Here is a 71,389-nt window from a genome sequence, read left to right as displayed (position 1 = left end):
TATCTCACGGCCAGTCTTAGGTTTCACAATGGTGATGTTATCTATGGGAGCAATTGAGAAAGCTATGAATCTTATGACCATGAAGCAAGCCAGGGAACAATGGCTGGCTATACATACACACATATATATAATTTTAAACTATGCCTATACCTTTGCAGAGTTCAGGCCCCTAGCACAGCCCACTTTTATTAATTTTACAAAGGGTGGTTTCAGTTGCTGAATTGTGTGTTGACCTTGCATTCAATACTCTCGTGAGGTTTACTTTTTATATTAGTTTGCTATGGCTCCCGTAACAAATACCACAGACTGAGTGGCTTAAACCAGCGGTCCCCAACCTTTTTGGCACCAGGGACCTGTTTGGTTTCAGGCAGTGATGCCAGCAATGGGGAAGGGCCATAAATACAGATGAAGCTTCGCTTGCTTGCCCACCACTCACCCTTGATGGCTTCTTTGTTGCTAGTCTCATGTCTAAATTTAAAGCATAACAACAGAAATTTATTTTCTCATAATTCTGGAACAGAAGTCCAAGTTCAAGGTATCAGCAGGTTTTGTTTCTTCTGAGACTTCTCTCCTTGGCTTGCAGATGGCTGTCTTCTCACTGTGTCCTCACATGGTCTCGCCTCTGTGTGTACACGTCTCTGTCCTATTCTCTTCTTCTCATAAGGACACCAGACATATTGGGTTAGGGCCCACCCATGTGACCTCATTTTACCTCAATTACCGCTTCAAAGGGTCAATCTCCAAATACAATCATTTCTGAAGTACTGGGGATTAGGGCTTCAACATGAATTTTGAGGGGGACACAATTTAGCTCCTAACACTTATCAAGTCCCAAAATTAACCTGTAGATTCTTTTGGGTTATCTACACATAGAATCATGTTACTGATGAATAATTATATTTGTAACATACAACATATACATTTTTAACCTTTTATTTTGAAATTGAGATGAAATTTACACAGCATAAACCCAACCATTCTAAAGCGAACAATTCAGTAGCACTTAGTGCATTCACAGTGTTGTGCGACCACTACTTCTATCTAATCCCAAAACATTTTCATCACCTGAAATTAAAGCTCCATACTGGCTTTAATCCTAGCTCACGCCTGTAATCCTAGCACTCTGGGAGGACAAGACTGGTGGATCGTTTGAGCTCAGGAGTTCAAGACCACCCTGAACAAGAGTGAGACCCCCCATCTCTACCAAAAAAAATAGAAAGAAATTATCTGGACAACTAAAAATATATAGAAAAAATTAGCCAGGCATGGTGGCACATGCCTGTAGTCCCAGCTACTCGGGAGGCTGAGGCAGAAGGATTGCTTGAGCCCAGGAGTTTGAGGTTGCTGTGAGCTAGGCTGACGCCACGGCACTCTAGCCTGGGCAACAGAGTGAGACACTGTCTCAAAAAAAAAAGCTCCATACTCATTAAGCAGTTGCTCCCTATTCCCTTTTCCCCAGACAATTCTCCCAAGAATGATACTCAAGCAGGCTGTACCGGAGCTGTTCAGCCTGCGTAAGTCAATAATCACTGCAGGTGGTTTGTTTAAGCCAGATTAAGTTGAGTTTTCTCCCTCTCTTAGTTTTGTTGCTACTCACTTTCTTGGTTCCACCTGTTTCCTGTTTGATTCTGGTCCAGTCTCTGTGGTCTCTTCTCTTATCTTTTTTTTTTGAGACAGAGTCTCACTCTGTTGCCCGGGCTAGAGTGAGTGCCATGGCGTCAGCCTAGCTCACAGCAACCTCAAACTCCTGGACTTAAGCGATCCTACTGCCTCAGCCTCCCGAGTAGCTGGGACTACAGGCATGTGCCACCATGCCCGGCTAATTTTTTGTATATATATATTTTAGTTGTCCATATAATTTCTTTCTATTTTTAGTAGAGACAGGGTCTCACTCTTGTTCAGGCTGGTCTTGAACTCCTGACCTCGAGCGATCCACCCGCCTCGGCCTCCCAGAGTGCTAGGATTACAGGCGTGAGCCACCGTGCCCGGCCTCTTCTCTTATCTTGACGATTCACCAACAGCCCTATGGCCAGGGCCCCTATGACTGGACTTGTTCCCAGCTGGGATCTCTCTGCCCCCTCCTCATCCTGACCTTGAGAGCAGCTCACTACCTGGTCTGCCCTGGCCTTGTTGGGGAGACCCTGGCACTTTGCTTACATCAGTCAGCAATTCATTCAGTATGTGAAGAGGCGCACGCTGTTGATAGCTCTGATAGCATTAAGTACCAACAGAAGGCCGGGAGGGAAATTAATTAGAAAGACAGCACATGACACAAAATGGACTAGCTTGTCTAAAACTGGATCCTTCTAGCTGGAACAAGGCCATAGTGAATTTATTAAGGTTTTAATAAAGGGAAAAAATGGCATTTTTCTCTCTTGATTTCTGAATATATATTTCCCATTTTCCTTTCTCCTTATCCAGCCATGAAAATCACCAGATCTGAAATCTGTTTTGTGATTCAGTTTCTGGATAAGCCATCTGGGTTTTCCTGAGAAGGTTTTCCTCAGGCTCCATTCAGGCCCCAGGTGAGGTCTGACCCAAGAGTTGCCATTGGCCTGGGCTTGCTTTGTGAAGCTTTACTTTCAGATGTTCGGTGTGCCAGTGTTCCAGGGTTGCCGCTGTGCCAGACTGATAACAGCACCTAAGGCCACGCTTCTTGGACTTTCTCAACAAGCATGTTTAGTGTCAGGGAGTGAGGTGAGTGCATGCTCCTGGGCACATTTAACCTGCATTAGGTTACTTGACCTCAGTTTCATTATCTGCAAAATGGGGATATGCACACCTACCCCACAGAGATGCCCTAAGATAAACATCTACTAAAGCTCTGGCACATGGTAGGCATTTGAGAATGTTACTGCCTTTCTACATACTTCTTCCTCCTGGGACAGGGTCAAGCAGTGTGCACTCATTCACTTATTCGTTCATTATTTCTACCTCGTGCCAGGTAATAGGCTAGGTGCTATGACTAACAAGAGTTGGACAAATGACAATGAACATATCCTGTTCTCAAGGCCTCACAGTCAAGAGGAAATGGACAAGTAATTCGGTGAGTTTACTTACTGTTAGAAGGTCTGTGCTGGGCATGCTGTGGTGGCCTAAGAAATGATGGGTCACTTTTCTAGGAGTCAGAGAGGGGAACAAGTATTTGCAGGGCAAAGGCAGGGAAGCATGAATGGGCCTGGCTGAAGGAGGGCACAGGAAGGGACGTGCCTTGGGCTGATCAAATGTGATGGGGGCAAGCAGTGGTGATGCTAGTGACAGGTTAGGCCTGGGGCCCAGCAGAGACAGGTCACAGGGGCCTTGTGTACAAGGAGTTTGTCTTCTTACTGTGGTTTTGCTGAGAGCTCAAGCAGGAGAGTGTCCTGAGCAGGTCTGTGTGTTTGGAAAGATCTCTTTGGTGTCAAAGGGACAGCAGGCTGGTGAGAGGGGGAGACGGTTGCACTAGAGCAGCCAGGAAATGCACAGGCCTTGAGTGACACTTGAGTGTGGGGTGGGAGGGGCAGGTTAACGGGGAGAAGGCAGAATCTGCAGGGTCTGTGATGGTTCCGTGGCGTGGGAGAGGTGGTGGAGGCTAGTTTTGAAGGAAATGTGCAGTTTCTAGTCTCCTAGGAGCTTAGAATCCAGAGACTTGTGTATAAGGGTAAATAGTCTTCTGGATGCGGCACATAATCTCAGAAAGATCACTGGCTTTGTGCCTCACAGGCCTGGGGCCAGTGACGGTGTCCACCTGAGGGCAGGGAATCCTTGGGCAAGGAACTTAACCCCTTGGGCCTCATTTCCTGGACAGTAAAATGACTTCAGTAATGTCTCCCTTTCAGTGTTATTTCCCACATTAGGTAACACATAGAAAGTTCTGGAGATAGTCTGCTATGTAAGGAGAGTAGCATATTTTATCTCCTTCTACTTGCTTCTGATATTTTCCAAGTTTTGATATAATGTTATCATGCACCTGGAACTGTGCTAGGCACAAAGCAGGCACTAAAAAAATTTTAGCTATTACTTTTGTGAGTGTGGTTTTTAATTTTTTTATTTATTGGCTTTGTGTGTGTGTTTCATTTTAACCCTACAATAGTCATACCAAAATTTGAAAAAAAAAAGATAAAATTAAACCAAAATAGCTTTCCAACCGTGATTCCACCACTATAACCTGAAGAGTCTCCAGCAGGAGTTTTAGGATTGGCGTTCTTGATAATTAGTTTGGCTGAGCGGCAACGACCAAACTGTCCCTGGGTTTCCCAATAGATCCAATGCGTTGGCAAAGTCATCCTCCAGGGGGCGATGGTCAGCATTACGTCAAGACTTGCCGGTGCACCAGGTGGATGTGTGCAGCTTTCAGAGTGCATGTGGCGGTGCTCACAGGGGTGGGACTGGCTCAGTTCTGAGTTCTGGCCTCTTCCAGTTGACTACGATTATATTTTTGGAGAGGTCTGACTTCCTCCCAGAGAAAAACTAAGTAAATATGAATCTTGGAGAGAAGGGCACAGCATTCTGCTCTGAGTCGGGATCTTTTAGTGCTCCCTGTGGCCAGGCTTTGTGATAACGGGAGCCCCTGTCCGAGAATGCCCCACTGGGGTCATCCAAGTCTAGATTCTCTGACTCAGGGCAGTGCGGCCCAATTGAAATAGCATGCCAGCCTGGTGTGTAAGTTTAAATTTTCTAGTAGCCACATTAACAAAGTACAGAGAATAAAGTGAAATAACTTTAACAATATATTTTATTTGACCCAATATATCCCAAATATTATCATTTAATTATGTTGTTAAAATAAAAAACAAATGACATATTTTATTTTAAAAAACAGTAAGTCTGTGAAATAGATGTGTATTTCGTGCTTACAGTTCATCTCAGTTTGGACTAGCCACGTTTCGAGTGCTCAGTAACTCCACGTGGCTGTGGCTGCTGTGTGAGACACTGTAGCTCTGCTGTTTAGGAGTGTGGCATGTGACCCATGAGGGCCAGTACACCCTCCTCAGCCCAGGGTGCTGTGCTCCGGGTTTTTAGACTGCAAATGTGGGGTATCGAGCCAGGAGCCCCGGCCACCTGCTCCCACATCAGGGGGAGGCATTTAGTAACGATCACTGAAGTGGAATGCAATGTTTGTAAACTTTCGAGTTTTTCATTCTTCTATAATTATGCCATAAAATGAGGGGGGTGGTGAGGGGTTGGTGAGACCAGGGATTTTCTTGGAAGAATGCTTTGCTGTGCCTGTGACTCATGTTCTGACAGGAGCACTAGACTCAGAATGGCTGTGAGGAAAGCATTTGGTCCTTCCACGGATGTCTGGCTGAGTGTGTATGTGGAATCCCTTTGGATGTGCGGCAAATATGTACACATCCCCCTGGAGGAGCTGAAGCAGGGTCTTTGGACTGCATTTCAGCAGAGGCTCTGAGCCCAGCTGGAGCTGAGTGGCATAAAAAAGTCTTGAGCTCTTAGACACCAGCTGAGTTTGTAATTATAAGGCTGTGTATGAGTTGGGCTGATTCCAGCTGTGTGGGAGCACTGGGAAGACCACAGGGCACAGTCCTACCTGCTGCCCCCTGGCTGCTGAGAAGCTGGAAGGTCTTTCTGGATACACTCAGCCCAGAGACACAGAAATCTCTGCACAGTGAATTTAATATGATAGTAACAACTCCTTACGTGAACATGAGTACATTTTGCATTTTAAAATACCTCCTGGTTCACATCCTTGACTATCAATCAGAATCAACTGTAGAGCATGCCGAAAATACTGACCCCTGAACCGCACCTCAGGCTTACTGAGTGAGAGCCTCCTAGGAGGAGAGGGGCCCTCCAAGCCATGCTAGTGAGGAACCGGTCCTGAGTACCCCTGCACCAGACTGTGCTAATTCCAGGCCCTTACCACTTACTGTGTGATGATTAGAGGTACAGACTCTCAGCCTATCTCTGGTTTCCCGCGAGACACACTCTGCATTTTAGAAAGATCCTGGGTGGTTTTGGGTGTAGGGTTACCAGATAAAATACAGGACATCCAGTTAGATTTAAATTTCAGATAAACAACAAAAAAGTTTTTAGTATAAGTATGTCCCTTATAGTATTTGAGACATACTTATACTAAAAACTTTTTTGTTGTTTATCTGAAATTCAAATCTAATTGTGTCCTGTATTTTTACTTGTTAAATTTCTCACCCTATTTGGGTGCACAGTATAGTCTGAGGGGCCTGGGCTGTGCAATGGCCCGCTCCTCTAACGCTCCTCTACCACTAGCATCATCCAGACGTCCCACTGCAGTTTGAATGCATTTATGGAAATTTTTTCCCCATTTAAATATGATTAAGCTTTGGAATATTTAGGTCTCTCATAAAATTGAAATAATACTTAAGTAGTATCTAAGCTGAAACTGCCTCTTTGATTTATTTTCTTTTGTTTGAGAATGGCAGGAACAAAACAAAACAAAAACCAAACTAAACACTATCTAATAAGTAGGTAACTTACATTATTTATCCAAAAAAGAAAAATAATTTTAAAGCTCTATCCTAAGTAATAAAAAAGCACATCCAACCCTTTGGAAGTATGATTTAATACAGTCACAAAGATTTATTGTCCCCCTATTAACAACTCAGTATATACATTTAAATAATTTAATTATAAATGTCAACAAATAGAAAATGTTCCGTACAGAAAATAGTCCTTTTAAAATAAAGTAATTTTTGTAATTAGAAATATTTGTATATATCAGACAAAAGGTATTTCTCAGTTTTAGGGCCAAGGTATGTGAGGAGCTGGTGCCAGGAAAGGGCAGGAAGGGGTTGTGAGGACTCCTCAGCGCAATAATCAATAATCTCATTATTGTCAGATTTCACAATGTTGGCCATCAGCAAAACGTATTTGCACAATTAGTAAACTCTCTAGAGAGAGCCTAAACTCACATACATTTTAGGAAATTAAAAAGAAAGAAATATAAGGATGAAATCGAGACCTTCCACGTCCATTTCTTCCAACATTGGAAAAACTTACATTCCCTTGGTCATGTGGCGTTGTAATCCTGCTTCTTTGGTTCCTGGCTTAGAGCGCTAAGACACGGAACCAGTCCCTGCTCTGGCCCTGTTTTAGTCCCACCCTTTAGGACTTCCAACGTGAAAGGGTGCAGCCGTGTGTGGCAGACATGCAGCCAGTCCTGGTTCCAGGGCTCACGCTGGCCGGCCGCGGTCTGCTCTGTGCCAAACTCTCCCCGGAGAAATCTGTTTTGTCTCAGGCTGGGCTGAGTCACATAGAATAGATAGATAGTTTATCAGCACATGTCCTCCAGATCATGTTATCCGCTTACAAATATAGCCTGTTAGCGCACAGGCACGGCAGGCTCAGGGCAGCGCGGGCTCTTCCGGCTCCGCGGTGCTGTTCTGCGGGTGTAAACAGCGGATTACGCGCCGACTCCGGGGAGGTGGAGGTAAGGGCGGTGGTCGCGGTGGCCTTCCCGGAGGGGGAAGGGACTGCGGGAGTGGGGAGGGCGGGGCGCGCCACCTGCGGGGAGCGCCGGGCGGGGGGCTGCGCCTCCCTGCGCTCCGCTAGTTTACGTCTTCCCCTGGGGCCGTGGTGACCTCGAACCAGCCCAGGGGTAAGTGTCCCTAATGGGATAGGGGCTGAGGACTAGGTATTGACCTGTGTCTTAGGTCAAGGGCTACAACTGAACCGGGAGGAAGCGGGGACGCTGGGGCGGGCGCGCGGGTTTAGCGGGCTTCTCCTGCGACCTGCCCCGGGGCACGGCTGAGCGCAAAGCGTTCTAGTCCAAAGCGCTGTCCGGGGGAGATAAATCAACTTTGTTTGTATCCTCTGGCGCCCTGAAAGGTATGAGTGACACCTGACCCGGAGCGGGAAGAGCGTCTCAGGGCCCTTGGGTGGAGCCAGGCGGGCGGGGTGGGGTCCAGGGTGGAAAGTGATTGGAGACCCAAAGATTTGTCTGGCTTTAAGCGGCTCAGCCCTGCTGCTGGATCTTCTGCTGCCCCCCCCCCCCCCCCCCGCCTCCGCCAAGAACTCAGGGATGGGAGGGGGTTCACCATTATTCTTCCAAAGAGCCTCTGCTAACCATGCAGGGTGGAGAAAAACCCTCAGATGCTCAAGGACCTCTTGTTTTTCTCTTACATTTGATTATTGACAATGACCCTGTCTTAATTTCTTTCCTTTTTTTCCTTTAAATAATTGACCTTTTTTGAGCCTTACTAGGTGCCAGGTACTGTCTAAGCACTTGGCACAAGTGTTCACATGTAACCCTCTCACCAACCCGGTGAGCTTGCTGCTGCTGTTGCGTCGTGTCGGCGGGAGAACATTGAGGCTCAGAGAGGTTAGGCCACATTCTCAGGGCCATGCCGCCAGTAAGCCAGTAGGCAGAGCTCCAGCCCTGCAATCTGGCTCTGATTAGGACTTCTTAATCCTATCTGGACCTTCTCTCTCCTGGGCTGGATTTTCTAGCTTAACAAATTTCCATAAAAATAATCAGGTGTCCCCAGGGAAACTGATCATGTGGCATAAATGATTTGGCTGACTATACTAACTTTACTTGAATATGTGGCCCATACTTACCCCTTTGCTTCTCTTTTTATTTTGAGACAGGGTCTTTCTCTGTCGCCTGGGCTACAGTGCAGTGGCGTCATCACAGCCCACTGCAGCCTCAAATTCCTGGGCTAAAGTGATCCTCCTGCCTCAAACTCCTGAGTAGCTGGGACTACAGGTGTGTGCCACCAGTCCGAGCTAATTTTTCTACTTTTTGTAGAAAAAAACAGATGGCCAAGGCACACCTCTCTCTGTGGGGTCTTGCTTTTACTCAGGCTGGTCTCACACTCTTGGCCTCAAGTGATCCTCCCGCTTTGGCCTCCCAAAGTGCCAGGATTACAGGCATGAGCGCACCTGGCCCTTCTCCCACAGTTTCTATCAGAAAGCTAACTCTGGGCCGGGCGCAGCGGCTCATGCCTGTAATCCTAGCACTCTGGGAGGCCGAGGCGGGTGGATCGCTCAAGGTCAGGAGTTCGAGACCAGCCTGAGCAAGAGCGAGACCCGTCTCTACTAAAAATAGAAAGAAATTATCTGGCCAACTAAAATACATATAGAAAAAAAAATAGCCGGGCATGGTGGCACATGCCTGTAGTCCCAGCTACTCGGGAGGCTGAGGCAGTAGGCTCACTTAAGCCCAGGAGTCTGAGGTTGCTGTGAGCTGGGCTGACGCCACGGCACTCACTCTAGCCCAGGCAACAAAGCAAGACTCTGTCTCAAAAAAAAAAAAAAAAAAAGAAAGCTCACTCTGCGTTCCAACTTTGGGGTCCAGGCAGTGGCCTTATGTGAGGATAGAATGGAACTTGAGTCACCAAAGCTCCTTGGCTGCCATATTATTGCCCCCATTGTACTTGGTGTCTCCAAAAATTCCGTTGGTTACAGTTTTCTTGAATCTGGCAAGGCTGCCTATATGGGTCTTCACAGCAAGGGCATGCTTGGACGTGTGTTGTGGCCTAGAACTGGGCAGCCCAAGGGGACGGGGGTCCTGAGGTCCCTGAGGGGCAGGAGGGGAGGAGGGAGCCAGGCCTCTCTCCCCTGGCACCATCTCGTCTCCCTCCGCTCAGCCCTCCCCACTTCCAGAGGGAGAACCTCCTCCCAGACTCCTCCAATGCTTCATGATGCTCTATTTGCCCTGCACCCACTCTGCACCTCCCACCTCCCAGCGCAGTCTGTCATTTGACAAGAAGGGAGAGGACTAGGTCACCAGAAAGTCCCCCCTCCCCCCGCATATGACTTCTGAGTGGAGACTAGTGCTCTGGTGCCAGGGGACATGTTTTTCCAGTCATGCCCTCTGGCTTGGGCTAGTGGATGGTTCTGTAAAGTGATACTGATATAACCGGGTTGGGGAGGGGGGCACAGAAGTTATCCAGCCAAACCCGCACTGATGGCCCTTTCCCTTCCTCACTGTCGTTATGGGACTCTCCCCTACTCCTCCCTGGGTGTCCCTCCTCTTGGCTCCCAATCAGTATGCTGCACTGAGATACAATCCTTTATGTGCATGTTCTCCCCTCAAGACTGGGAATTTGGAGGCATGGACAAGACCTCAGTTTTTCTGTATTTGACTGCCCATAAATGTCAGTTATTTAGGATTCCCAGGAATTGGAAAAAGAAATACACACCAAGTAAAATGGCGCAGTACACATGGTTTCTGTATTGAGGTTCGGAAGCAGGAGCCTGGTATCTATAGCCCTTGCAGGACTCAGAGCCTCCTCATTTAATGTCCACGGCAGCCCTCTCTGTGCAGGGGCTCGTGCGAGGTGATAGAGACTACCTACATCTGCCACTGTGTGGCCTTCTTAGTGTCGGGTGGCTGAGTTGATGGACACCAGGCTTCTGGGGACTTCCTGGTAGCTGCTTCTATCAGTAAACTGTGGCTTCATCCATGGACATTTGAAATATATTAATAATTAAACAATCATATATTTAACTTGCATTAAGTGCTGTACTGTGAATAAGCCATAGATGGACAGAGAATGTAACGGGAGGGTCTTCTTTAGAGGAGGAGACTGGAAGGCAACTGAGGAGAAAACATTTAAGCTGAGTTCAGGGCTGTGGGGAGGAGGCCATGGGAATGGGGAAGAGTGGTATAGGCCCAGGGGGCAGCGTGTGCTGAGCTCTGAGGGGAAAGAAGTGCAGGGTGGACATGCACTGAGGAGGGGAGTAGTAGGGGTGAGGCTGGGGGCGGGGGGGGGCGGCTGAGGACAGATCATGCCAGGAGCTCTCTACCCCTGTGGAGAGCTGGGATCTCACTCTCATTCCACAGAGAAGTCTCGGGAGGATTTGAGCCCTGTGGCAGCATGATCTAGTTTTTGTTGGAAAATGACTTGTCACTGTTGAGTGGAAAGTGCATTGGATATGGGTGAGTGGGAAGCTAGGAGACTAGTCAGGAGACTTTTGCACAACCGAGGCAAGATGTGACCCTGGGTGGTGAGAAATGGATGTCCTCTAAGACCTGGGTGATAGATAATTGGATGGGTGGATGAGTGAGTGTGTGTGTGTGTGTGTGTGTGTACGTGCATGCACGAGCATGTCTGCATGGCGGGTGGGCAGAGTGAGGGAACAGAAAGAAAAAGGACTGATCTGCAGATAATGATGTGGTCATTCCTGACATGGGAATTAAGGCAGCCCTGGGGAAGGGTAGATTCTAAAGGAATAAGTTTGGGGGTCATTATGTTTCTTTCTTTTTTTTTTTTTTTTTTGAGACAGAGTCTCACTCTGTTGCCCGGGCTAGAGTGAGTGCCGTGGCGTCAGTCTAGCTCACAGCAACCTCAAACTCCTGGGCTTAAGCGATCCTACTGCCTCAGCCTCCCGAGTAGCTGGGACTACAGGCATGCGCCACCATGCCCGGCTAATTTTTTCTATATATATATTTTAGTTGTCCATATAATTTCTTTCTATTTTTAGTAGAGACGGGGTCTCACTCTTGCTCAGGCTGGTCTCGAACTCCTGACCTCGAGCGATCCACCCGCCTCGGCCTCCCAGAGTGCTAGGATTACAGGCGTGAGCCACCACGCCCGGCCAGGGGGTCATTATGTTTCTTTGAGATATGTGTGAGACATCCAAGTGCTTATGTCACAGAGGCGGCTGGATACAGGGATATAGACACCAGATGTCACTGTAAGTTAAGACTGATTTTTAGAAGTGCCTCATATTTTACTGTCCACTGTCTTAGGTATTTGTTGCTGTATAACAAATTACCTCTAAACATTTCAGCTTAAAATAATGTACGTTTATTATCTCACAGTTTCTGAGACTCAGAAATCTGAGGCAGTGTAGCTGAGTGTTTCTGGCTCAGGGTGTCTCACAAAGTTGCAGTCAAGATGTTGGCTGGGGCTGCCCTCATCTGAAGGCCTGACTGGGGCTCGAGGATCTGCGTGTAAGAGAGCCCACTCACGTGGCTGTGGGCAGGAGACCTTAGTTCCTCTCCTCGGGACGCTTCTCCACAAGGGCTGCTTGAGCATCCTTGTGACATGGTGGCTGACTTCCCCCCCCCCAGAGGGAGTGATCCAAGGGAGAGAGCGAGCAATATCTTTTAGGACCTAGTCTGGGAAGTCACACACCATCACTTTCATCACAGCAAGTCACTAAGTCCAGCCCACCTCAAGGCGAGAGGAATTAAGCTCCACCTTTTTATTTACTTATTTATTTTATTTATTTTATTTATTTATTTATTTTATTTTTATTTATTTTTTTTTTTTTTGAGACAGAGTGTCGCTTTGTTGCCCAGGCTAGAGTGAGTGCCGTGGCGTCAGCCTAGCTCACAGCAACCTCAAACTCCTGGGCTTAAGCAATCCTACTGCCTCAGCCTCCCGAGTAGCTGGGACTACAGGCATGCGCCACCATGCCCGGCTAATTTTTTTTTTTTTCTATATATATTTTAGTTGGCCAGATAATTTCTTTCTATTTTTAGTAGAGACGAGGTCTCGCTCATTGCTCAGGCTGGTCTCGAACTCCTGACCTTGAGCGATCCACCCGCCTCGGCCTCCCAGAGTGCTAGGATTACAGGCGTGAGCCACCGCGCCCGGCCTATTTTATTTTTTTGAGACACAGTCTCCCTCTGTTGCCCGGGCTAGAGTGCCGTGGCGTCATCCTAGCTCACAGCAACCTCAAACTCCTGGGCTCAAGCAATCCTCCTGCCTCAGCCCCCTGAGTAGCTGGGGCTACAGGCATGTGCCACCATGTCCAGCTGATTTTTTTCTGTATATATTTTTAGTTGTCCATATAATTTCTTTCTATTTTTAGTAGAGACAGGGTCTTGCTCTTTCTCAGGCTGGTCTCGATCTCCTGAGCTCAAACGATCCACCTGCCTCGGACTCCCAGAGTGCTAGGATTACAGGTGTGAGCCACCATGCCCGGCCCAAGCTCCACCTTTTTAAAAGGAAGAATATGAAAGAATTTGTGGGTACAGGTTAGCTCATCATATCCACTAAAGCAAAATATTTTATGTTTTATTATCTGCTAATGCTAGGATCAGCAAACTATACTGAAAAGGCCTGGCGCCTGTTTTGTATGGCATGTGGGCACTGCTGGGACAGCTGGGGACCAAGCTGGGGTGTCCCCTTCTGTGTCTACTCTCAGTGCCCGGCTCCCTGGCCAGCTGTGTCTTGCTGTAGGCCAGGGCCCACGCTGGTTGCCATCTACACATTGGAGTCTCCATTGTTGGCAGTTGCCAGACACCAAGCAGTAGAATCTCAGCCCAGGGGGTGGGGACTTAGCAGACCACCTTGCCTCCAGCCAGCCAACTTGAGATGCCTGGAGGAGAGAAGGACACACAGGCATCTATCTGGGTGTCACTGGGTGAGTCAGAGGGTGAACCTGACTGCAGCAGGCTTCGCCTGCCATCCCCAACCCTACCCCTCTGCTCACCAGGCCTGCCAGCTTCTTCCCTCTTTGGCAGTCGCTCTTGTGCTAAAAACGTGTCCAGCAGGTGGCGACTGGGCATGAAACCTGCTCACCACCAGGGATGGCTACTCAAGGCAAGTAGGGAGGGGCAGGCCCGGAGTTTTCTCTTTTCTTATGTAAATTCCTATATAATGTCTTTGATTTTGCTTATTAGCATGTGAAGCCTAGAATATTTACTATCTTGTCCTTTACTGAAAACATTTGCTGACTCCTGCATTGATGCAAAAGGTTTTTCAAGAAGGTATTTTTCTTTCCATTGTGAACCTAACCTTTGAGAGTCTGCGATGGTTAACATTTTGACGCAGGAGCTGCAACGCCATAAGTACCTGACAGTCCCTGGACGGGAGAGGAATGTGCCTGACCACACTCTGTGCCCCAGGGTCCTTTCCTTTCCAGTGAGGAACACCATTGTTTTCCTTCTGTCTCATGGTGTTTTCTTCTTGGGAGGATGCTCTGTGACTGTGGGCAGTGTAGCTCAAGGCTAGGGAGGCTTGTCCTCACAATTCTTCTATAACCACACACACCCAGACCCACAGCAGGGAACTGGAATTAGATGCCATCTTGGAACCATGACTCTTTGCTGTCAAATTCAGTAAGGACCCAGGCTAAAGCTTTGCACTGCCTGGGGAGAGTCTACTTGGTTGTAAATTTTCCTCTAAGATGCTATTGCTTTATTTGTATTGAGGGTCTCCCACACTTTGTCCTATAGATTAATTTTTCCCTTTTCTGTTTTGGTGTAGTATATTGTGGGGACATTTCTATAGTCCTGGAGAAAGTTAGTTCTTAAGACATTATATTTTCTGTATTTGCCTGAAAGATTGTGTTGACTGGAGTTCATTCTACAAAGAGATTAACTTTGTAAATTTGCCAGGCAACTTTCTCTGTCCCAAGCTGCTGAGGGACTGGTACCTGCATCTGTCCCTGACATCTGCCTCTTCTCTGCTCCCCAGTGTGGCCTCACGCCTGCTTAGAGAGTCTCTACCGGCCCTGGACTGACTCATGGGCTCTCGGTGGAAACCTCTTTCCTAAGCACCCGCCCACGGAGCTACTACCTCCTGGGTTAAGGTCGAACTTGTCCAGCTGTCCAGAGAAGCCTCTGGGCTCAGCCCTTTTCTGCACAGGATGCCAGGAGCTGGGCTGGACCTGGCACTCGGGAGCTTGTAGTTCTTAGCTTCCCAGCACCTCTGGACGTAACATGTGTTAATATGTCTCTAGTAGATGTGGTCATCACCTACTGTTCTTGGAGTATCCAGTTTTCATCACTCACATTTGCAAACAGAATTTCATCTTACAGGCAAGACCCTGACTTAATCCTGGCACATTCAAAGCTCCCTTAATTCAAAGGAGGTTTTAGAACAGAACTTCCTTCTCTGCTTTGTAAAACACAGGGAAAATGGTGAATGTGGCTAGAAACAGACACAGGATACACTCTTTCCCACCAAAATACTGAGAGTAGTAATGGTGTATAACTATTTAAAAATATATCAAGGCCTTTGGTAATTAAATTTCATATATTCCTGGAATTTATCAGATGATTAAGTCATTTTTGTTGACATGATCAAATATTTAGAGCACAAAGGCATCAATCAAGAAGAGGCCATTCCCTAAGATAGAAACTTGAATTACATTTCTCTAAATGAATGTACAGAATTTAATAAGCAATGATATTTTTTAATGTAGGGGCAGTTAACATATAGATCTGGTTACTTCTCGAGGGCTGGCTGGCCTAAGGAAATGAAAGGACCTCAGTGAAAGAGCCTCAACGAGGAAATGAAAGAATCTGAGTTGTGTCTGGTTGATCTAGAGAGCATGCGCCCTGTGGGTAACTAGCAGTTCTTCTCGCTTCAGTCACTCTGGCTGGCCGGGCTGGCCACACGGCCCAAATGCATTTAACTTTACTTTGGCTTTTTGGTTTACTTTCATGTGTAGACTTGGGTTCTCGGCAGAGATTTCCTCCAAGAAATTATGCTGACGATCTTTCTTTTTAATTTTTCTCCATTATTGGCTATGGACTTTGATCTTCCGTTTTCATACTCATGTTAGGCATTTCTTTATGGAGGCTTTTATGTCAAAAGCCAAAGCCTTAAGACCTTTGCAGATTAGGTGCCCCTGAGCTGAAAATAACAGAAAAGTGGTAAAAGAAAAATGAAATGCAGAGGTTTCTGGTTCTGGGTGAGATGGCGTAGGCACATGCCGCCCTGTCTCTCCCACTGTAAAACCTGGACAGACTACATGGAGCAGTGATACAAATATGGAGAAGTAAATGGTTGCAAGAGGATAAGGAAACGACACCAGAATTCAGTGTCACACAACCCACAACCCGTAGTGTTTCCCTTTTTTTTCCCTGTGTAATTCTCAAGCCTGGACTCAAGGTGGCTTGAAACCCAGAATTGGGCACAAGTACACCGATAGAGGGAGCTCTGGGAGAAGCTTTCTAGTTTTGCTCAAGGAGCAGGAAGTGGGACTCCTAATGCTCAGAGAATGGGATAAATCCCTGTTTTTCCTTTTTCTTTTTCTTTTCTCTGTTTTCTCATGCTCCAGCTGCCGAGAACTGTGATAGTAGCAGTGATGGTGGTGGTGGTAGGGGGAGATCAGGCACCTAAAACTGAGAGATGGGAAGTTTCCTTTCTTTTTTAATTAAAAAAATTTAAAGGTTAATTTATTTTTATTTTTTATTATTATTTTTAATTGACAAATCATGATTGTCACATTTATGGGGTATAATGTGATGTTTTGATATATGTATACAATGTGAAATAACTAAATCAAGCTAATTAACATAGCCACCTCATTTACCTATCATTTTTATGGTGAGACATTTGAAATTTACTTTCTTTTTGAAATATGCAATACATTATTATTGAATATAGGCACCCTGATGTTTGGTAGATCTCAAAACTTATTCCCGCTGTCTACCTGAAACTTTGTACCCTTTGACCAACAACTCCCCAGCCCCTCCTTGCCCCACCACCTTCTATTCTCTACTTCTATGAGTTCAACTTTTTAAGATTCCACATCGAAGTGAGAACATGCAGGAAACCTTTCTTTCTGAACCAGAGGAGCTGTAGTCCCCAAAAGAGTGGAGCAAACCCTCATTGCTTTTTTGCCTCTCACAGTCCTCCTGCTGCTTGGCCCTGAACGTGGGTGCAGTTGCAGGAAGTGCATGGCAGAGCAGGGTAACTACACCCCCAGGTTTCTGGCCAGAGGACTGAAAAGAGAGCCCAGGAATCTGGAAAGCAGTAGGGAGATCACAGAGAGGGAGGAGCTCAGGAAAACAGCTCTGTAAGTTTGTTTAAGAACTCCCTGAGCTGCGCATGTGTGCGTCTGACCAGCATGCTGAAGACTGTCAGAACTTAACACTGCCAGGATAGACCACCCCTCTTGACCCACATGAGAGGGTGTCGCACGTGGAACTGATGTGGGAATCACAACCCACACAAGGCAGGTTGGAATTTGAAGTCTGAACTTAACCAAACTGATTAACTGCTGTGTCAGCTTTCAACTTATTGCCTCGCAGTTCTGAATGCACCATCCAATATATGTATTCTGTGATATGTGATGGAATTCCTTTAAATATTTTTCCTTTAAAGTGAACACTGATGTTAAGCTTTCTTAGTAGAAGGCACTGGAGAGACAAGATAGTAAGAGGCTTCCTGACTTTTCTGGTGTGGGCTGGGGATCAGCAGTACGGGTATGAGAACATCTATTGGAAACTGCCCCAGCTGTAGTTTCAAAATAAAGTCCCTTTGTGACATTGCAGCCTTAGCCTGGCAATAACCTTCCTACAGCTCTCTCTCTTGACCCAGAAAACAGAGCCCTTGTGCAGCCCATGTACTCTGAAGTCCTCCTGCCCCTGCCTCTATTCAGTCTCTCTCTGCAAGCCTCCACGTAACCTGTACACAGTTGTCTGTGGTCCTGAGGGTCACACTCCAAGCTGCCACTCCTTCTGCAAGTCCCTCGGTGGTCCACATACTCGGAAGGTCTTCTTCCTTTTCCAGCACCTGGACTTCTGCTATATGCCCATGCCAGCAGTTGCCTATCAGCTGTTCCCCCACCTGCATTCTTGGCGGTGGTCTATTGGTTGTCCAGCAACTCCAGGGCAGCCTAACCAAAGCAGAGGTCTTATCTGCTATCTGGTTGGCTGAACCACAACTTTTGAAATGAGGTCTGAACCCATTCCAAGTTTGTCTTTCTTGGGTACTCTCACTCAGCCCTGGGATGTGAATGGAAAGATAGAAAGTATCGGCAAAGAAATAGAAGATATAAAGGACCAAAGGGAAATTTTAGAAATAAAATAGACAATAATTGAAATAAAATACTCAGTGGATAGGCTTGTAAACATAATGGAGATGACATAAGGAAGAGTTAGGAAAATTGAAGGTAGATTACAGGATATTATCAACCAGAAAAAAGGAAGAAAAGATTTATAAAAAATGAAGAGGCCCTCAAGAATCTATTGAACAGTACGAGAAAGGTCTAATGTTTGTGTCATCAAAGTTGCAGGAGGAGGCAAGAAAGAATGTAGTGCAGAAAGAAAATCTGAAGAAATAATGGCTGAAAAATTCCGAAATTTGGCAAAAAATATAAGCCAACTGATAAGCAAGCTGAGCGAATCCAAAACAAGATAAATCCAAAGAAACCAATGCCTGGACACATCATAATTAACCTGAAGAAAACCAAAGACAAAGAAAATCATCTTGAAAATAGCAAGGGAAAAATGATGCATTCCCCTGTAGGAGAATACAGTTCAAATCACTGCAGATTTCTCATCAGAAACCACAGATACCAGAAGAAAGTGGCACAACATTTTTAAAGTGCTGAAAGAAAAAATAAAGGTCAACTCAGAATTTTATATCCAGCAAAAATCATTTTCAGGAATGGAGGTAAGAAAAAGACATCCTCAGATAAAGGAAAAAAGAATTTGTCAGCATACTTCCTCTAAAATAATTGTTAAGGGAAGTTTTTTAGACAGAAGGTAAATGATACCAGAGAGAAACTTGAACAGCAGGAAAGAAGGAAAAGCAATGGATATGGTAAATATTGGGGTAAATACAATGGGCTAGTTTTCTCCTCATGAGTTCTTTAAAATAAGTTTGATGATTGGAAGCCAAAACATAACATTGACTAAAATAATACATAAGACAACTACAGCATAAAGGTGGAAGCACAGGGGGACCTATATGGCGGTAACATTTCTACATGTTGCCTGAAGTGGTGAAATATTGTTTCTAAGTAGACCATGAAAAGGTATGTATGTATCTTGTAATTCCTAGGGCAACCGTAACAACAACAACAACAAGAAACTACCCAAAGAGACATAGTAAAACACATACCAGAGAAAATAAAATGTAATACTAAAAAACGTTCAGAGAAAAGAAGGCAGGAAAGTGTAAAAGAGGAAAACAATAAATTGGCAAACCTAAATCCAAACATATGAGTAATTATATTAAATATAAATGGCTTAATCACACGAGTTAAAATACAGAGATAGTCAGAATAGATTAAATAAATGATCCAACAATATTCTGTCTACAAAATTTCACATTAGGTATAAGTATATATTTAGATTAAAGGTAGACGGATAGAATCAAGAAAGTGAAAAGACAGGCCGGGCGCGGTGGCTCACGCCTGTAATCCTAGCACTCTGGGAGGCCGAGGCAGGTGGATTGCTCAAAGTCAGTAGTTCGAGACCAGCCTGAGCAAGAGTGAGACCCCGTCTCTACTAAAAATAGAAAGAAATTATCTGGCCAACTAAAATATACATAGAAAAAAAAAAAAATTAGCCGGGCATGGTGGCACATGCCTGTAGTCCCAGCTACTTGGGAGGCTGAGGCAGTAGGATCATTTGAGCCCAGGAGTTTGAGGTTGCTGTGAGCTAGGCTGACGCCACGGCACTCACTCTAGCCAGGGCAACAAAGCGATACTCTGTCTCAAAAAAAAAAAAAAAAAAAAAAGAAAGTGAAAAGACAATTCACAAAATGGAAGAAATTGTTTTGCAAATGATATATCTGGTAAGAGAGCTATATCTAGAATATATGCAGTACTATTACAATTCAACAATAAATAAAAGATAAGTTAACCCAATTAAAAATGGGCAAAGGATATGAATAGATATTTCTCCAAAGAAGATAGATAAATGCCCAATAAGCATATAAAAGATTCTCAACATCGTTAGCTATCAGAAAAATGCAAATCAAAACAATGAGATACCACTTCACATCCACTAGGATGGCTATAATAAAAAAGGTAATAACAAGTGTTGTAGAGGATGTGGAGAAACTAGAACCCTCGTACTCTGGTGCGGGGAATGTAAAATGATGCAGCTGCTTTGCAAACAGTCTGGCAGTTCCTAAAGAGGTTAAGCATAGAGTTATCACATAACCCAGCAATTCTGCTGCTCTGTATTTACCCAAGAGAATTGAAAACAAATGTCCACACACAAACTTGTGTACTATTTGCACCTTTGTCAAAAATCTCCTTTAGGTAAAGGAGTTTTAAGAAACAAAAGGCAGCCCCAGACAGAAATGGAAGGAAAGAAGGGAATAAATTGGTTTCAGCATTATTAGCTCTTCAGACTAAAATTATGGGCTTTGGCTGGGCACGGTGGCTCACGCCTGTAATCCTAGCACTCTGGGAGGCTGGGGTGAGCCAATCGTTTGAGCTCAGGAGTTTGAAACCAGCCTGAGCAAGGGCGAGACCTTGTCTCTACTAAAAAATAAAAAAAAAAGAAATTAGCTGGACAACTAAAAATATATAGAAAAAATTAGCCGGGCATGGTGGTGCATGCCTGTAGTCCCAGCTACTTGGGAGGCTGAGGCAGGATTGCTTGAGCCCAGGAGTTTGAGGTTGCTGTGAGCTAGGCTGATGCCACGGTATTCTAGCCAGGGTGACAGAGCGGGATTCTGCCTCAAAATAAATAAATAATAAAAATAAAATTATGGGCTTTGAATGTTCAGCTGTGCAAACATAAGCCAGTTCTCCCATTCGTATTGGCAAGACATTTATAGAGAGCACACACTTGAGTCAGAAAATTAAATATTTGGTTTCATATCCCTACTGACTGCTATTTAGAAGTGTCTGAAATTGGAGAAAAAAACATATATTCATCATCCCTACTATTTACTACCTGATACTCTGTGTGTTTGTGCAAATCAGGAAATGGATTTAGCCAGATTTTGATGCTGCTGGTAGGGGAAGTTCAAAATAATAAAAGTTCAAAACAATATCTAGAAATTTATTTTACTTAGATAAGGGACATAAGCTTAGTGGAATGAAATTGAAATGAACTTTCATGTCCTGATAATGTTTTTTTCCCTTTTTTTTGTAATGAACAAATAATTACTTAAATAGTGAACATAAAGTGGGAAAATAGAAAGAAGAGAGAAAGCTCATTTCGTGGCCTGAGAGTGAAGCAATCTGGATGCAGATCTTTTATTTACTCATTGATTTACTCACCCATTTATTCAACAAATACTTATTCAATAAATATTTAGTTATGCCATGTGCCAGGCACTGTGCTAGGTGCCAAGGATGCAGGCATACAATTTTTCTGGGCCTCCCAGGTTTCATTTGGTGAAATTTAGAGAGAAAATCATCTCTTACTCCCACTAAGATGAGATGGCCAAGATGTGTCTGAGTCTGACTTTCTTTGTGCTTGGAAATTCAAGTAAAAAGCTTGTGAAGATTCATGCTGCAGGAAACTCGGAGGATACGTCTCCCGGCAATGTGGTCAGTTCTAGGTGGGCAGGTGCTGAGGGGGCTCGGTGTGATGATGTTTGGTTTTATTGCTTAATGGTAGCTGGCTCCTCGCCTCAGATAGTAGAGGGTGGGAAGAGAGGGGAGGGAGGGGGTGGAGGTCACAAAGATGACCTGAAGCAGAGGAGTGAGTTGTGTCAGCTTCCGAGAGGGAAGATGTTGGGAGGAGGATGGAAGGAAATCCCAGTTATGTTCCTCATATCCTATAATTAAAGGAAAGAAAGAACACTCAAATATATTTAGAAGAAATTGTACTCAATGAAAGGGGATTTTTCTTGATCATTCTCAATTAAGGAGAAAAGTAATCACAATACTGTCTATGTCAGCCTTTGTTTTTATGGAGGTTTAAATACAACTAAGAAGTTCTATTCTACTTGAGAGAGAAGGAAAGAGAATGTGTGTGTGTGTACATGTGTGTATGTGTGTGTGTGTTTGTGCTGTGATTAATTCATCTAACTGTCTATGAGTCTGTTACAGCCCACTGGGAAGATTAGGTGCATACACTGGTAACTTGAATGGAATGTGGACCCATGAGGCTTGGGGGATGCCTGGGGACTTTGGGAACCCAGAGTTCAGCTGAGGGATGGGGAGACAAGCCTGATGTTCTAGAGACGACCCCAGGGTGAGTGTTGAACTAAGACTGACTGACGCAGAGCACTATCAGACCCTAAGAACATTAGCAAACTGCCATCTTGGAAGTAGTAAGACAGATCATCATCCTTAAGCCAGGTGATGCATTCGTGTTTCAGTTCAAAGTGCATGTTCAAACTGTTCTCTTCTGTCTGTGTTTGAAGCTGACATATATATTTTTTAAACAGGTAATTCCATGCTCCCAAAATGGGACATAAAGTGGTCGTGTTTGACATTTCTGTCATCAGAGCCTTGTGGGAAACTCGCGTCAGGAAGCACAAAGCTCGGCAGAAGAAGGAGGAAGAAAGGCTTGAGAAGAGTGCATTGGAAAAGTACGTGCTTTCTGTCCCTGGTCTTGTGGCTCGTTTAGTGAACAGGGATTGGGGCAGGCAACAGTTGTGTTGTGGAGGAGGATGCTTTTTTTCCGAGATTTCTCACTGTTGGTGACATTTTCCTCTTTGGACTTCAGAACCTCACACTGTTGCCCAAGATGAGCACTGGATTCCTGTGACAGTAATACCCATAATTACAGGGACGTACATACAATCCAGGCACTGTGCTAGGTGCAGCGAAGACAGCGATTACAATAAATTCCTCTACACTAAATGCTGTAGGAAAGTGCTCAGCTGGTTTTCACTGAACTCGCCAGGCTGCCTGATGCATGGCACACCCGGGTAAGCCACCTGGTGGCAGCCCAGGCAGCTGGGGCCACCCTCTGTCATGGACTTCAGTCCTCCCCCATTGAGCTGAATTCTAGATAAGATTCATTGTGTTGGTGTCATCTTTACTTGGATTTAAATTATATAATTTGACTAACATATAAGCTCATGAGATATGAGTACAAGAGAGTTATGAAAACCAAACTGAGTGCTTTGGAAAAACTACATTTATGATAAACACATTAATGACAGCCGTACGATTGGATTAGCACCGTGTAAGGCTGATAAAAGCACGACAAGCTAGAAAAGTTGTACATTGAGGTGACTTTGCATGTGTCTGTTAATTTTATTTTTATTCCTTTGGAAAGTTCCAAAACTGGAACTCTTGGATCATGCATTATGGGTGTCGCTTTTACAAGAAAGGTACAATGCAATTTTGATTGGCAGACTCATTCTCAAAGGAAGTCCCTGACCCTATGTCAAGTTGGCAAATGGTGCTGTATTTTTATGCTTTAAGTTAAAAACAAAATGTGTACAGTGTGAATGTATCTATATTCTTGGTTCTCCACTTTTATGAGATTTTTGGATTGAATGACTACCTATTCTGATTATGCTTGATAACTAAGCTGCTACTGTTTGTCTCACAGTGATTCTAGGTGGTTATCATCATCCCTAATTTGCAGATGAGGAAGTTAGAACCTAAATAACTTTCCCAAGTTCACAAAGATGGTAAATGGAGGATTTAGCCAAGCTCTTTCCTGTACGTAATGCTATAATCACAGACAGTTGAAACATCTTTTCACTTGGCACTCATCTGAGATTATTTAATATGATATGAATCTTGAATTTAAGAATTGAAACTGTCAAACCAGACAACTCCCATGGCAATGGATCTGAGAGACTGACACTCACATAATCACACAAGGTCCTAGAGCCCCACGAGCCCAAAGTGGCTCTCAGCCCTGCCTCAGCTTCCTCCCCACTCCTACCATCTGGGGTCACTCTGGCGTAGAGCAAGCTTGCTGCATGGGAACCCAAGCCCTAGGGTGGAGGAGGGTTAAGGAAGTGTTTGTAGCTGATGGAACCTCCTGAGGTTCTTGGAACAGGAGCCATCTGCAGAGATCAGAGATCGGGGTCTTCAAGCTGTGTTCTCTAACCTGCTTTGGACTGTATCCACCCTTCAGCTCTGTCACTGTGGTGGTACACATCTCCACACAGCTCATGCACACAGCGTTGACCCTGCATTAGGCTCAGAGTCACGGAGATTGTGCTGTGTCTCATCTTAACCTAAGACAGAAAACTTCTCGGGGATTTGTTAGGCATTTCCAGCTCCAAGTTGGCTGGGCAGATAAGGAGGAATGTGGGTGTTTAAAGAAGGAGCACTTAGGTTCCCGAAGGTTCTCAGGATCTTCAGAAATTTGCCTTCTTCGCAGGTGTTTTTGAGTTTCCATAGTGTGTTTCATATTGTGATTATTAGTACTATTTGAAGGTCAACTTAGTTTCTCAGGATCTGTTTCCTGTGCAGAAATTAGTATATTGAAAAACTGATGAATGCCTGATTATAAAAGGTAGGTATCTTGTTAATTTAAATTTCCTAAAACAAGTAAAACCCTCCAGCTTGTTCTGTTACCTCACTTCATGGCATTTCATCTTGTAATGCTGTATTTGTTCCATTAAGTATATGCCAACACTTAAAAGTTATGAGTAGAGCTAAAATACGGAGTATCATTTTGAAATTCAAGCATCTAGAGGGAGAAATAGAAGAGCTATTGTTAGGCTCTCAGTGAGGAATTTCTTATTCACTCAGGCTAATTGCCATCGGGGCTGGGATTATGGGTTCATTTCCTAAGGAAAAAGTATTTGTTTGCACATTTATTGATTTAATTAGTAGAGCCCTAATGGCATTGTTTTGTATGTTTATCTCATATTTCATATTCTACTAAAATTGATTCAAGGGAAAAATTTCATATTTAATTATATGGGCAATAAAGTACAAAAACAGTGACATTTTATTTATTTTAATTACTCTTCAGGAAGAGAATGGAATTTTAAAAAATGTTTATATTCTCATCTTGCCTTTCTTATCAGGTTTCAGAGGGAATAAGACATAAAATATTTAAGAAAGAAATACAAAATAGATTTGGCATATAATTATTTTTAATGGGGTGTGTCTAATTTCCTTTTTTTCCCATTTTATGTTGGCTGTACCAAGATATGTGACATATTTGTATCGATTTATAATTTGTGATATAGGAAAGATGTATTATAGAGGGCTTAACTGGTATCATTTCATTACATTGCCAGCAGCTACCTTCAGGTTCAGTCTAAGAAATGAGGACAGAAGAGTTAGAGTCATTAACGTGAAAAGCGCTCAGTGACTACAAGCGCTTGCAGCGGCTGTGCTGTCGACTGCTGAAATTTTGGAGGGATTGCTTCTTCTTTTTTTTTTTATTATTTTTTTTTATTTTTTATTTATTTATTTATTTTTTTGAGACAGAGTCTCACTCTGTTGCCCAGGCTAGAGTGAGTGCCGTGGCTTCAGCCTAGCTCACAGCAACCTCAAACTCCTGGGCTCAAGCGATCCTCCTGCCTCAGCCTCCCGAGTAGCTGGGACTACAGGCATGCGCCACCATGCCCGGCTAATTTTTTGTATATATATATTTTAGTTGTCCATATAATTTCTTTCTATTTTTAGTAGAGACGGGGTCTCACTCTTGCTCAGGCTGGTCTCGAACTCCTGACCTCGAGCGATCCACCCGCCTCGGCCTCCCAGAGTGCTAGGATTACAGGCGTGAGCCACCGCGCCCGGCCGGAGGGATTGCTTCTGACGAAGGCCAGGCAGCGAGTCTTAGACCGAGGGTATGCCCTCATCCCTAGATCTGGCTGCTACAGTCAGATCTAAATGTACAGGTAGATATTTATTAATAAAATGTATTTTTATCATATAGCTATTAAAATATTTAAATCATATAGAAAAGCTTATTAATAATGAAAAGCAACGATCTCAAGCTCCTGCAAAATCTGCCAGAGGAGACTACTTCTAATTCTTTTAGCACTTTCTTCTGGTATTAAATTCATATCCCTTCGTGTGCTGGTATTTTTTTAATGTATCACTTTTATGACATTCCTTACAGACTTCCTATGTTAATCCTGAAGCCCTAACTAGTTGCCTGCTGGGTGATTTCCCCAGCGCAGCTCCCTGTGATGGGGACCCGTGTGGCTGTGCCAGCCAGTGTGCTATCAGCAAAATTTTTTTTTTTGCAAATGTTCCTGCTTCCCTCGGCTTAGTGGCAAGCAGGAAACTCCAGGAATATGCAAAGTGGTTTCTCAAGAGCAAAATGTCTGATTAAGAAGATGACATTTACACATAGACCTGGGCAGCCAGCCCTGTGTTTATTTCACACTTATTTAGCATTTGTACTGCCTTAGGCCATGTAGAGACCAGGTTGGCATCTGCAGCCTGTTTCTAAAAACAGCCCCCAGAACCCCTGGATCCTGACCAAGTTCCAGCTCGGCTGAGTAGGGTCTGGAATGCCCTCCAGCGTGTGGAACGCATCGAAGTCCCTACCAGATGTGGGCTACCTTATTTTGAGGCGGACAACATCTGTGTTGACGGTTTTGAAAAAAAACCACAAAGAATCTTGGTTTTGCACCACATAGAATATATTAAAGGCCTTAAACAGAAAACAAATCCCTAAATAGAGAAAAGCCCACCAGGTGCAGAGCGCTGTTCTAACAGCTATGTGGGCATCTCAGGGTAGCCAGACATGCCCATTGTCATCATGGAGCTTAGGGTCAAGCTGGGAGGATAAGCTGCAAGTGTGAAAAGCTATAACATGATAGGTCAGGAAATTAGTGACAAACGGTACCGAGGGTTTGTGGGAGGCTGAGTCCTGAGCCAGCTCCAGTGTCTGGCTGGACCTTTTTTCATTTACAGGTGTGAAATTGCCCAAGGTGGCTGACAGAGGACATTGCAGTCAGGTGATTTATGAACTGGGGCTCCTCTGTTTCTATTCAAAGGCACTTGAAAGATCAGCAAATTCCTGGGGCCCTGCACTTTTTAAAAGCTTAGGTTGGTACAATATAACTTCAAAAGAGATTGTAATGAAATGCATAGGTGATTTTGGTAGAGAAGAAATTCCATCTAACTCACCTCTTCTACTTTTCTAGTCAAAGTTACTAATAATCCACAGAAGGGTTTAGGGTTTCCCCTACCTGCCCCCCAGCCTCCCCGCCCTCCAGCAGGGAGGAGAGAGGAGGAGAGTGCTTAAGCAGCCGGTGCAGGGAAATCTGGCTCTGGTAGTAGGACGAGGGTGCCTGCCCCTGGGGGCCCTGACTAGCTTCTCCAGGCAGGTGATCGGATCGGGAGACCTCCAGCATTCCCGTGAGCTGTGAGGCCACGAGTGAATTCCCGCATCAGTATTTATTGGTACAGTGATCGGTTGCCAGGGGTAACAGATTTACATAATAACAGGTAGTTTTTTTAGGTTAAAAGTCTCCCCAAAAGCTTCTAGTGATCCCTTAATCAACTCTATCTACATGAGCAAATGGTTACAAAATCTTTCTAAGACAAACTTCTAAGTTCTAAGATAAAGCTATCACTTAGCAGAAAGGTTAAACCGAAATATAGTGGCTCTGTATTTCTTTATCTAGTTTTTGTGGATTGAGACAAGTAGTCAGGAGTGAAGCAGGAACTGTCCCTTATGCTAATTGCTTTTGGCCTCAGGTGTCTGTCTGTCAGGTGGGCACTCTTTGATCAGTTCTCAGCCCGTGGCTCCATACCAAGCTTTGCTGTACAGAAGCAAGGCGCAAGCCGACAGGTCTGAGAAAGCCAGCATCACATGGAAAGCGCTGCTGATCTGTGAGATGCCCTCCTGAGGCAAGGCAGCTTTTGGTATGTGAACTAACAGGTTCACATATTCCTTCAGGGCAAAGCCCTGCAAAACTCCTGAAATCATTTCTGTCTCTATATAGCAATATTAATCTATGGAGCAACAATTCCCCAGGAGAGTAACTGTGGCCTCTGCTGCCCGTTTCAGGATAAAGGAGGAGTGGAACTTCGTGGCCGAGTGCAGGAGGAAAGGCATCCCCCAGGCTGAGTACTGCAAGAATGGCTTCATAGACACCAGCGTGCGGCTTCTGGAAAGGATCGAAAAGAACACTCTCACAAGGCAGAGTTTGCTTTCCAAGGACAGCAGCAAACGGAGCAGTAGGTTTGTGTTTGAGCTCTCGGGGGATCACTGGAAGGTGAGTTGATGTGTTTCTCTGTCTGCAGCAAATGTTGCTTGATGCTTCGCAGTGGCTGATGATGACTGCTGCTCTGCTGAGCTCAAGGCGTCGGCCTGGGCCAAGTGAGTGCGCTTGCCTGTGGAGAGCTTTCCAGAGGGCGGGGAGGAGCCGACTGCCTGCTCTGAACCAGGTTCTCCTGTCTCTTCCTCCTTGAAACTCGGAGTAGTCCTGGAGACCACGGTGGGATCCAGGCCACCTTTGCCTCCTTTGCCTCCCAGGCCAAGCGACTGGGACCCTGCGGCTCTCCCCGGGATGGCACAGTCTTTAAAGATGCTTCATTCTGTTGTTTTCCCTCCAACATTTAAAATAACTCTTTGCCTTTTTGAAAGTTTAATTTAAACGACTGAGCCTTTCATTCATCCAATGCCCCCCAGCGGGCAGTGACTCACTGCCTTGCCGCAGTGCCCTGGGTTGGCAAAGGAATTTCAGCAACCCTCTACCCAGCTTTCCTGTCCTGCGATTCCGACGCCGTGGCAAAGACGCCCTTTCTTTCCTCAAGTGCTTACAGGTGGTGCCCTGGCTCCCGCTCCCCCACCCGCTGCTTTGCTTGGGGAGGTGTCACCAGGCATTGCCCGTGAGCTGACAGTTTCTGGTTGAGGGATCCCGGGGCGCACAGGGTGAGTCCGCGTGTTTGGAGAAGCTGCCCCGGGCAGAGGAACTCAGACCACTGCCCATTCCATCGGGACAGGGTTCTCTGGGACCTGCCCTCTATCTCTGTTACCCTCTCACCTTGTGGCTGAAAGCATTTGGACTGGGAGAGTAAATGTTTGGGATGATCCTGGGGCTGGTCTTTCTTAGTCATGTGACCCGCGGCAGTTTACTTCCATATGTTTTGTCGTCCTCATCAGTAAAATGATGCTGATGCTTCCTCTGACGCTCTCTGATGGCTGTTGTGAGGATTAAATGAATGAATATTCTGTTAGGCATATGGTCCTTCCAAAATGAGATGTTATTGCTGTAAAACCTCTTAGATATTCTTTCTCCTGCATCCGTCATTGTGATCAGCAGGTACGGGGATACTACCTATGCTGGGACAAGAAGAAAGGCTCGCCTGGATTTTCCTGGAAGTCTGGAGACACTGGGTTTTTCAGAGTACTAAGGAGCTCTGAGTGTGTGTTGGGCACACTTAGTTTTTGAGGGTGTCACCGCAGAGCTCCCCCTCAGTGCTGACTCCCCTTCCCTCTGCATGTTGGTGCTTTGTCTGGAGCTGGTGAGAGCCCACAGAGAAGGATCCTCTCAGTTCCCGAGACAGGGAAAATCTCAGCATTCATCATCTGATGGCCACCTCCCCTGCCCCAGCTGTGCCTGCAGGACTCCAATCCAGGGACTCTGTTTCACTCCCCCCCAACGAATAGGCCTCAGTCTCCTATGAGTGGGGGCAGAGGCAGCTGACCTGTGCCATGGATGGGGGTCAAGGTTCTGGTCCTTAGACTTGGAACCTGACCTCCTTCTTTGGGCCCTGCTTTCAGCTCTCACTTCCAGGCGTACCTGGCTCTTCCACTGCCTGAGCCTCTGGGGGCTTTTGGGGAGCAGTCCACGTTGTATCGCAGTTGTTTCCTCTGCTGGGCCAAGACTGAGCAGACCCGAAAGCTGAGTTACCATCTTCCAGCTTTCCTTTCTTTTTGTCTTTTGCAAGGTGTGTGCCGTCGAAAAAGTTCCTGTGCTGTCAGCTTTAATGGAATTTTGGAGAAGAGCAAAATTATATGTGCATATTCAATCTGTCATTTTTACACTATATCTTTTATTTCTATTTAATATGATACCCTAATGCTTTTCTCATGTTATTAAAAATAGTCATGAACACAGTTTGGAAAGTATAATCAACTTTCAAGTGCACCAGAATTGGAAGAGTGGAATGGGAAAAGTTATTTAGGAGGGAGTCAGTTCATGGAAGCTTCCGTGAGGAGAGTGTGGCTGTGAGCCTGCAGTCTGTCTCCTGATGAGCCAACTCTTCGTTTTGTTGCAGCTCCAGGGGCAGACCAGGGGCAGACCGTCTGCTGTGGTGTGTGTCCATTCAGATCGGAAGGGGTGGGGACGGTTGCGGGGGCTGCGTGCCGGGGGCAGGTGGTAACCAGGCCTTCAGCTGTAGAATCAGTCGCACAGGGCCCCGTACTTGGTTTAATGCTCTGTGGCCATCGTCTTGAAATTCTTAATTTTTAACAAGGGGCTTGCATTTTCATTTCGCACCGGGCCCTGCAAACTACACAGCCGGTCCTTACTGTAATTCCTTTAAATATCTTTGGGTTTCAGTTTTCCTCTTTCAAATGTGCCTTAATAATGTCCACTTTGCCTGTTGCAGGGTTGTGTTGTGTGGGCTAGTACTGCGGTGAAGTGCTCTTGTAAGCTGAAAGCTCAGCCCCACGCCCAACAGCAGTGATCACAGAGCACATGACAAGTATGAGTAGTAAACAAAGGGTCACTGTGGGTTCTGCTTGCTCCCGCCACATGCCCCCTGCGTCCCCATGGAGTTTTCTACCCCATCCCTGTGCTCCAGCCACTTTGCTGACGGTGCTCCATGGTCAGCTTCTGTGGTCAGGGGCCTGCGCGCCCCGTCTGTGTCCTGCCGTCAGTGCCAAGCACACCCCCCCTGCAGTGGGGGCTCCGTAACACGTGGCAAATTGGGTGTCTTCGACCAGACAAGTAGCCCCCTAAAGTCTTTAAACACTTCCCAACACCGTCACAAATGTATCCCAGAGCAGGTGAGGCCTTGGGGACTGCTGAGTTCCTCACCATCACTTCGGAAGTGAAGGCTCAGGGAGTGGCAGCCTGGAAGACGCTGGGGCCTGGGCCGGCACTCGGTCTCCCCACTGACTGACTTTCTGGTGCTCTTCCCTTATCACGGTCTCATAAGGACATTGGAAATTTGGTGCAGCAAATATTAGATGTCTATGAAGGATTTCTAAAAGCAACTACAGAATAAGGGAAAGGTAGCACAAATTGCAAAATTGAATGTATGGACAGATTTTATTTTTAGAAGGTGTTAAATCAGTGTGTTGTAAATAAATACTATGTTTTCTGGCTGTGAATGTGAGCCTGGTTCTGTTCCTTAGGATTTGATTTTAATAATCTGAATTCACGGCAGCTTTGACATGGGGCTGCCCTGCTGTGAAGTGAATGACAGCGGCAGTGTCTTTGCTTCTTTTTGAAATGGCTGGAGCGCTGGCGGTTAGATCTAATGCTCTCGTGTCTGCTCTCTCAGTTCTTGTTTTTAAATGGATACTTGGTTTTACATGTTTTTGTGCACTCCCAGGGGTTAGTTCTGACAGATATCATTCATTTTATTTTAGGAGCTCCCGGATTCGTTGAAGGAGCAGACGCACCTGAGAGAATGGCACATAAGCAATACCCTGATTCAAATCATTCCTACATATATCGAGCTGTTTCAAGCAATGAGAGTTCTGGATCTGCCAAAAAACCAAATCTCGCGTCTTCCGGCTGAAATTGGTACGTCACTTAGCAGGAGTCTGCAGGCCCCTTGCGTGTGGCAGGCAGGCCGCTGTCTGACAGGCGACGCGGTGCAGACACCACGTGGGCTCTCCCACCTGCCCCATGGCTCGCTGGCCAGGGCCGTGTGGAGGGTCCCCGGAGCTGCTTGTTCACAGCGTCCCCTTTGGGCAGCAAGGCCGTAATCTCACCTGTATCATTCAGCACACACAGATGTTTGCCAATTGCTCAGAAACCGGAAGTTTCATGAGTGAGCAATACTTTGTTTAGGAACTTTTTGTTTATTTCTTTTTAGTTTTAGAAATATAAACATGCAATACTATTATTGTAAACATAGAATAAAATATATTGCTCCTATACATTCGTCCACTGATAAGTCTAGCTTAGCTTATTTATGTCTTTTTGATAGATCAAAATTATTCAGTTGCATCAGCTTAAAATGAAGACTGCAGTGATCCTGATTGCTTCTTTCTCCCGGGGCTCGGGGAGCAGAGGTCTGGGGGCTGCACAGAGCTCCACTCTTACAACACAGGCCCTAGGAGCAGTGGAGTGGCACACTCATGTGAGAATTTACCAGAAGCCAAGGCGGTGCGGGACAAAGGGTGGCTTGTTGGGCCTCTGGTGTTCATACCTGTCTTGCCAAGTGTGTCTGGACTACAAAGACCTGGCCGCCCTTTTGTCCAGGCCACTCTCAGGGTTGTTTATGCAGCTAATTACCCTGAGGGATGAGGTGACGTCTTCCCCCAGACGAAGCGCAGACTCTCTCACCACTTGCTGTAGAAGCAGCACGTTCCCCAAGCTCAGTGTTCTTCAGCTGCGATGCAGTGTGTGTGTGTACGTCCCGTCCAGGCCATCTCCTCGTGCTTGGTGGACTCGGTTCTAAGGGGAACTGACGTAAATATGCCCTTTCTGACCAGGAGTCTCGTGTCTTCTGCCAATATCCATGAAACAGCAACAGGCAAACTTATTAGCTTGTAATTCAAATTCTGGACCCAGCAAGGACAAGTACTTCTGTTTCCTTGCCCGGTTTCTGGAAATGTAGGAAGGACCTTAGAAATTCTATAACTGAAAAGTACCACCTTTGACTTGTTAGGGGTAATTTACCTCCTGCCCCTTCTTTGTACAGATTGGAGAGGGCAGGTCCCAGTGACACTAGATGACAGTCCAAGGGTGGGGAACCTGCGGCCTTATGGCCACATATGGCTTCTAGGTCCTTTAGTGCGGCCTTTTGACTGAATCCAAATTTTACAGAACAAATCCTTTTATTTTTGTTGATACATTTTTGTTTGTCTTTTATATTTTGTAAAAGCAAATATTAGATGTTTATCAGGATTTCTAAAGGCAACTACAGAGTAGAGAAATGCAGCACAAATTTCAAATTGAATGTATAGGCAGATTTTATTTTTAGAAGATGTTAAATTGGTGTGTTTATATTTTTATTTTATTTTTAAAATGAACATATTCAAAATACCAAAGAATAAAATAAGTTTTAACAAAATAATCCTCCCAGATTGACCAGCACAATCATAGCGTTAGTAAGCCACAAGGGCTGCAGGGATCAAGTGAAATACAGTGCGGGGAGCCCAGCCCGGCACCTGGCACCCAGGGCGCCCCCCTAGATGTGCACTGTCCTCCTCCTCCCCTCTCTCCTGCCCCTTGTCTTCTGCACACCCCTCTCAGTGGCTGCATTTCTCCTGCTCAGCTGGTCCTGAGCATCGTCGTCCTCCAGGACACCGAGCAGCAAAGACCCCCGTCAGACTAGTGCCAGACCTAATTCCTAAACCTGGGTCCCCGGTGCCCCTCGGCAGCAGCCCCACCAGCGCCGGATAGGCAGTTTGGCTGAACCCGTGGGTGCCGCTGAGTGCTCCCTGCCCCCTTCCCGCCAGTTCCCCCAGCCCTGAGATGTTTTCCTCTTTGCTCCTTCCAGCTGAAAGAGTTTGACTTTTCTGTTCTGCAGCTGCTTTCCTCATTCAAGGTCTTGTCCAAGGTCTTTTGCTCACTGGCCAGCCTCTGAGCTCCCGCTCATCATCTGGGGCGCTCTGCCCACTCTCCATCAGTCCCCTTCTCTCCAGCTTTGCCTGCAAGCTCGGGACTCCTGCTGTGTCCTGCTGTGGGCGCTGGGAGCCCAGCAGCACCTCTAACTCAGACAGTCATGCTTGTTTTCTTCCAGAGCCCTCCAGGCACTTGACACATTAAACCATTAAGCCACACTTGTCACCACACTTCTTGCAGGTCAGCAGGGTCAAAGTTTATGACACCAAATGGCCCATGACATGAATAGCACCCTGTTTACCCTCCCGGAGCAGAGTGGGTGGTAGCTGATGAGAGCTGGACATTAAGCCAAGTACATGACATCTGTTATTGCCTTTCATTGTCTGAGCTGCCCTACAGATGTACACATTCTACAGGTGAGGAAACTGGGCTTAGAGAGGTTAAGTAATATGTCAATTTGACATGGCCAATAAGTGACTAACAGATGCAAAAGCAGGTCTGTCGATCACAAAGGCTGGACCTGGGGAGTGTGTATTTTCTGATTCTTTGTCAATTGCTTTATGAACTTGTTTCTTTTCCAGATGGGGGAACTTTTTTCTTCCTAGGGACTTGGGGCATGAGGCCTGGCTCTGTAGGGTTTGGCTGAGGGTGTCTGCCAAGCCTGGGGTGCTGACAAGGAAGCCTTGCATGGGGTGGGCGGGCAGCCCCAGCTGGGCGGGGCAACCTGGTGGGGAACAAGGCGCCTTAGACGCAGTGCTACATCCCTATTTCGAAGCTTGGCGAGCTATGACTTCTCTCTTTTCATCCCCAGAACGTTTGTGTCCCCAGACCTGTACCCTGCCCTGCCGGGCCTGCCTCCTGTTCTGGGCCTGGCCGATCACACTGGATCCCTGAGGTTATGCCCCCCTGCCTTGGAGGTGGCTTGGTTTAAGAAAGTACTGTGAGGAATGCCACATGTCCCCACTGCCCCTCCCCTGGCTTCATCTGGAAGGCGGAGGCTCCTAAGGGCTGGGGCTGTGGCTCTGTAGAACAAACACATGGTTCTACATGTGGTTCTGCCTATTAAAGAGACTTACACGGTATTTTTCAGGAAGCGTGATATATCATAATTAAATCAATCAAATATGAAGCCAAAGATGCATGGTGAATTACATGTAATCTGTACACAATTTGCTTCTTTGAATCATTTACCACATATATAGAGATTTATGTGTATTTCTATATATAGCTCACTTCTCATTAGAGCCCACCGTTAGGCTATCACTGGTCACTGTAGTTCCTAGAAGCTGTGCCACTCTTCAAAGTGACTGCCTGTTATTTAATTCATCACGTAATTTCAAAGGAGTTTGCAATCTTACGGGTGCTGGCTCTGACCCAAGGTACAGGAAGGGCAAATCGCCTACACTCTCCTTGCCTACAGTTTCACAAAGGATTAAACAACTAAAGAGTAAGCAATAACTAAATGGATTGATAGATAGCTATGATCAAGGACCCAAATGCTTAGGATAAAAGATGAGCAGACATTTAATAAGGAGTGCTTAAAAAACAAACGCTAAATATATTTAGTGACTTCCCCATCATTATTGATATGTTTTACCTCTTAGGTTTTGTTTTTGTTCTTAAAAGACCTACTCAATGGCTGTTAACTTTTTCTCATGACAGGTTGTTTGAAGAACCTTAGAGAACTCAATGTGAGTTTCAACCATCTGAAGAGCATTCCCCCAGAACTGGGAGATTGTGAAAATCTAGAGAGACTGGATTGTTCTGGGAATCTAGAATTAACTGAGCTGCCCTTTGAAGTAAGCAAACAAACATTTCTGCACTTTGATTTAATTTATTTCTGTGTTGTCAGAAAGTGTCAGTAGTGATGTATCCCTCTTTTATTCTTTAAAAAAACTAATTAGTTAATTAATTTTTAGAGATGGGGTCTCATTATGTTGCCCAGGCTGGCCGCAAACTCCTGGGCTCAAGCCATCTTCCCGCCTCAGCCTCCTGAGTAGCTGGGACCAGAGGTGCACGCCACCGTTCCTGGCTCTCCTTCTTGATTTTGGTAATTTGTATCTTCTTTCTTTTGTTTCTTTCCCTTGGTTGAGCTAACTAAAGGCTTTTCATTTTTATTGACCTTTATACAGAGACAACTTTTGGTTTCATTGATTTTCTCTAGTAATTTTCTGTTTTCTATTTTACTGATTTCTACTGTAATCCTTTATTATTTCCTTTTTTCTGTTTTCTTTGGATTTAAGTGGCTTTTTTTTCTTGTTTCATAACTAGGAAGTGTAGGATATTGATTCGGGCATTTCTGCTTCTGGCGTATGGGCATTTAGATTTATGAATTTTTCTTTAAGCATGGTTTTAGCAGCAGCTCATGCACTTTGATATGTTGTTTTAAAATTTTTATTCAGTTCAAAATATTTTCTAGCTTTTCTTATGATTTCTTCTTTGGCCCGTAAGTTATTTAGAAGTGTGTTGTTTAATTTTCAAATATTTGGTGATTTCCCCTATTTATTTATGTTATTGATTTCTAATTCAATTCCACTGTAGTTTGGGAACATGCTGTGTGTGATTTCAGGTCTTTAAATTTATCCAGACTTATTTTATGGTCCAGCATGTAGTCTAGTCTAGAGAATATGACATGTGCTCTTGAAAATAATTTGTATCTACTATTGTTGGGTAGAGTGTTCTGTATACAGCTGATCCTCAGTATTCACAAATTTTGTATTTGCAAATTTGCTTACTTGTTGAAATTTATTTGCAATCCCAAAATCAATAGTTGTGGTGCTTTCATGGTCATTTTTGGACATGTGCAGAGTGGTGCAACATTTGAGTCATTTGATGTGCACATTTCTAGCGGAGGTCAAGCAAACCAATGTTCTGCCTTCTTGTTTCAGCTCTTATACTGTAAGAAACATCCTTTTTGTCAAGTTAGTGCCATGGTTTTTTTTTTTTTTTTTTTGCATTTTTGTTGTTGATCCCACTGGTTAAAAATGGTCCACAAGCATAGCATTGAAGTGTGACCTAATGTATGTTAGGTAAGCTTTGTTCTGGCATGAGTTATAGTGCTGTTGGCCATAAATATATTAAATAAGGTGTCTTTAAACAGAAACACACAAAAAGCAAGGATATGTATTGATTGGTTGACATAAATGTGACTAGAGGCTCTCAGGTACCTATCTCTGTGTTTCCCCTAAGCGCAATGATTCAGTATTTGGTAATTTGGTGTTTATGGTGATTTCACAGAACATAACTACTGTGGAATAACAAAAATCAATTGTATGTCAATTAGGTCACATTGGTTGTTCAAATCTTCTATATTTTTGCTCATTTCTGTTTTGTTATTTTATCTACTACTAAGAGTAGGGTATTGAAATGTCCAATTACAATTGTTTATTTGTCTCTTTGCCCTAATCAGTTTTTGCTTCATGTATTTTGGGTTATTAGGTGCATATACATTTATCATTGTTATGTCTTTCTGATGTATTGACCCTTTTATTATTAATATCACAAAATGTCCCCTTTTGTCCCTAACAATATTTCTTTTCTTAAATAAATTTTTGTCTGATATTAATATGGTTATTCTAGTCTTATGATGATTTACATGATATATATTTTCTATCATTTTGCTTTCAAACTGTTTATGGCTTTAACCCTACGGTGTATCTCTTGTAGCCAGCATATAGTTGTTATTACTATTATCATTATTTTTGGCCAGACTAACAATCTCTGCCTTTTGACTGGGTTAGAAAAATACCATTTTATTTCTCCTGTTGATTTTTTTGCTATTTTTGTTTTTATTTTTGTGTGTACTTGTTCTAGAGATCACAAGATGCTTCTTAATTTATCACAATCTACTTCAGATTAGTACTAACTTAATTCTGGTGAAATATAAAAGCTGTGCTCCCATATAGCTCCATTCCTTCCATCCTTTGTAGTATTATTATCATATATTGCATCTATATAGGTCATAAACCAAAAAATACAGTGCTATACTTATTGTTTAATATAATCTTCTATCTTTTAAAGAAGTTAGAAGAAATAAAAAGGAATCCTTATAGAATAATTTATGTTAATCCACATATTTATGATTTCCCATGCTCTTTATTTCTTCCTATGTCCTGTAGTTACCCTATAGTGTCATTGCCTTTCAGCCTGAAGGACGTCCTTTCGTATTTCTTGTAAGGCAGGTCTGCTAGCAACAGATTCTAATAGTCTTTGATGATCTGAGAATGTCTTTATTTCACCTCAATTTTTGAAGGATGGTGTTTCTGGATGTAGAATTCTTGGTTGACAGGTTTGTTTTCTTTCAGCATTTTAACTATGTCATTCTACTTCCTCTGTCCTCCAGTGCTTCTAAAGAGGAGCCAGCTGTGAATTACATAAGTGCTCTCCTGTACATATGAGAGGTCCAGGTGTGGATCTCTTTTTCTATCCTATAGGGTTCATTGAGCAGCTGGGATGTGTAAAGTTTTTCATCAGATTTAGGAAGTCTCAGCCATTATTGCTTCAAAAATTTTTCCTGCTCCTTTCTCTTCTCACCTGTGGTACTCCCGTTATATGTATGTTGGGGCACTTGATACTGTCCCACAGGTCTCTGAGCCTTTGTTCCTTTTTCTTCAATGTTTTTTTCTCTCTGCTCTTTAGACTGAATAATTTCTATTGATCTATCTTTAAGTTCAGTAATTCTTTCCTCTGCCAGTTGTACTCTAACTCCGGAATTTCCATTTGTTTGTTTATAATTCCTGTGTGCTTACTGAGAAGCTCTATTTGTTAATTCATTTAACCTTTGTCCCACTTTGGTTTTCATCATTGCACAGATATGTTCTTATACTCACGTTGATTTGTTGCTGTCCCCTCCACCAGTCCTATACAAGAGCAGGTCTTTGCCTTATTTACTCACGTCTCCAGTGCTCAGGACAGTGCGTGGCACATAGTAGGCACTTACTAAATACCTGTTGAATTAGTGAATAGAATAAATGGATGAGCATCAGATGAATTTTAAATGATTCAAACAACTTTTATCGTATCTTCTTCCCATTCACAAGTCTGCCTTGATTCCTTATTACCTAGCATTTCTAATACAGCCTTTAAAATCCAGCACTGTACTTAGTGATCTCAAACTCACTGCTGCCAGCTCCAGCACCTCTGCCCATTACGAGTCCTCTGGTTCAGTTAGGGTGTTCCAGCAGCTAAGGCCTCCCCAGCATTCTCAGCATCTTCATGTGCCTCTGAATTTGCTAAAATTTGTCTGTCTTCATAGGATGTTACTTACACAAATAATTGACACAATTCTGATTTAAAATTCAAATAAATAACAGGTAGAATGAATGCCCCATAAATGGTTAAGTGAAGGAACAATCAGGAATTCTGAAACAAAGTTAAAGATTATAAAACTTCCTAGCTACGTGTCCATTTTTGTATTAAAAAAGTGTTCTGTTTATTCTGACTGAGGGTCAGATTTTGATCTGTACAACACTGGAATTTTCAGACAAATATAAACACTTCCCGAAAGAGTTTATGAATGTTTTCCTTTGCCCTTGATGAAAGTAGCTAGTGGGGAAATGAATTTCTATCCAAGTAATTTTTCTCCTTACTAGTTCAATGCCACTGCAATTTTTCTTACTCTGATTTTCACAAAAGTTTAAAATTATTTCCTTTAAATAACTCAATAAATTATTTTTATAGTCTAAAAATGCATTTATACATTTATTATAAAAAGAAGAAAGGAGAGCGAGTGATAGTAATTTAGTCTTGATTTTTCTGCTGATCCAATAACCCTGGCAACACAGAGACTTCAGACTGAGTTCTGGGCACCCAAAGTCTCTCTCTTGACTGATTATTCAGCATCACATCACTGTTTTCACATTCATTTTTGAAATTCAAACAGGAGCAAAATTAGAATGTTCCCATTCCAAAGGATGCTTAGTGGCCTGTGTCTTACTAAAGCAAATTCAGCACTATGGAATTGCGTTTTATATTAAGCTAAATAGAGACATAAATCTACTACTTTTTCTGTACATTTCAGTAATACCTCCTGTTGGTCCAACTGGCTCCATATTTCATAACAATTTTGAAAGTGTATCTCAAGAGGCAGCTCAGATTTTATTCATGAATTCTCCAAATAAGTCAATGAAAGGTAGCTAGCTCCTTCTATGTATCCTAGTACTACCAAACTTACAAAACCAAATCCAAACATGAGTTGCTCTTCCAATTGCATTTGAAATAAAAATATATTTCCACACCTATTTCAGTTACCATGTTACAAATAAAAATTATGGACATGAAACATAACAGTAGAGATTTCTGATCATTTGCCATGTCACTTTACCAACCCAAATGTGGGTCAGCTTAAGAGTTGCCAAAACTTGTTAATACAGTCTCCTCTAAGTCATTCTACTCTTTCAGACTTGCACTTTCTGTCTTCTGTGACTTTGCACATGCTGTTCCCCCATCTCGGTTTCCTTCCCTACCTTTCCACCTGTCAAGGAACCTCAGGACCCGATTCCAATACTCCATTCTCTGTGGGCTCTTTGTTGATCCCTGGCCCTTACCCCACTGTGTTGTTGGACAGATTAGATATTTACCCTTGTTACCAAACATGGCAAGTTGAAAGCTTCTTTATGTTAGTTCTTACTATGTAAAATTGCATTGCTTATTTATGAACGTATAAACTCCTGGAGGGCAGCCACATCTTAGCTTCCCCAGCATGTAAACAGTGAATGACACATAGTAGGCGCTCCAAAATACAGACTATATTGATCTGTTTTGCATATATTCATAGAAATGCCTTTGGGGAAGAAATATCAATCTAAAAATTATTAATTGAACTTAATTATCATTCTCATAAAAGTAATTAGAATATTTTGTTGTTCTTTTCTAGTTAAGTAATTTGAAGCAAGTTACATTTGTAGATATCTCAGCAAACAAGTTTCCAAGTGTCCCGATATGTGTCCTGCGGATGTCTAATTTGCAGTGGTTGGATATCAGCAACAATAACCTGAATGACCTGCCACAAGATATAGACAGGTAGCTACTTGCATTCTGCAGGTGAGGTATATGAATTAGTTACTAACTCCTTGAACACTGTTAACATTTTAAACATGGGTAGCACATGAGTGTTCTTTGAAATCAACTAATTTTGCAGAGTTTATTGTTTCCAGGAAATTACAGAATAAGACAGTTTCCAATCTGCATCACATCTATGCATGTATGTGTGCATTTGAACACATCTTCATTGTCTTGGCCAACTTTAATTTGTTTCATTCTTCCATAGGCTGGAATCATTAACTTTCCTTTACTCAGCAGAAGTAGAAAAGTAAATTTATTATGTATAGAATAGAAACATATCATTCTATATTTAGGATATCAGTGAGGACAATTTTTATTTCATTTATTGATTTCCTATACATAATCTATCAAACAAAATTGATATGCTTAGCAAGGCTTTCAAATTATATTCTTGTAGCTATTTCACATTTAAAAAATAATTATTATACTGAATCACGTAAGATTCACTCATTCATTCATTTATAATATTATTTGGCTCCTGTATGGCAGGCCCGGAGAGTGGGATGGGTGTAAAGTGGTGAATGAAACACAGACTCTTGCCTTCTGGAATCTACAACCTTTTTTATAAAGAAGCATGAGCAAGCTATCATGACACAGAAGCCAACAGCAGCTTAGGCCTGAATCCCGTCTTGCATGACCTGTCTCTGCTCCTGGTACATTTGATGTGTATCGATGCTTTCTGGGTTTTTGAGAATAAGTGGGAATTGTTTTAGTTTGAAACACAAGGGGGAATTTATGAAATATTTGTGGAATTAGCCACAATTTTACAAATGAATGAAAGAAAAATCTTTCACTGAATTAGAATAAAATAGAAAATGAGTAAAACATATTTTCTTTTCACTCTACAGTTTTCTTCCTGTCTTAAAGTTGGAAAATATGATGGGAGAAGCATAACTGTGCTTTTAAGTTATACAAAAAGGAAACACATTGCCAAACTCTGTTTACTCTCATTCCAACTCTAGTAAGATTTCTTTCCTGTGTCCTGTTGGCCCTTGTAAGTGCAGGAGACATTTGAAGAGGGGATACACTGATTTTTGAGACCCCATCATAGTCAGTGTGCTGCTTATCCTGCTGCTATATGTGTCTTTAATTGGTGAATCAGTCAGTAAAAACTTTTAAAAAATTGTGTCACCTGGCATGACTTTATTAATTTAAAATTTAAGTTTGTTTTCATAAAGGTCACATACATAAACAAAGTAGGGATTTTCTACTGGAATTTGCTTGTAATTCACACTGGTTTTCTTAGCTGTGAAGCTGAGTCCTGGTGTTCTCTGGTTCTGTTCACTTCTTAGGCTGGAAGAACTGCAGAGCTTTCTCTTGTACAAAAACAGGCTGACCTATCTTCCTCACTCCATGCTTAACCTAAAGAAGCTCACCCTGTTGGTCGTCAGTGGGGACCATCTGGTGGAGCTCCCAACTGCCCTTTGTGACTCATCCACACCGTTAAAGTGAGTAGACCAGAGATCCCCAAAGAGACACGTTCAGACACAGGTAAGGAGTTAGGAGCTTCGGAGCCGGGGCAGCTGTCTCAGGAACTGGATTAGATGGTTCTCGTACCCTGAGCACCTGAGCTCAGTTCACAGAAGTTCTGATGACTTTACAGGATTTTGAAGTTTTTGGCATATGGCTCAGAGGATTTCTGGACAGATGCTCCGTGCTGGTTGAAGGTGCAGTGGGGCACATGCCCGGGGACCCCAGTCTGTTGCTCAGCACTCATGTCCCTGCTGGCCTGGAGGGGGCAGCAGCTGTTGAACAAATGCTCCCTGGTGGCCTCCTTCTTTCCATTTCCTTAAACTAAACCACCCATAACTAAGAAAAGCCATCCATGCAAATGTGATATAAACAGACTCCAATCCAGTGAGAAGGAAATGGAATTGAAAGTCCCCAGCTCCACCCTACAATGACTCCAAGGCAGCGGACGGCTCCCTGGTAGCACATCCTGCCAGAATTTGGAGCCTTGGGGTTCCCCCATCACCCCTACCCTGAGACCATTTTGTCTATCCCTAGCAGCTTGGAGCCTTCACAGGAGATGGCTCTAGTAAGAGCCCCCTTGTCTCTGTGTCCAGAGACCCGTCTGCCTTGAATACCAGGTGCTTGTTAAAACCCCCACTGGAGGGAATATTTCCCTGGGACCCCAAGCTCTCTCAGTGGTGAATACTCACTATCAGCATAGAGTCCAATCTTATCTTCCTGTCCTTGCAATAAAATGCATGGCAAACAAAGAGGCTTGACTATTGGAAAGAGAGACCAACTTCACACCTGTGTTAAGTACAAGAGTAACAGGGGTCTAAGACATCTCCCCACTGCCCACCCCACTGTGTCCACCAGAATGGGTCTCCCACTGCCCTTGGCTGGACTGGGAATGTTGTTTGGATAAGAAGAGGCCCACTGGAGAGAGGGCAGCAGCATCCATCCCTTCCCCATTTGGCAGCTTTGCATCCAAGAGCAGTCAGGGTAAAACTGTCATCTGACTAAAGTAATTTCAAATGACATAATTGTAGGATTCAGAAATCTAAGAGAATCAGATGAAAGCTCCCTGAATTATTGAAAGTTCAAGAAAAAGACTAGATGCAAATTTGCATAAAAAAATTTAATAGGTTACTGATTTCTCAGAAATAACCTATAGAAAAATAAAGGAAGAAATGATGGCATTAATAGCAGTAACCAAAAATATGAAATATTTAGGAAAAACTCTAGTGAAAAATAGTTCCCTTATATGAAGGGGACTAAAATGTCTTCCCAAAGGATATGAAAGAAACTGTGAATATTTGGAAAAGACATACGGTATCTTTTCTGAGTAAAAAGATGGTAAAGGTGTGATTTCTTCCAAAAATTTTACCTAAGTATGATATAATTTTAATCATATTATAACTCCAATGGAATTTCTTCTTTGGAACTTGAAAAATGAATTTGAAAGTATATGTAAAAGGAAAAAAGCTAAGGACAGGAATGATAATTTTAAAAAACAAGAGTAACCTGACAGAACTTGCCTTGCCAAGAATTATAATGTATTTGTAATTCTTGGCAAGTGATGTGATGTGGGGCAACGATTTATAGATAAATTACTGGAAGAGATTAGGTTAGTCCTGAAATCAGCCCTAATACAGAATACAGGAATTCTCATAAACCAGTGAGGAAAGTATGGTTTCAAATATTTCATACAATATTGAGGAAACTGGCTAGTTAGAAAAAAAAAGCTAAAGCCTATTCTTCATTTTATAGCATAAGAAAGCTTTGTAGCACATAGCTGTATATGCCATATATAGTGGATGTCATAAATACGTGGTATATAAAGCATAAAGGAAGAAATCTAGATCAAGCCACAAGTTCAGTATAAAAAGGAAGTTATAGAAAGAATAAGAAATACCGTGTTAATGAGGGTGGCTTGACCATATGTTTCACACCTGTCCGTCCTGAGGGCCCATTAACATGGAAGGAGCAAACGTAAAATATGTAAACTTTGCAGTGATGGAGAGAGCGAGGGGAGGCCTTCACAGAGTGAGAGATCTCAGCACGTTCATGCGAGACATAAAGCAGACAGGACAGCGGTGACCGGTGACAATGGGATGAAACAAGCCCACGCCCAGAGAGCAAGCCGGAGAGTAGGCCGGTCTGCACTGAAGAGCTCTGAAGAAGCTCGGTGGTCAGAAATTCCAGGTACAGGGAGGTACAGACAGAAACATGGTGCTAGAAACAGAAGGAAAAGGGGAAAATTTCCATAGTAACAGGCGGCCTCCCCCAACCTCCTCCTGGATTCCAGTGGGCAGGGCACTCTGCACCAGCAGGCCGGCCCCCAGACCAAAGGCCCGGCGTTTCCCCGGGGGTGGCCCTGGAGAAAGGACCCTGGAGTTTCGTATTGGGAGATTCCCCAGAGCACCGGCTAACGCCCTGCCTGAGTGACCACCACATGAGGCCCACCCCGTGGCCAGCACTGCCCGCACACCCTGGGTGCCCAACCAGCATTTCTGTGTCTCATTCTCAAATATGAAGGCATCGTCAAGCCTTACCACACAATTGTCACAAAAATGTAAATATTGTTTATTCATTTTCAATTTTAGAATCAAACTGCAGGCAAAATAAAAGTTAGATGTGGTTACACATCAGAATGAATATAGTATTGACCTTAACAATGTAAAAGGATACAATGTCTATGATATGCTTTGAGATGCATCAAAAAGATAAGATGGTTAGTGGGGCATGGTGTAGCCTGTAGTCCCAGCTACTCAGGAGGCTGAGGCAGGAGGATTGCTTGAGCCCTGGAGTTTGAGGCTGCAGTGAGCTATGATAGTGTCACTGTACTCTGGCCTGGGTGACAGAATGAGACTGTCAACAGAATGAGACCCTGTCTCTAAAAAAAAAAAAAAAAAAATTAAGAGAAAGATGGTTGATGTGTGGATATGTGGTAAAGCAAGTATAGCTGGTTGTTTTTTTATTTTTATTTTTTTATGGAGACCGAGTCTCACTCTGTTGCCCAGGCTAGAGTGCCGTGGCGTCATCGTAGCTTGCTGCAACCTCAAACTCCTGGGCTCAAGCAATCCTCCTGTCTCAGCCTCCCGAGTAGCTGGGACTACAGGCATGCACCACTACACCTGGCTAATTTTTTCAATTTTTAGTAGAGACAGGGTCTCACTCTTGCCCAGGCTGGTCTTGAACTCCTGAGCTCAAGTGATCTTCCCACCTTGGCCTCCCAGAGTGCTGGGATTACAGGCATGAGCCACCATGCCTAGCAGTCAGATGTTAAAAGTGGAGGCTGGGAGGTGTGTACATGGGTGTTCATTATAAAATTTTTCTATTTTTCTGAATATTTAAAAATTTTTTTTTTTTTTTTTTTTTTGAGACAGAGTCTCACTCTGTTGCCCGGGCTAGAGTGAGTGCCGTGGTGTCAGCCTAGCTCACAGCAACCTCAAACTCCTGGGCTCAAGCGATCCTACTGCCTCAGCCTCCCGAGTAGCTGGGACTACAGGCATGCGCCACCATGCCCGGCTAATTTTTTGTATATATATATTTTAGTTGTCCATATAATTTCTTTCTATTTTTAGTAGAGACGGGGTCTCACTCTTGCTCAGGCTGGTCTTGAACTCCTGACCTCGAGCGATCCACCCACCTCGGCCTCCCAGAGTGCTAGGATTACAGGCGTGAGCCACTGTGCCCGGCCCTGAAAATTTTTAAATAAAATGTTAAAGAAAAAGAATAGATAAAAATTGGGAGGTGTGAAGGTTGGAAAATGGAAGAGAAGGGGAGGAATACCACCATTTGATTGACTGACATTAAAGTATTTGTCCTAAGGTAAAAGATATTTTAAATAGATTAAGTAAAAATAGCGATTGACCAATGAAGGAAAGATTGCCTCTGAGATCCGAGAGTAATGCAGGGGAGGGGGAGAGAACACTGCTTCACAAAAAAAGTACATTACACTCTGCAAAATGTAAAGTATGTACAGTGATTACTTCGATAAAAAATTTGAAGAATAAAATATAGATATGTTTCCTATTTTTGGACAGGGAAGAATGATAAAAATTAATTCAATGAAAAATTGTAAAGGAAAAGTTGAATGATTGTAAGGTTCTGACTGAGAGGGTGCGTTTTTGTTCACTTCGCGTCTCCTCCCCTCTCTTCTCTGTGACTAAGGTCCTCTCATTCCCTCACCAGGGCTCTGGACAGTCTCTGCCTTAAAACTGACTCTGCACTCCTGTTGAATTTGGGATTCCACTGGTGATGCTCATATTATGTCATCAACTGTGACTTTCAAGGATAAGGCAGATATTGGGGTTTACTACCACAAAAGTTGTCTTCTGATGTGAGAAAATTTGCAGTTAAAAATGCACAGGTGATAATGTCATATTTTCCATACTTTTTTGAATAGATTTGTAAGCCTTATGGACAATCCTATCGATAATACACAATGTCAAGACGGTGACGAAATAATGGAAAGTGAACAGGATCGCCGACATTTTGATAAAGAATTTATGAAAGCCTATATTGAAGATCTTAAAGAAAGAGGTGGGTTGCTCATATTTAAAATTATTTAAAATGAATGTCCAGAATTCCACTCACTTATGCTACACATTTATTAAGTCAAATTGACAAAAAGTTAATTGGTTAGGGAGCAGGTTACTTTGTAAATATTTTTCCATTTACTCTCCCCAAAACCAAACCAAAATGACACATTCCCTTAAAATATCAAATTTTCCTAGTCCAGTTGATTGTTCGATATATCATCAGCTGTTTGACAGGAAGGCTGAGAAACACACCCTTAGAATGTGAGGATTGCCTTATTAACCATCCATGAGCTTTAACTAAATAGTATTGACAAAATGGTATTAGACATTAATGGGAAAATACGATTCCATTTCAAAAATCCATTTAAATTCAACTTTTGAAAAAGTTATTTCGTATGAAATCAAGGGACAATTTTTTTTTTTTTTTTTTTTTAAGACAGAGTCTTGCTCAGTTGCCCAGGCTAGAGTGAGTGCTGTGGCATCAGCCTAGCTCACAGCAACCTCAAACTCCTGGGCTTAAGCGATCCTCCTGCCTCAGCCTCCCGAGTAGCTGGGACTACAGGCATGTGCCACCATGCCCGGCTAATTTTTTCTATATATATTTTTAGTTGGCCAGATCATTTCTTTCTATTTTTAGTAGAGACAGGGTCTTGCTCTTGCTCAGGCTGGTCTCGAACTCCTGACCTGGAGCGATCCACCCACCTCGGCCTCCCAGAGTGCTAGGATTACAGGCATGAGCCACTGTGCCTGGCCCAAGGGACAATTATATATAAAAAAAAATCCGAAGAGGAAAAACACAAGATGGCAGATTAGTGAATGGATCCATTTAGTTTTCCTTTTCCTCAGGGTGGTGACAATATAGAGGAGTGTCGAGATCAGGTCCCTCAGGAAAGGGTGCGACGTGTTTTTCCCAGAGCCAGATTCCAGTGGCTGTTTTCAAAGGAGTCCTGAGATCCTACTGATGTGCTGGAAGGTGTAGAGCCCCCTCCTCCTGTCACATGCGGACATATACTGGGAAAAGAGGCCTAAAATGTTGTTTGGTCTTCTAATCACCTCCTCCTTTCTGGATCTGAATGTCTTCGAGATATCACTTAATTTTTAAGTTCTTTTCCTTGGTAAGCTAGGCGTGGACCTGACAGTAAGAGAGATGCGGTTCCTGTGGGTTTAGGGAGACGGTAGCACTGGCCCCTGTGCCGGTGAAGACGAGATCTGTGGGCGGGTTCCCTCCGTCACTCTCAGGAAATATCATGCACAAGAGCATGCTTCTCCCTCATCAGGAGATGTTTGAAGATGATTAGCCACATTCGGATATTCAGAGATTCAATGGCACTAATGAAAAATTCCATTTATTTGATAAATTAAAAAATTTTTCAACTAAATTAAGAAAATTTCTATACAGTTACCTTTAATCTATTTAGCTATCCCTAATCTTTTTTGTTTTTTGTTTTTGTTCTTTTCTCTTTTTTTATTAGTACTCACTGGTGTATGATTTTCCTTTTGTGAAAAACTTTATTCTATTTTACTCATTTAATTATTCATAATTATATTTTAGAGCTATGATATAATAATACAAAAATGGATTAGAGAGAATAGGTATTAAATTTTGGCTCTATGTGGCCAGAAATAATAATTTGTTTTAAAGTTAATTAATTTAAATAAAATAAATAAATTCATTATAAAATAAATATTTATTAATAAACAAATTCATTATAAAATATTTATTAATAAATAAAACCATCATTTAAATAAAAATTTGTTATTTAAAAATAATTTGCTTTTAAAATTAGTGATAGATTTTGACTTCCTTCACCTATTTCTAAATAATTATAATAATTTTAATGATTTCTCAATAATGGATAATCCTATTGCTAATAATGTCAAGATGATGTCATAATTTAATATTTATAAATAATTATAATAATTATCTTTCATATATTAATATTGGTATTGCTAGTATTTAGCTGGTTTTGACCTATAAAAATGCCAGTTTCTTATGATTCAACCTATATATGGTCAGGCATGTGCTTTGAATTTTTAAGAATTTGTTTGCTTTCTTTTCTTTACCATAGTGTCTTCCCTCTTTTCTCTCCTTCCTCATTCGACCAATGTCTGCGTCAGTCATAGAGTCAATGGGTATCGGGGAAAAAAGTAGGTTTAGTCCACCTGGGCCTGCAACCACATGCAACTCAAGACTGATGGGGATGAGAAGCCGTCACTGGTCCTCACACTTCAGTGAACTTAAGAATCAGGGTTTTGCCCATCAGGTCTGGGTAGGGCTGAGAAGGTGCATCTCTAACAAGCTTCCAGGTGGCATTGATGCCTTGTGCCCAAGAACTGTTGCTCTACAGACATCCTTTGACATGATTTAGCTGGGAAGGGAGAGAGAGGGCCACTAACTAGCAGGAAGAACAAGGTTGGGAGAAGGTTTACCTAGAAAGATCCGGCTTGGTGTAGGAATAGTCCGAACTTCTCCCTTCCACCTGGAATCCACAATCCCAAGTCCATCTGTTTCTATCTGTTGGCTTTTATTTCTATAGGGTCATGCAGTGTCCGAGATCTTGATGTAGTTGTGAGTTGGTTGGAAAGATTCCAAAAGAATGAGAGTTAATGACTCTATCTTAGATCTAAACATTTCTAAAGTTTGACTGCACGTTTGTGACGGCTAACTTCAATGGTGATAAATGTGTCATTTGCCACCTATGCATTATCTCTATACTTAAAGCATGAAGTGCCGATAATTTGTGTATTGACAGGCCATACTGTATAGTTATATTTCATAATAAAATGGTGAATGGTTGAGCATATTTTTTCTTTTTGTTACAGAATCTGTTCCCAGCTATACCACCAAAGTATCTTTTAGTCTTCAACTTTGAAATCATCCATCAGAAGACTGCAAAATCTCACTGTCCTGTGGAGCTTTAAATCTTTGTGTTATGGGTCATGTCATATAGGAATAATGGCTTGTGCTTAAGGACAAAGTCTAGAAAGCACTATTATAGTTGTTAAGAAAAATGATTTTCAAATTTCAAATATACGAATACCTCCCTCCATGGACTGGAGAATTGATAAATTGGTTTAAATATTGATATTTACAGGTTCATTTGCATACACTTGTTTCCAAGTAATGCACATTTAACATTTTGTAAAATGTATTATTTTTTAAAATTATAGCTTAACACCAAATTCTGAAGTTGAGTCCATTGTTTTCAGGAATTAAGGGATAGATTGTGAAAAGAGGATTTATATTGGACTAGTCAGAAGAGAACTTATTATTTTGAAAGAGTTTTAATTTTACAAAGAATAATTTTCCTTGGGCTTATATCAATTGCTATTTCCATATGTTTTAAATTATATTTTGGCAAGTAATAGCTCTCAGGAGAGACTTTAGGTGCAATCTGGTCCTTGAAGGTAAAAAGGCTGGAATATCTGCCCATGCTTTGGGCACGAGATGCTCAGATGGTATGTGGGTAGCCCTAGCTGAGGAAGTGTGGGCCTGGCTGTTCATGTCTTGAATGGCCTGCCTGAGTGTCCATCCTGCCCTGAGTGGACACCTCGGGGGTCCTGGGACTGACCTCACAGTAAAGAGCAGAAACAGCGCCCTCAGGGCCCCTTCCCTAAAGGTGGCCATGTAGGGTAACGGAGAGGACTAGTCAACACTAATGCGTCCCTAGCAACGCTTGCTTCCTTGTAGCTACCAAAGGAGAACTATGCCCTTGCAAAGATGCTTCGGTCCAGAGGGAGCCCACAGGATGGCGTCTGACGTTGGCCAAGATAAGATTCATTATGGGGCTTTGGGCTCTTAGATCACATTACGTGATTTGGAGAGATTGTGCACAATCTCTTACTTTTATACCACTGTCTTGGGCTAAAATAAATGGGATTGTGACTGGTGGTCTTGAAGATAAGCTTAAACAAGTAGCCTTTGTGAGTAAGAAGGAAAATATGCACACAGTTACATATTCACATATGAGTCGACACCTCTGTGCCCCGGTGCCGTGCTGCCCCATAGAGCCTCCTACGGTGACGGGAATGTTCTATGTCTGCTGTCCAGTGCAGCAACCTCCAGACACGTGGTTCTTGAGCGCTTGAACAGTATCTGGTGTGACTGAAGAACTAAATTTTAAATTAAATTTAAATAACCACACTGTTTTGTCAGGCCACACTCGAAGCTGGAGTAGCCCCCAAAGTGACAGCAGAGTATGAGGGAGTGTCCCAAACCATCCCGAGATGGCACCTTGTTGGGGATTCCAGAAAAAGAAGCACTAAATGCTGGGGTGACCAGCCTAGACATTTATTGGGGGAAAAGGATGGGCTGTAGCTCTTGTGACGGACAGTGAGACAAGGGATGTTCTACCGAGGCACGTCCCCAGTGAGGGGGTTGGGTTAAGAGTTCATATGATGGTTTGAGGAATTTGGCTGGGGGTGGGGCTGGCTTCTGTGTTTAGCAACATGTTGATCTTCCAGTGTTTCCAGCAACAGCCTAAACACCCTTATCAGTGCCTGAGAATGTTCAAGGCCTGGGCTTGGGTTCAAGCCTGCAGGGGAAACACGTAGCTGGCCGGGTCACAGAGCAGTCAAGGCCTTCTGTGTTTCTTGAGCAGCACAGAGAAAAAGCAGGGGAAACTGGGGTCCCTGTGCATATGTGGTCACCATACTGGACAGCACAGTTCGGGTTTTTGGAAGTTATTCCGGGGTAGAAATGAAGGGTGACTTTTATTTTCTCTTATCTGAAGAACCAGTCTGTTCTCAGGGGCATGCATTTTAAAAGGGTTATTACTGACGCCCCAATATTTTGTCTTGATGAACTTAATGATAGGTCTAAACATTTTATTCTCAACAGATATAAAACAGGCAGAATGTTCTAAAACCACGTGGTAATGCTTCAGTAGAGAATTGCTTCAACTTAAAATCAAACTCGGAGAAGTAGGTTAAAAGATGAAGTGTAGGAAAATAAGAAATCACTTTAATTGAACCTTAAAAAATTATCTTTTTCTTTTTAACACTTTAAAAATATAATTCAAATTCATTAATGGTACTACCTGAACGATTTTGGAATTTTACTTCATGCCAAGGTATATGTTATATATAGCCAAATGGAAAATATATCTGAAAAAGGGTAAGTCCACATAAATAGACTGTCCATAATTCATGTAAATTTTATTGAAATAAAAACAGTCTTTTGTGTAAAAACTTTATCTCAGTGTCACATATAAATAAATGGAAAGAATACTGCATTGATATATAATTATTTCGTGTTACATAATAACCTAAAATATATATATTATTTGAATGTTTGTAGAGATACTATTTAATTTATTCATATGAATGTAAAAATGCAGAAAGATTCTAAAGTAGAATAGGCATCTTAGTGGCAATATAGAGATTTGAAAAATTTACATGATGCATATGGACTGATATGTAATTTGGAAAACAGAATGTATGTATGAACATTAAAGTAATGTGAGTGGAAAATGCTTGTCTCTCTTACTAATTGGCATGTGTGTGTATCTGTCTTGTCCTGGCTATTAGATTTTAAGTTCCTAGAGTTTGCCTAATACAGATATAGACTGTGCTCAAATGTTGTGAAATGAACAGCAAGTCTATGCAGAATTTATCACACATTTCTGCTGTGTTCTCAGTGGCTATTTCTGTGCTGAGACATAGAAATATGATTTGTGACATTGCCTTGAAAATATGAACTTGCCTCATAAAAATGACATTTTCTAGAAATGCAAATCAAAACCACTATAAGATACCACTTCATACCCATTAGTAGGGCTATGATAAAACTAACAAAAACCCAAGATAAGGGTTGGTGAGTATGTGGAGAAATTGGAACACTTGTGCATTGTTTGTGGGATTGTAAAATGGTTTCATCTCTATGGATGAAACAATGTAATAGTTCCTCAAAAAATTAAACATAGAACCACCATGTGATCCAGTAATCCCACTTCTGGGTGTATGTACAAAATAATTTAAAGCAGGGTCTCAAAGAGATATTTGTACACTCATGTTCATAGCAGCGCTATTCACAACGGCCAAGAAGTGGAAGCAACCAAAATGTCCATCAATGGATAAGTGGACAAACAAAATGCGATGTATAATGATACATACAATAGAATACTATTTAGCCTTGAAGAAGGGAAATTCTGATACATGGTACAACATGGATGAACTTTGAGGACATTAGGCTAAGTGAAATAAGCTGGCCACAGAAAGACAAACACTGTATGATTCTACTTATCTGAGGTATCCAATGTAGTCAAATGCAGAGAGACAGAAAGTAGAATGGTAGTTACCAGGGGTTGGGGGAGGAGGGACTAGGGAGTTGGTTTTTAATGGGTATAGAGTTTTAGTTCTGCAAGATTGAAAAGTTCTGAAGATCTGTTTCACAACAGTGTGAATGTACTTACATGGCTGAACCAAACACTTAAAAATGGTTAACGGTTTATGTTATGTATTTTTTACCACCATTTTAAGAAATTACTTTTTCTTACTTTTGTGAAATCAAATGTCGAGCCTGGTTCACAAACACATTCCATGTGAACCAAAGCTCTTTGAGACCTTGTATTAAGTTTCAGTTCTCTAGTGAGCCAAGTGATAATACTTTAGGGCTAATGTCTCATTTTTACCTTTGCCAATTTTACTTTTAAAATACTCTCATTATAGAACAGAGGACAATACGGTCATTAAATATTAATAATACTATAATTATGGTGGCATCACAATTTAGGTCATTAGAATCTTGCAGAAGCCAAATTCCCTGGGGCTGAGAGGGGACATGTGGCAGGCTACATATTTAGTAATTTATTCTGACAAATTAAAAATCACACTCCTTCCCAGGGGATTACATTAATCTTCTAAAGTTCCCGCTTCTATCTCTGAAGTTTCTAGTAACCAGATATTTATTTGTTCAAATGCAACTTGCTGGACCAGAGGTCGTCAATCCAGCTCTGTCCTTCCCACCTGGGTCTTGGGGGTGAGCCCTCTATGACTCCCCTACTTGTGCCACCATTTCCAACATCCCTACTGAGTAAGAATTTGGGAAGGGGCAGTCAGAAGCTCAGACTGTGATTCAGGGTAGGGCCAAGAGATGATCCCTTTGCTTTACAGGCAGAGAAACAGATATTAATTTCCAATTACTGCTAAATTATCACAGTGTAGTGGTTTACAACAACACAAATTTATTCTTACAGTTCTGTAGGTCAGAAGTCCAGTACAGGTCTCACTAGCTAAAGTCAGGTGTCAGCAGGGCTGCACTCCTTTCTGGAGGCTGTAGGAGAAAATCTGTTTTCTTGGCTTTTCCAGCCTCGGGAGGCAATCCCCACGCTTTTGGGCAGCTGGCCTCCTCCTTCATGTCCAAGGCCAGCAACATCGCATCTCTCTGACCCTTCTGTAGTCACATCTCTCCGACTAGAGCCAGGAAAGAGTCTCCACTTTTCAGGACTCGTGTGATTATATTGGATCCCGCTGGATAATCTATCTCAAGGTCCCTAACCTTAATGACATCTGCGAAGTCCTTTGTGCCATGTAAGGTAACACATTCACAGGTTCTGGGGATTAGGACATGGGCTTTGCTGGGGGCGGGGGGTGGGGCATACCACAGGGAATTCACCCATTTTTTCTAATACTTGTAAGGTTTTATATTTACATTTAAATACCTAGTTTATTTGGAATCTATCTTGGCATATGGTTCAGGAATAGTTCTAATTTTATATTTTACCATACGGCTATCAGGTTATACTAAAAACACTTATTAAAAAGTCTACCCTTTCCACACAAATGTGAGATGATGCCTTAATTGTATACTAAAATTGCATATGAATCTATTTATAGACTTTGCATTTTGTTCCAATAGTCTTGAATGCCCACTCTTGATTTGAAAATACTTAATGAAATAGAAATTGATGAGCACATTCAAAGTTAACATTGTACTTAACGAGGAAAAACTGGAGACATTCCCTCTAAAATCCCCACTACTACTACACAATTAGAGAAAAGAAAGAAAATAGAGGTACTAAAGTTAGAAAGCAGGTAAAATGAACACATTTTGCAGATGATGTGATTGCCCACCTGGGAAACCCAAGAGAATCAGCTGAAACATTATGACAAAAAAAATAATAGACATCAGAAAGATAATAGGATATAAAATATATAAAAACCAAAAGCCTTCACACACAGTAAAAATAGCTAGAAGATATAATGAGAGAAAGCAATTTATAATATATAAAAATTCCTGATAATATGTATCCAAAACCCGTAGATGGAAGATGTTAGAACACATATGAGGGACACAAAAGCCTTTTACAAAGGGAATGATACACCATATTCTTTTTTTGATTTTTTTTTTGAGACAGAGTCTCTCTCTAAGGCCCAGGCTGGAGTGCTGTGGCATCAGCCTAGCTCACAGCAACCTCAAACTCCTGGGCTCAAGCAATCCTCCTGCCTCAGCCTCTCGAGTAGCTGGGACTACAGACATGTGCCACCATGCCCGGCTAATTTTTCTATATATATATTTTTAGCTGTCCATATAATTTCTTTCTATTATTTTTAGTAGAGACGGGGTCTTGCTCTTGCTCAGGCTGGTCTCGAACTCCTGAACTCAAGCAATCCTCCTGCCTTGGCCTCCCAGAGTGCTACACCATATTCTTGAACAGGAAGATTCAACATAATAAAAATTCCAATTTTCCCTACATTAATCTATAAATTTAATGTGATCACAATAAAATACCAGTAGGCTTTCTTTTTCTTTAAATTTCTTTCTTTTTTTTAATCTAGAACTAGATAAGTTAATTCTAAAATATATGTCAGAGAATAAACAAGCAAAATAGCCTGGAAAACTCTGAGAAGAACAGCAAAAATTGTGAAAGCACCTGCCAGTTGTTTCCCTGTTAGTGAGTTTGAGGAAATGAAAGAAGCTCAGGACCTAGTTATGCTCGAGCTGGGAAGGTAAGTCTAGGAAGTTGTGATGGTAAATTTTAGGTGTCAACTTAACTGGGCAACGGGGTGCTCAGATGGCTGGTAAAACATTATTTCTGGATATGTCTGTGAGTGTTTCCTGGCAGATTTGTATCTGAATGAGTAGACTGAGTAAAGACGATAACCCTCACCAGTGTGGGCAGACATCACGTAGATGCCCAGATAGAACGAAATGGTGGAAGAAGAGTGAATTTGCTCTCTTCTGGAGCTGGGACATCCATCTTCTCTTGCCTGCCTTCCTTTGGACTCTGGGACTCACAATTGCAGTTTCCCACCAACCTCAGTTCTCAGGCCTTCAGACTCAGACTGAATCACACCACTGGCTTTCCTGGTTCTCCAGCTTGCAGATTTCAGGCGAAGTTATTTCCATAGTAAATCCCCTCTTATAAGTCTATATACAGATGGTCCCTGACTTATGATGGTTCTACTTACAAATTTTTGACCTTTCAATGATGCAAAAGTGATATGCATTCAGTAGAAACCATACTTCAAAATTTGAATTTTGATCTTTTCCTGGGCTAGTGATTTGTGGTATGATATTGTCTCCCCATGTTGTTCTGAGCACGTTTAAGGTAGGCTAGGCTAAGCTAATCTATGACATTCAGTAGGTTAGATGTATTAAATGCATTTGTGACTTATGATATTTTTAATTTATGTTGCGTTTATTGGGACATAATCTCATCGTAGGTTGAAGAGCATCTGTATATCCTGCTGCTTTTGTTTCTCTGAGAACTGTGATTAATACAGATGGCTGTTCTGAGCCACATATAACATGAATTTGGGAAGTGACATCTGAGCCTGTAGGAAGAAGGAAAACCTTGCAACTAAAGGAGATGTTAGTGACTTAAGATAAAAGACTTTTAGGGAGAAACTCCTTGGGGAATTCCTTGAGGACTAATGGCAAGATTGTTTTTAAGGAAAGATCATTTCCTACGTTAAACTTGAACTGTTTCTAGCCCTGTGTTGTTATTAACATAGTTTGTTACCTCCACAAGTTCAAGAAAACATAACCCAGTAAACAGTATCTAGACTCACCCAAGCCAGTGAGGCCGTCCCCACTAACCAGGTCTCCCTGTGCTCATCAGCAGGTGTTGGTTGCCTTCCCCAGACCTTGCCACCAAGGGGCAAAGACTGGATTCTGCCAGGCAGTAATCAGTCACTGGCTAGCAGGTCCTGGTCCTGCCCCTGGTCTGTGAGCCTGCAGGTGTTCAGGTGGCCCAGATGTGCTCCTGCGTATGTCCCCCAGGCAGACAGGACTGTGCTCTGATGGTGGGAACACTGTATCAGGCCACCGTATCCTCTGCTTAGTGGGGAACACAGGAATAGGGTTTTAAACCCGGGGCACTCTTCTCAAAGTGCAGGGCCACTGGGCACTTCAGATTCTTATACTCCGTTCATGGTGAGGGGGGAGATACCTGAACAATCACATCTGGTGAACATCACTTATTTCACCAATAAAAAGTCATTTCTAATATCTTTCATCTAGTTAACAATCACTCCCTTGCAGAAATATTTATTTGAAACTCACCACAGCTGCCTTGAGTAAGGATTCCGATTAGGTGCTAATGAATGCTAATTGCCCACCTCTGGGATGTGTGCAACTGCCCACAGGGTATACAAGAAATGTTAGCAGACAGACACACAGACACACAGACACACAGACACACACACACACCCCCCTCAGTATCTATAGTAAAATGTTTAGAAGTTAATCACAATGAATGATGAGGAAAATCTGGCTGGGGGTTTGGCAACCACAGGGCCAGAGAAGACAGTCACAAGCAGTCAGATATGAGTGGCCTGGGCATTCCCTGGGAGCCCACAAATGCAAAGTCCTCTTTCACTCAAGTGATCCAGATCTGTGGTAGCCACTAGCCACTCATGGCTAATAAGCACTTGAAATGTGGCTAGGGTGACTGAGAAACTGATATTTAATTTTATTTAAATTCCTTTAAGTTTAAATTTTAAAATGGAGTCTCTATTCAGCTATTGGACAACTTTAATTATGTATGAACGACTTGCATGTGTGAACCTAATTTTTCAATTGTAAATTTTATGAATTCTAAACACAGATCAAGTATTTCCCATAAAAAGGTAACATCCAAATTGTCTTGTAAGCATAAAAATGCGTACTCTATTTCAAAGACTTAGTATGAGGAGAAGAATACAAAATCTCTCAGAATTTTGATGCTGATTACATGTGAAAATGATAATATTTTGCATACATTGGGGTAAATAAAATGGGTTATAAAAATTAGTTTCACCTGCTTTTACTTACTTTTAAAATGTGGCCACTGAAAATACTGAACTTACATATGTGACTGACAGTCTATATCTCTATTAGACAGCTCTGCCCTGCGTGAAAGTGGTGTTTAGGAAGGACATGTTCTAGTTGGCTGGCTCAGTGTTCACTTCTACTCTCATGTTAGAAGACAGTAGCCTTGACCATAGGTGAGAAATCTGACAACTCTATTGCAAGTTTGTAGTAACAACTTGCAAAAGTCTTTCTGGTTCTGGCCATTGCAGAGTAGCTAGGATTGGACCAATCCTATTCCCGAAAATAGCTATAAAAACTGGGCAAAAACCAGAAGAAAAATGCTAGAAAGCACTGCAGAGCACCCAACATGGACAGGCCACGAGGAGCTGGTCCTCGGGAGGAAGGACACCGTGGGGTGAGCCCCATGCACCCCAGTTTTACTAGAGGACAGTGCCTAAATTGCAGCCCAGGAAATAAAGCAATGCAGAACGTGATCATTCCACTTGACTGAGGAGACAGAAGTCAGAACTTGAGGCTGCCTAAGCACCTGGAATTTGAAGGAAAAATCCTAGAAAGAAAGAAGGGAATGAAATAGAAGAGGCCTAAAATTCTGCATTCAATTTTTCCTCAAGGTCATTGGCTGATTCCCAAGATGTGCGTGCACAGGGTGCTGTCCAAAGGAAAAAACAAAAACCAAACAACCCAGCAGCTGGGAGGCTAAAGGCCTGCTCAGGAATTTCAGCAGCCACGCGGTGCTGGGAAGTCAGAAGTTGGAGTGAAAGCCCAGTGAGATTGGGGGTGAACGGCCCCCAGAGCATGGATTACACAACCAAGGAGCAAGGGCAAATGTGAATTAGGGCCCAACTTCAGGCAGGTCCTAACTGTGTCTAAACCCAAGCCTTGACAGGATCCTTCTTGACCCACAAACTGCCCAGCCTGCTGCCCTCACCCCTCTGCAAGCCAGGGGACTCTGTCCTGAGGGCGTCTCTCAGCCCCGCGCCAGTAGGTCCTGGCCCCCGCCCCGCCAAGCTCTGCAGAGCTGCCTGTCCCTCACCAGCGCCCTGTGTGCCAACCCCAGCAGTGGTGACGTCTGCTGAGGCCAGGCTCACCCAGGGTCATTTGTTCATGACTTGTTGATCAAGTCTTGGTCACTTATGAAACACACATTTTTTTTTTTCAGTTTCAGAAGCAGCGTGTTCTTTGCTACAGAGTGAGTTAGGATCACATGTATGAGGAGAGAAATGGCAAATGGGTGAGGTGGGAAACACCATTTTTCACTTTAAAGCTGTTCACAACTAAACGGTGTGCAGGGAGCCCAGCTTTCAGTACAGATGTGGCAGTTGCATTCAGCCATGCGGCCCTTGTCCTCTTAGCTCTCAGGGGCTGTTCGATGGCTCCCCCCTGGGTTAGGAAGCCCGGAGAGGTGCGGGGAACCGGGTCCTACCTCAGACACTCCTGGCTCACCGGGAAAGCCAGGCAGCACTAGAACTGGGTGGACTGTAATAGGTGCTACACAGACAACAATGGCACTAGAGGAAAATCCTTACCAGGGTGTGAAAGGAGACACCACAGGGATGTTGGCCTTGGTGGGGGCTTGAAAGATGAACACGATGCAGCTAAGCAGAGGCAGAGGGAATTTGTGAGCAAGAGCCTAGGAGTGGGAAGGACATGGCATGGTCATGTGTGGTTTCAAGGGGCAGGTGGGAGACGTGACCAGCCGGGACAGCACTCGGAAGGAGGGAACGCCAGGGTGCCGGCAACGGGCAACTCAGCCAATGGGGAGGGGCAGACAGGGGAAGATGAGGATGAGGGCGAGTGAAAGAAGTTATTGCTTTCATTTCCTCTAAATAAATTGAAGGATTCACATTCCTAGATTTAAAAATGTGAGGAGTCTTAAAATTATTCCCATTACTCAGAACAAAATACTTTCAAAAGGCCATTTAGTTTTGGAGTCCTGGTGAGAATCCATCCACAGACTTCCATGCTTGGTCGTTTAGAACAGGGGTTCCCCAACATTTTTGATGGCACCACGAGGTCACCAAAAAAAGAAACCATTGAGCATGCACTCCAAATGTGTGCATATTTGTTATTCACACATCATACACATATTTATGCACGCCATCTTCTGATATGTTAACATACGTGATAAAACATGCCACAAGAAATAGTAAATTTTAAAGAGAAATTAAGTGTGAGTTTTAGGGATATCTCCCCCTCCTCAGTGGTGCAACCTGCCCCACCCCTCAGCTGCACGTGCCCCTGTGGAAACCACTGAGAACCCAGGTTTTCAGCCCAAATAAACTACTGCCCTTGGGTTCAGCTCCTTCCTGGGCAGGCTCAGGCTGTGGCAGTCCCCCCCGAGCCCCTCCAGGTTTGTTTCTCAGCGTTGCTTTGCTCAGCTCAACATCACCTAGATTTGAGGAGCCCTCTTAGTTCCTCACTTTTTTTTTTTTTTTGAAACAGAGTCTCACTCTGTTGCCCAGGCTAGAGTGCCGTGGCATCAGCCTAGCTCACAGCAACCTCAAACTCCTGGGCTCAAGCGATCCTCCTGCCTCAGCCTCCCGAGTAGCTGGGACTACAGACATGCGCCACCATTCCCGGCTAATTTTTCTATATATATTTTTAGCTGTCCATATAATTTCTTTCTATTTTTGGTAGAGACGGGGGTCTCGCTCTTGCTCAGGCTGGTCTCGAACTCCTGAGCTCAGATGATCCTCCGGCCTTGGCTTTCCAGAGTGCTAGGATTACAGGTGTGAGCCACCGTGCCCGGCCAGTTCCTCACTTTTGACTCTTTCCTTTTCTTCAACCTCTCCCTCGTGTTCCTCCCATGACTTCTGACTTCAGGGCAGAGTAAGAAAGGATTTACAAAGTAGGGAGAGTTCGAGGGAGAGACTCTGGACCAGAAGTTCTGGAAGCTTCGGGCCTGGGGCTCCAACCAGCATGCAAAAGCGCACAAGTCACTTTCGGCTTTTAGAGGATGAAATGCTGCCGTTTCCGTGGAAGGATGCTGAGCATGTGCTGTAGTGTGGATGCCCGTTCCCTCCAAACCTCATGTTGAAGTCTGATCCCCAGTGGGGGAGGTGGGGCCTAGTGGGAGGTGTTTGTGTCTTGGGGGTGGATCCCTGGAAATAGATGAATTCCCTCTCTGTGGGTGTGGTGAGTGAGTTCCGACTCAGTTCTGTAGATGTGCTTTATGTAGAACGTACAGGTGTTAGGTAAGCTCTGTGCAGGCCAGAGTTACAGCGCTGTTGGCCGTGAGTGCAGTGTTAATAAATCGACAGCTTGTACTAATTACCTTTAAACAGAAAGACATGGTGGCTTGTCCTGCCTCACCTCTCCTGGGCGTGTGCTCCCTGCGGACACCACTGTTTGAGAACCCAGGTTTGCAGCCCAAATGCCTCCACAGTCTGACCTCACAGGGTCTGTGCCGGGTTTTCCGGCAAGAGGGCACACAGGTTTCAAAGGATTTCCAGATGGTTTGTGAGTCACAGACATTTCAACAAAATTGTAAAGGTCTTTTTTTTACTAAACGGAAGGTCATATAACAAAATTAACCTTTGTAAAGAGAAGAATTCAACGGCATTTAGTGCACTGACAGCGCTGTGCAGCCACCACCTCTATCTCATTCATCATCCCCCACCTCTCCCAAACCCCACGCTGATTAAGTCGTTGTCTCCCATTCCCCTACCCCCAGCCCCTGGCAGGCACTTCCTGGCTCCATAGATTTACCTATTCTGGACATTTCATATAAATGGAGTCATACAATATGTGGCTTTTTGTGTCTGATTTTTTTTTTTTTACTCAGCATCATGTTTTCAAGGCTCCTACGGTTTTTACGACAATCACCACCACGACCACAATTAGAAGGAGGAAGCAGCAGGAGATGCTTATGTTCCTGTGCGAGTGGTTCCGCGGTGTGTAGGAATAGAAGTGCTCGCTTGAGGGGCAGATCTCGACTTCCCTCTCCACCTGGCAAGTGGTGTTTGCTCTTGGGATCCAAGAAGTGGGGAGGCTCATCTCCTGCGTGGGCCCAGCAATCAGGGAGGACGCCAAGGGCCATGCCCTTCCTGTCTCCAGCCCGGTGTCCTCAGAGGGGAGGGGCAGTGGTGGGGGCTTTGGTGACTGCGCGGCAGGGCCTAACCCACTCCGAGCACAAAACCCCTGCAGACATGCCTCGCAGTTGTCACTGTTGTGTGGCCCTTCGAGAGAGATTTCCTTGATCATAGGAATCTCCTCCATTGATTTAAATACCTCTCTGTAGCATTTTTTCAGAATCCGGAACACCAAGTTGTTCAGGATCCTTGATATGTTCTCTTGTGTGAACTCAGGAACTTCAAACGGAGGCCGGGAGCACTTCTTACATCTCTGAGCAAACACCCGCATCTTCACCTGGCCCCTGGACTTCTCCTCACTCCAGTGCATGTGGAAGAGGACCTGAACTTGGGCAGAGGCCCAACTGCGAGAGCAGGAGGAACACTGGAACCTGCGGAGACAGAGGACAAGGGCCTCAGCGTGGTGCCATGTGGCCAAGTCCTGAGCTGTAGCCGGAGGCGGGAAAGAGCTGCCGATAGCACAGGGACTTGACTGGGCTTGTGGGTTAGTGGTGGGAAAACTTACTGAGCCTTCATTCCCATCTCCGCCCCACAGGTGTCCGCTGTGGGAATAACAAATCACAAGCCGTCAGGGCTGGGAGGGACCTTGGGTGTCTACTAAGTCCAACGTGCTCATTTGAGAGATGAGGCCACTCTGGAAACTCATTATGCCCAGAGACCCAGGGCGAGTAACAGGTGGGACCCCAAACCCAGGGTGCTTCTAATGTAAATTTAGATGGGTCAAAGGCTACAAGTGCAACAGCAGCCAGATCAGCTCAGAACCCGGAACTGAAATCCACAAATGGATACAAGTGGGTGTTAAGTCACAGACCCACAGGTCAGGGCCCTAGAGGGAAGCCTTGCCTCCCCCTTGGCTTCCCAGGGCCCCTGGTCTGCTGTGTCACAGGGAGAGCCAGTGTCCAGCTCGCTCTTCTCTCGCTCCCCCTCCATCCCAATTCTTTTGCTCAGGGTAGCCTGGAAAGCTTCGTACTCTCAGTGCCACTGGCCTCAGACAGGATACAAGAGAATGACACCTTGTCTGGGCAGGGAGGAGGGCAATTTTCTGAGCTAAGATATTTGGACAAATACACGTTAGGACAGGTAAAGAGAGAAGACGGCAGGGAGCACAAGGCTGCACTCAGGATAGAAATCATGGGAAAGGCAGAGGGCTGCCGTGTGGCAGGGACATTAATGGTCACCACGTTACCCAAGCACTCCCTCCCAGCACCCAGGGAGGCAGGTTGGGGCCACGGGGCCAGCTGGCCAATGAAGTGAGGCCGGCAGTGATGTGTGCTCCTTCCAGATCTGGCCACAGGAGCTCCTGTAAGACATTCCAGCTCTCTCCTCCTCTGCCTCAGTGACCTAGGGCTCCACATGGTAGGTTAAATCCCTGGTATTTCCAGGTGTACTTGTTACTGCAGCTGAGCCCACCCTTGCCTGGCTTGATGCAGGGCACCCGAAGCCGGGATGTGACTTGGAGGGGGCTGGGAAGAATGAGTCAGTGCAGGTCTCCCTCCTGGATCTTGGTTCTGGCCTCACCGCACAGGCTGAACGCGAGGATGAGACAAGAAGAGGCCAAGAAACTTCGCCCACTGTGAGAGGACCTTGCTGGGACCCACTGGCAGTCAGACGGGCCTGGGCTGTGCTCTGAGCCAAAGTCCACCGCCCTCGCCTGGTGCTCTGCTCCCTGTGCTGGCTCACAGCCCAAAGTTCTCACAAATAAATGGCCGAGACTGCTCCGATGCTCCTGACGCCAGCTCCTGGCCTGGGAAAGCCGCAGACCATGAGGACAGCTCTGACTCCTCTGCCCAGACCCCAGAGAGAGATCGGCAGCAGCACAGAGTCCCAGACTCCACCCTCTGTGCCCCGAGTGCGATCTCCACACCCTCTGCCCCCGGGCGCTAGGGCTCCACTTTCCCAGCAGGAAAAGGGACGGGAAGACTTTGGATGATCTCCAAGAGTCCTATTTAGAAAAGATTCTATCAGCTCAGGGCAGAGAGGGGCAAGATTGCTGCGTGTTGCTCAGCTCCCCTGCTCTTCTGGCCTCTTCCTGGGCGGTCTCCTCTGTGTGGTGGGCCTCTCCCCCCAGGGGATCCGAGGTGGACCCATGAGTCTCCCCAAGGCTGGGAGCACATGTGCTGCCCCTGAGTGAAATAGCTGCCCTTCCTCCCCTTCCCCTTTCCTCGCTGTCCCGTGCCTCTGCCGCTGCGGTTTCATCCCCACAGCCTGCTTTCTGTATCCAGGCATTAGCCTGCGCTGGTGTCCAGGCCTGCTATTGCTTTGGGGCTCATTGTAATTTAATGAAGTTAAACCTTCTTGGACGATGGGCAGCTTACTTCCTATAGTCTTCCATCTGCAAGCATGGAATGGAACAAGAAAAGTAACCAGCATATATAGTGAGAAATAAGCAAGAATTTTCTGTGACGTGTACCATCATATTCCCCTCCTCACCTGGCGAAGGCCCACTGCTGGTATTGCATCCACCTTGGCTTCAGGACATTGGGAAAAAGGCCCTTGTCTGATGTCAGGGACCACCTGTGCCATGGCTTCACCTCCTGGATTAATTCCTGAAACACCTGCTTCCACACCTCGGTGTCCGGAGCCATCTCTGCTGCTGTGGTGTACCTGGGCGGGTGAAGCTCTCCCGGGCCCCGGCAGGCCTGTAGCGGGAGATGAGGTTTTCCACTTCAGAGAGCGAGGGCTCAGCCCTGCTCTCCCTTTGAGGGCCCGGACTGGGCCCACGGACTAGATCGATGCCCAAGGACAGAGGTCAGTTGATTCTGGCTCCAAGTTCAGAGAACAGCACTAGGCTCCACAAGAAATTTCGAAAGACACAGAACTCATGGTTTCATCCATCAAAATGTTAGCAAAGAAGAACGCAGAACTCCATGTCCAGAGGAGAGAATTTCAGTCTGGCTCTGCTGTTCACCTACCTTTAGCCTGGAACACACCTTTTTACCTCCAGCGCGCCCGTAAATGGTGGCGAGAGGCTGCGGTTGCTCTTTGCAGCTCTAACATTTGAAAATCCTGCTCCATTGGGCCACTGTGCTCATGCTGCAGAGGAGAGACACAGAGAAGAACGTGGCTGTCCTGGGACGTCGCGGGGATTCCTGTGTCCCTGCTCCATGGTCTTTATGTCCTCGCAGACACCCGGCTGTCCAAAGCTGCCCACCTGTTGGAAACCAAAGCTGACGTGGTCAATGTGTGACCAGGAGACTGGCTAGAAGGGCCCTAGGCATACCTGGAGCCACTGTCTTCTTCCCTGAGGGACTTCCCTGTGGCCCCACTTCCTGCAGGAAAGGCTTGAGGAGGAGGAAGGTGGGACAAGCTATGGGGCGAGTGTTGGAGCAGACAGCTCCCCAGGAAAGTCACCAGACTCTGGGTTTCCGCATCATAAGGCCAGTGCACCGATGACCGCGTGGGTCTTCCTCTCAGCCGGGCACTGACCTGTGTCCCCAGCTAGCTCCCAAGAGGAATGTCGCATCCTCGGCAGGGTGGAGGGGAGGAAGAAAGGGAGCTGAGGGGGGAGGAAAAAGGAAAGGAGGCAGGGGGATGAGGAGGAGGCAGGGTTTCTGTGACTGCTGGGAACAAAGCCATCTCCTTCCTCCTCTCCAGCCCAGCTGCCCACAGCTACTGCCCTTGGGTTCAGCTCCTTCCTCAGCTGGCCCATGCTGTGGCGGTCTCCCCTCTTCCCCCACCAGTTTCTTTCACAACATTACAGTTGCCCCTCAGTCCCAGGGGGATTGGTTCTGGGAGCCCCCGTGGATACCCAGAGCCTGGAATGCTCAGGTCCCTGATAAAAAATGGTGTAGCATTTGCAAGTAACCTCCACACATCCTCCCGTACACTTTGTATCATCTCTAGATTACTTGTAATACATAATACAATATAGATGCTATATAAATAGTTGTTATTTAAAAATGAGTATTATTTTTATTGTTGTATTATTTTTATTGTTGTATTATTTTTTATTGTTTACTTTTTAAATATTTCCGACTCCCACTTAGCTGAACCTGTCAACGTGGAACCCGAGGACGTGGGAGGGCCGACTGCGCTCAGGAATCGCCTGGATTTGGGAACCCCTCTTAATTTCTTGCTTTGGACTTTTTCTTTTCCTTCAATCTCTCTCTGCTCCTCCCACCTATTCTCAACTTCAGGGCAGACAGGGAAAGGATTAACAATGTGGGGAGGGTGCAGGGAAGAGAATCTGGATTGGAAGTCCTGGAAGCTTTTGGCCTGGGGCGCTGACAGCTGTGGACAGTGCACAGGTCACTTTGGGCGTTTTGAGGCTGAAATGCTGCGGTTTATGTGGGAGGACGCTAGGCATGCCTGCGGCAGAGAAGGGCCCGTAGGCCAATGCTGGTCTCTCATCTGGATGAGCTTGACAAAAACAATTCCAGGACCTGTTTGGAACACCCTCAGCTCTCACCGAGACCCACTCACTCTGGAAACGTATATTTATCCACATAAATACGAGCTTATATCACTGCCTCTTGTCCAGCAAGGGCAGCTCAGGCTTGTTTCTCCCCTCCCCTCTCAGGGAGGGCTTTGGCACTTTCCTCCATATGCTCATCTCAGCCTTCCAACCCAGAAGGCACTCTCCTTGGAGCAGGGGCAGGGCTCACTGACCCTGACAGCCTGGATACTCACTGTCATGCTTTCTGGACACTGGGCTGGGCCCTGGTCCACTGCTGGGAGGAGGCCATTTCTGAAAGCTGGGGCCTTGGTACACCGGGGCAGGTGGTGGGAACTGGGGAGGGGCATGGGCCTCCTCCACCTCCCTGCTGATCTGGAGGGCTTAGATCAATCTTAGTCTGCACAGGAGCAAGACCAGGGTATTCTCCAGCTCAGGTCACACCCCCAGACCACCACTTGGAACCCCCCTCCCTCTTCCCTGCGGACACTGAGAGCTGGCAGTGCTGTGCAAAGGGAGCAGAGTGTTAGATGGTTTTCAGTGAATGAATTCCTGCATCCTCTTGGTGAGACATCTTGAGCTCCTGCCTCTGTTTCTTCCCTTTAAGCGTTCTTGTCAAGATCACCAAGCACCTCTGCTCAGTATCCTCTGTCTGGGGACAAGATGACTAGGAGAGGCGGGACTGGGTCTAGCAGGGTGAGAGCTGAGAGCCTGGGTCTCCAGGGGCTCCAAGTGCAGAGCCATCGATGTCCAGAGTGGCTGGGCCTGGGCAGCAGGCATTGGTTCAAACGATAGGTTTGTAAGCAGGTGTGTTTATGTTGGGGGCTGCGTTTATTTATGTATGTTTTTTTGAGACAGAGTCTCACTCTGTTGCCCAGGCTAGAGTGAGTGCCGTGGCATCAGCCTAGCTCACAGCAACCTCAAACTCCTGAGCTCAAGGGATCCTCCTGCCTCAGCCTCCCGAGTAGCTGGGACTACAGGCATGCACCACCATGCCCGGCTAATTTTTTCTATATATATTTTTAGCTGTCCATGTAATTTCTTTCTATTTTTAGTAGAGATGGGGTCTCGCTCTTGCTCAGGCTGGTCTCAAACTCCTGAGCTCAAACGATCCGCCCGCCTTGGCCTCCCAGAGTGCTAGGATTACAGGCGTGAGCCACCGCGCCCGGCCTAGGGGCTGCGTTTAAAGTGCCCATGCTCTGGGAGGGTACACAGCAGAACTGATGAAGTGCAGGAGCACCTCAGGCCTGGCACCACCCTCCACTCTGGCTCCCTGTCCTGTGAGTGTGCACAGGCTCTGTGGAACCGCTGACGGGCACTGACGGGCTGGCCTTGCAGGCAACTCCACACCTGCCTGGACCCTCTCACCCCTCTGGGGGAGATGGCAGCAGCACTTACACTGCTTGGGTGTGAACTTGGGCAAATAGAGTCAATTTCAAAAGTCACAAGTTAATGTGGATAGACCGGAGGCCTTCTGAGTGTCTGAGCCTCTGAAGGCTTGTGACAGGTGCAGCTGCTCCATTTGGGACCCTGAGGGCCTCAGGCCAGGCAGGGGCTTGGAGCAGGAGTCTGGGTGCCAGTGCAGAAGGCAGGCGGGCAGAGCACAGAAGTGGCTTGGTCTTTGTTCTTGCTTTTATTTTTGAAGTGAATTGCATTTATAGATTTGCGTATGTTGAACCAGCCTCGCATCTCTGGGATGCAGCCCACTTGGTCATGATTATTTTTTTAATAAGCACCTGAATTTGGTTTGCTAGGATTTTATTGAGCATTTTTGCATCTATATTCTTAACAGATATTGCTCTATAGTTTTCTTTTTTTGTTGAGTCCTTTCCTGGCTTTGGTATCAGGGAGATACTGGCATGGTAGAACGTGTTGGGGAGGATTCCTTCCTTCTCAATGTTGTGGAATAACTTCTGCAAGATAGGCACCAGTTTGTTTTTGTAAGTCTGCTAGAATTCAGGTGTGAAACCATATGGTGGAGGACTTTTTTTTCTAGGAAGGTTTTTTATTGCTGCTTCAATTTTGGTACTTGATATTGGTCTGTTCAGGAATTCTATATTTTCCTGCTTGTGCCTGGGGAGGCTGTGTGTTTCTAAGAATTTGTCCATTTCTTCCACGTCTTCACATTTATGTGTGTACAGATTAATATAGTATTCATAGATGATATTTTGTATTTCCATTATATCAGTTGCAATTTTTGTTTTTTTATTCCTGATTGAGCTTATCAGAGTCCTTTCTTTTCTGCTTCTGGTTAATCAAGCAAGAAGCATGTCAATTTTATCTTTTCAAAGAATCAACTTTTTGTTTTATTAATCTTCCATATAGCTTTTGTGTTATCAATGTCATTTAGTACTGCTCTGATCTTGGTTATTTCTTTTCTTCTGCTGGGTTTGGGATTGCTTTGCTTATCCTATTCCAGTTCTATGAGACAATTCATTACATTGTGACCTTTGTGTCTTTTGAATGTAGGCATTTATGGCTATAAGTTTTCCTCTCAGGACTGCTTTAGCTGTGTCCCACAGATTTTGATAACTGTATCTCCTTTTTCATTTAATTGAATGTTTTGATTTCCATCTTAATTTCCTCCTTAACCCAATAATCCTTCAGTCGTAGGTTGTTTAGTTTCCATGACTTTGTGTAGAGATAAGTGTTTCTGTTGGAGTTAAGATATATATTTTTATTAGAAGAAAGGTACATGACAACTTTCAATTATCTACAGGCCTTAATCAAGCCTGTGGCTTCACAATAACCAGCACTTCATGTGAGGTCACTCAATAGTTACATTTTGGTTTGGGGTCTTTGTGAAGTGCAAATTCTGACTGGCTTTTAGAAGAAACCTATAGCCATGACAAGGAGGAGTCAGTTTCTCTCTCTAATATTTTTTGTTCCATAAAAATCCGCAGACTCAAAATTTGAAATTCTTTGTGTCTCGATTTACTAAAGCATAGCAGAGACCCAGCTTGAGATGGTGCTGAACTCACCATGAGCCCTGGGCATAATGAGACCTGTCAAGAGACCCAGCTGGGCCCTAAGGGTCTATTCACATGGGACTCTAAGGAGCTTTGGTGGGATGTTAGAGGATGTGAGTTATAGGAAGACAGTGTTGGAATTTGGTACTTTCTTAACTACTCTCACAGGTAGTTGGAGCACAAAGAGGCTTCAGTTCGACAGAAGCTGGGAGAGGATACACTGGGCAGAGCAGGCAAATAGTAGCAGGCACAAGGTAAAGGGGAAATACACGCTAAATACCACTAGAGCTAAGCTCAGAAAGCAAGAAGAGTCTCAGGTAAGTAAGTCCAAAGTGAAAGCACTTAAAGAGAAGTTAAATACAGTGGAATGAAAATGTGCTCAACTTTTTGATAGGGTTGTTTGATTTTTTTCTTGCTGATTTTCCGGAGTTCTAAATAGATTCTAGTTATCAGTCCTTTAACAGATGTGTAGCATGCAAAAATTTTTTCCCATTCTGTAGGTTGTCTATTTACTCTCATGACAGTTTCTTTGGCTGGTAGTTCTTATATTTCTTCTGTGGAATCTCAAATGTTTTATACATATGGGATCATGTCTTTTGCAAACTGATAACTTTACATCTTCCTTTTCAATTTGAGTGACTTTTATTTCTTTCTCTTGCCTAATTGCTCTTTCAGTCATTGGTGTCACCAGATTGCATGTGTTTGCATTGTGTGCCCAAAAACATGAACTAACAGGATTTTTTGATACATTATTCTATTAAATCATGTACAAAATAAAAGTAGTACTAGCTTTTATAATTTTCCATGTATTTACCTTTACCAGAGGTCTTTATTTCTTCATAACACTTTGAGTTCCTGTCTAGTGTCCTTTCTTTTCAAGCAGAAGGACTCCCTTCATTGCAGGCAGGGCTGTGGTACTCAGCTTTTGGGTCATCTGGCAGTGTGTTAGTTTCTCCCTCATTTTTGAAGCACAGTTTGTTGGATATAGGGCTCTTAGTTGCAGGGATTTTTTTTTTTCCTTCCACAACTTTGAATATTTCAATCCACTGACTTCTGGCTTCTAAGGTTTCTGAAAACAAATCAGATTATGATCATTTATGATGACAATTATCTTCCTGGCAGCTCTATAGATGTTAATAATGGACTTTATTGTGTATCACACACCACAGAACCCATTTTTATAGTACCATGATGTCAGCTGTGTTGTAACATCACCCTGACACCAATCAGAATTTAAAGAAAATAAATAAATTGAATATTTTCAGTATACATATCATGAGGTCTTTAAAAGCCTAAATTTATTACAGATTTTCAAATTATAAATGGAAAGTTTCCTGAAGGATTTTATAGGTTTAAATTTCTAATAAACTGAATATCAGTCTCTATAACTATGTAAACAGAAAACACTTGTTTTCTTTAAAGAGGAAAATGCTCTTGTGACCACAAAACGAAAAAAACACTGTAGGTTATACCCAGCCATGATTGGCCCATTTCTTGCCCCGACCTCATAAAAAGCCATTGTTATGAAATTACTACCACCTATATAAGCCCCTGTCTGGCCCGAAGATTTCAGTCCTTGTTGCCTGGGAAGCTGTTTTTTGGTGACTTGTGGAGTTTGCCCATAGAGAGACTGCTTTTGCCGTGTTCGTTAGCATAGTTAGTGTAGTTAGCATAGTTAGAGGTGACCATGGAGCAGGCCTTGGCCTCCAGTTCATCCATTGAGGACTTTAACAATTATAAGCCCCTCAAGACAATTGGCTCTGGCACTTTCAGCGAGGTGATGCTGGCTCAGCACCTTCCTACGGGGACCCAGGTGGCCATCAAAAATATGTTCAAGAAGACCCTCCCCAGCCTGGAAAGTGTTGATATGGAGGTGAAAGCCACAAGGGTCCTGAATCATCAAAATATCCCTAAGCTTCTGGATGTCATCGAGAATGAAGACATCCTCTGCTTAGCGACAGAATATGCCAATGGTGGAGACCTTCTCTACTATACAGCAAGACATCATCCCCTGAACAAGGAGGAGGTCTGGGCCAAATTCTGACAGATCCTGGCTGCGGTGCAGTACTGCCACAAGAACCACATTGTACACTGGGACCTGAAGCCCCCCAACATTCTACTTGATGAGCATGAGAACATTAAACTAGCTGACTTTGGCTTTGCCATGACTTTTAGTGAGGGGGAGAAGCTGGACACCTTCTGCAGAACTCCTTGTTTTTGTTCCCCAGAAATGTTCCTGGGAGAGGAATATATGGGGTCAGAGGTGGATGTATAGAGCCTGGCTGTTGTCCTCTATACCATGACAGCCAGGCATATTCCATTTGATGGTGACAACTGCGAGGAATTTAAAAGTAACATCACCCATGGACGGTATGAGACACCTACTTTCTTTTCCGAAGAATTGAAACACCTCTGAGGAAGTTCCTAACCAGTGACCCACTGGAG

The 71,389-nt window shown here is 44.1% G+C and overlaps 2 protein-coding genes across 3 annotated transcripts; one reads left to right on the top strand and one right to left on the bottom strand.

The window, feature by feature from the left end:
- Positions 1–21,996: 21,996 nt before the first annotated feature.
- LRRC2 (leucine rich repeat containing 2) lies at positions 21,997–49,107 on the top strand. The gene is made up of 8 exons (XM_069473566.1): positions 21,997–22,121; positions 27,488–27,695; positions 31,025–31,181; positions 34,836–34,972; positions 40,048–40,193; positions 41,528–41,683; positions 46,099–46,235; positions 49,058–49,107. Exons 1-8 carry the CDS (start codon positions 21,997–21,999, stop codon positions 49,105–49,107), a joined length of 1,116 nt encoding a protein of 371 aa, XP_069329667.1.
- An 11,085-nt stretch (positions 49,108–60,192) lies between these two features.
- Positions 60,193–65,337, bottom strand: RTP3 (receptor transporter protein 3). 2 transcript variants are annotated; one of them, XM_069473565.1, is made up of 3 exons: positions 64,013–65,337; positions 61,624–61,953; positions 60,193–61,506 (listed from the first exon to the last, which is right to left on the bottom strand). In XM_069473565.1, the coding sequence occupies exons 1-3, from the start codon at positions 64,165–64,167 to the stop codon at positions 61,278–61,280; spliced, it is 714 nt and encodes a 237-aa protein (XP_069329666.1). In that variant the 5' UTR covers positions 64,168–65,337; the 3' UTR covers positions 60,193–61,277. The 2 variants fall into 2 exon arrangements, with proteins under 2 accessions (XP_069329666.1, XP_069329665.1); XM_069473564.1 differs by having other exon boundaries at positions 60,199–61,953; positions 64,013–64,733; positions 65,009–65,332.
- Between the last annotated feature and the right edge of the window lie 6,052 nt (positions 65,338–71,389).

Source organism: Eulemur rufifrons, chromosome 7, assembly GCF_041146395.1.
Source record: "Eulemur rufifrons isolate Redbay chromosome 7, OSU_ERuf_1, whole genome shotgun sequence".
NCBI lineage: Eukaryota > Metazoa > Chordata > Mammalia > Primates > Lemuridae > Eulemur > Eulemur rufifrons.
This window is presented reverse-complemented; position numbering and strand designations above follow the sequence as displayed.

What these genes read in the sequence shown, in the direction of transcription:
- LRRC2 (XM_069473566.1), top strand. Translation starts at nt 21,997, where the DNA reads ATGGGACATAAAGTGGTCGTGTTTGACATTTCTGTCATCAGAGCCTTG. An exon ending in GCGTCTTCCGGCTGAAATTG is followed by an intron (nt 31,182 to 34,835) that starts GTACGTCACTTA and finishes TTCTCATGACAG; the next exon opens with GTTGTTTGAAGAACCTTAGA. An exon ending in TAACTGAGCTGCCCTTTGAA is followed by an intron (nt 34,973 to 40,047) that starts GTAAGCAAACAA and finishes GTTCTTTTCTAG; the next exon opens with TTAAGTAATTTGAAGCAAGT.
- RTP3 (XM_069473564.1), bottom strand. Translation starts at nt 64,167, where the DNA reads ATGGCTCCGGACACCGAGGTGTGGAAGCAGGTGTTTCAGGAATTAATC. An exon ending in CAGCAGTGGGCCTTCGCCAG is followed by an intron (nt 61,954 to 64,012) that starts GTGAGGAGGGGA and finishes CTGTCTCCGCAG; the next exon opens with GTTCCAGTGTTCCTCCTGCT.